The 72,089-nt window shown below is 38.5% G+C and overlaps 1 protein-coding gene across 1 annotated transcript; it reads right to left on the minus strand.

The window, feature by feature from the left end:
* Positions 1-21,205: 21,205 nt before the first annotated feature.
* On the minus strand, positions 21,206-28,048 carry LOC114653662 (Krueppel-like factor 6). Its single transcript, XM_028804107.2, has 4 exons — positions 27,714-28,048; positions 25,729-26,302; positions 23,860-23,983; positions 21,206-23,745 (listed from the first exon to the last, which is right to left on the minus strand). Exons 1-4 carry the CDS (start codon positions 27,813-27,815, stop codon positions 23,694-23,696), a joined length of 852 nt encoding a protein of 283 aa, XP_028659940.1. The 5' UTR covers positions 27,816-28,048; the 3' UTR covers positions 21,206-23,693.
* Between the last annotated feature and the right edge of the window lie 44,041 nt (positions 28,049-72,089).

Here is a 72,089-nt window from a genome sequence, read left to right on the forward strand (position 1 = left end):
TTGATAACTTGTGGCATTTAGTCTGGTACCCAAAAAGCTTAATTGTGGCCTTATCAAAACCTCTTTCCAGCTGACCTAAGAGTCACTCATATGACTTCTGCCAAGGTATTGTGCTTTTCTTTAACAGTTGCTTTCTCTTTGACACTCTCTAATAAATTTACTTACTGAAGCACCTGGACAACAGATGTTGTCTACAATTTCCACAGTCTCCATCTATTCCACAGTTATCATACGTCACTGGGTGGCCTGCCTCACTAGATTTCTTCTCAAATGAGCACACAGTTTTTGTGGATGGCCTGCTCTAGGCAGATTTCCAGTTCTCCCATGCTCTTTTCATTTCTTAACTGGACTGGGATGTTCAATGACTTGAATATTTTCTTGCCTCAATGCCCTAAATTGTGCTTTTCAATTGCCTTTTCACAGGGTCAGTTGTTCAGTTCTTTTGTTTTCATTGTATAGGTTAGTCCAAGGTACTAACGCATCACAAGCTGAACATTCCAGATACAGGAGCATTTACACTACCACCAAGTGAAACTCCATGACTACAGACGGGTGATCTCCATTGAACTAATTATGTGACTTCTTAAACCATTTGGCTTCACTGGTGATGATTTAAGCATGTCGTATTAAAGAGGGTGAATACTTAAGTAATCAATTATTTTCTGTTTTACATTTGTAATTAATTTAGACCAATTTACAGAGGTCTGCTTTCAATTTGATATTAATGAGTCTTTTTCTGCCTATAAGTGTCAAAAAGCGAAATTAAATCCACTGGCATTTAATACCGTCAGCCATTTCGCGTCGCTGCCACTCACATATATGGATTTCACTTTCACCAAACAACAAATCTTTTAATTCTCGAGGATACGCCTCTTCGTTGGAAAGAAATACTACTTTTCCCTGAAGTCAACACGAATTAGACAATCTACATGTCTCCGACTTAAAGTTTAAAGCTGAACAATATATTTGATCTCTTTTCGCTGTTCCGTTATTTCACCGAGTAATAATTTCCGTTTGTTTGCGCTAATGCGATCTTTACTATCAATTTTGTTGAGACTTTCGAATTTTAGTACTTTCATTATCTCTAACCTGCTCTGCATGTGTATCGTGCCAACGTTTTTGAAACCTCTTTACAATGTTCTACTTTGTCATGTACTCTTTGACTTTTATTTCCGGCCCCAAGTGTGGTTAAATCTCTTGGCACAAAGTCTCGTCTTGCGGGATGTGAAGTATGGGGAACAGAATGCACATGCGACAAACAGAAGCAAGTGCTTTCACAAACTAATCTATGAGTCACGCCACACATACTCCACAATACACAAAACAACAATGACAACTACAGACAAACATAAGCTGACAAATGAGGAGGTTATCAAATACAACTTCTGCTCATATGCAGATATTGCCGTTACATTCTTACAGCCTTTACATCCTTGAGGAACACCACCTTCAGAAGGTAGATCAGTGATGTACTCACTGTGGGGTATATAACTCATACCAGGCTAAAAAGTCTCGTCTCGTCCCAGGATTTTTTTATTATAATAGAGAGATATATAATATTGTAGTACTGAATACTTTCTATAGGCACTATATGACTTCTTAGCCTTACAAATCCTGATACAACAGGCACATCTTTCACTGACCATGACCATTTTGTCTTTTCCTTGCATCCACTCTTACAAGCCTTAAATCTTCATCAAGTTCATAAGGGGCAGTGAAAATTCATCAGAAATCTCCCTCTGCTGACTCAGTCAAAAACATTGCCTATGATCTCTGTGAGAGAAGCCCACTCCTAGATATGTACAGCTATGTTTAAATTGATTTGTGTTCTAATTTTTCATGTCACTTTCAGTTTTACCTATTGGTTTGTCATATGCTCCCTTGTACTTTGGTCTTTATTTGTTTAGAAATTTGAAAACGTCTTTGGAGAAGGAAATAACCTGTAAGAAAACAAACATTATATTTACTGCTGTTTAATATTAAAAAGTGGGTTACGTTGGAATTAGTGGCAAGTGCTCATAGCTGCATATGACTGTAAGTTATGCTATGTCTATCTTAGTGAAAAAAATACACTGTACGTTTCAAAGTTCCTGACAATGAAGTATACTTTGGTGTTATATTTACATTGTTATTATTTTACTCATGAGGTTTTTTTTCTTTGTTGAGGTTAACTGGCTGAAATAACTGAAATTCATACACCCATGACCATTTCACACGAATTTACGCTAACTGGGTACATTAAAATAAACTTTAATAAACTTGACATTTGTTGATGACAGCTACATATAAACTATGTAAGGTAGTACATACAAATAGGTGAATCAGTTCTACTAGCTGAAATGTCTTTTAATTTAATATTCTTGCTATGTGAATCATTGCTTTATTTTATAGGAAAAAGTAACCATACAATATGGTTATGAATGAGCTTTTAGCACAACATTTATGCCATGCTTATACTACCAGGCCTCAAAGCTCAAATCAGAATTGGCAAAGCAACATGAAAAGTTAGTGCAGCACAGAAATGTATTCAAACTTTTGTATCCTCATTGTACCAGTAGCAGTTTACTTTGTTCATCATGATTGTTTAAATATGTCACACGATGCGTAAAAATGAGGTAGCCAGACCAAATCCTTGAACAAAAATCCAATGTGTCTCAGGCTCACAAAAACAGCCAGTTTCTAGTCTTATATGACTACTGGCTTTTGTTATGAACTAGGAGTTCCAAGACACAAAAGTCCTAAAAAGCTGCAAAAGCACTTCTAATAACCCCCACTAGAGGGGGATATATCGCCAAACCCTGGCTAGATACATACAGAAACTTCATAAAAAATAAAAAGAGTTTATTTTCACAAAAATGCTTTGTCACACAAAATAGCTCCATAGAGCATTATGGCAAAAAAGAGTTACCTAAAAACACAAGTTAATCCAAGGCGAACACAGTCCCAATACAGCAATCTAGAAACGTCAAAAGCAGAGCATGAAGGTCAAAATCGCCAAACTAATAGAGCACAGAAAAGGCACAAGAACTCACCCAACTCAGATGGAACATTCACAATGAACTATGGGAAACCTTCTGGATTTATAAGGTGGGGGGCAGTTCCTGGTGGGGACTGGCAGGATGGCCCAACCTCTTGGGGAACCACCCACAAAACACAGGGAACATAACCCAGGCAGCTTACGTACATACAGTAGACACAATCAAAAAACAAAGAATAATGCAAATATTCCACTAAATTAACATTAACATAAATAAAAAAATAAAAAATGAGCAAAACAGAATTAAAATATGAATTTGAACCCCAGCCAGGTATAGCTTGGCTGAAACACAACAGCTTTGGGTGTTCACACCAAATTGCCAGAAAGTGTCAGATATGTGGAAGAATCAGAATTAGGAACCAGGAGAGTGGTTGCGTAAATGTGGCCTAATATTGCTTAAATAGAAACAAATGCAAGTTAATTTAAGTAGCTTTCAGCATTTCATTAGCTACACCTAAAGGTCTTATATCATTATACGGTTTGAAAAAGTTACTACATGTAATGGGATAACTCAGTCTTTTTTTAACAACAAAGTTAAAAGCAATGAATAAACTTATTAAATGAATATGCATATGAATTACAGGAAGTAAAGTTACCATGGCTAATTATCATGTGTCATTTAATTTGAATAGACTGTCACATTGTGAATATTATCACCTACATTTCACCTGCTTTGCAAACAGATATAAAAATAAATTCCAGAACAACCGTGGTGAGAAACAAAGTATCAGACAGAAACAATTACTGTTGCAAAACAGTACACAGTTAGTTATCATTGAATATGATTAATTTTCACCTTATACTTACATAATGTATACATATTTTATAAGGTGTTTGCATTTTGTCAGCCTTAGTGAAAAATATTATTTACTGCAAGTTATGGTTTATAAGTTTGATATGATTTAAATTATACCTTAGTTAATGTTTGTGTATTTTGATAAGCAAAGAACCCATGTTGTACTCTTCAAAAATATATTAACTGTTATGGCAGATTTTATATTGTATATTACCAGTATACATATTCCAAGCAAAATATGGTACACAAAAAGTACCAATTCAGTCTCCATTCACTTGTCCCAGTGAGGACAACATGCCGAGCTGGACTGAGCAGACTACCGTCTCCAAAGAACAGTCTACTGGTACCACTTAAGAAGTCCCACATGATCTCTTGTGAGCCAGCAAATTCATTCCCTCCAGTATGTCATTGGTGTGACCCTGGGTCTTCACACATTGGGCAAACTCTGGTACACATCTTGAGGGATATGCAGTCTCTCTGGTCATGAGAGTACATCTGCTAATTACTCTCAGTCTAGAGAAGCTGCATTTCCACTGTAAGGCCCTTGCAGTATCAAGGAGACTGAGTTTAACAACTCTCTGCTTAGATCCTTGGTTTGAGAACTTCTACACACAATCTCATTTATTTGGTTCAGTGCCTAATGCTCATTATCAGAGGTAAGGATATAGAAGCCAAATGACTGGTTAATCAGAGCTTCTTCAACTGATTCATCTGTCAATCTCATGATCACATCTAACCTCACTTGTAGAACACATGTAGAAAGATTTTGCTGTTTCTAGAGAGACTCACCCTGCCCGGGATTGGTTCCTGCCTTGTGCCCTGTGTTGGCTGGGATTGGCTCCAGCAGACCCCCGTGACCCTGTGTTCGGATTCAGCGGGTTGGAAAATGGATGGATGGATGGATAGAGAGACTGAATAATTATCAGAATAATTGTCACATATGTTTAAACTACACTGTTTTACCCTCTGCAACTTGTAGTCACCATGAGATCCACCAGTACAGTCTCCAACTTGCCCAGGCAACAATCAGATAAATGTGGTCTATATAGAGCAAGCTGAACATTTTAATTTTTGGCCACATATTTTTTTTGTCAGTATGAAAAAATATACCCCTCAGTGAGCACATCACTGATCTACCTTCTGAAAGTGGTGCTCCTCAAGGATGTAAAGGCTGTAAGAATGTAACAGCAATGTCTGTATATGAGCAGAATTTATATTTGATGACCTCTTTGTTTGTCAGCATATGTTTGTCTGTAGTTGTCTGTGAAGATGCAGCTCCCTTCAACACAATGTAGGTATATAGAAGGCCTTATCAGCTGCAGGCAGGACAGTTTCTGGTTCATCCGCGGTATTATAAATTAAACTTGGAGAAATGGCACATACTGTACCTGCGTCCTTTCTGGTGCTCGTGAGGGGGTGTGAGGCAGTGTCAGCGGTCGCTGGGTAGTGTGTCTTGGGGGGATTTTGGTCTCTCCTCGGCGGGCTTTTAGGGAGTTGAGTCGGCAGCTGCTTGTCCATGTTCTCAGGAGACGCTTGCTTGTGGCCTGGGGCTTCGAGGCAGCAAGATAGGGCACAGCGATGGGTCTGAAGGCTGTATTTGCTTTTTGATGGTTTTTGTTTTGTTGCTTTTGTTGTTTGCTGAGGAGGCATGGTTGAGGAGGACCAGTGCGGGTTTCGGGAGTTGTGTGTGGGCGTGAGCTAGTGCCATCTGGTGATCAGGTGAGCATGCGTGCATGAATAGCTCCCAGGTTTAAAGGTGCATGAGACACATGACAAGGGGATGGGTGTTCAGGTCCCTTGTCAGCTGATTGCTGGGAGAACTTATAAAAGCCTATCGGGGGAGTGTAAAGGGGAAGCTGGGTGAGCAGGAGGATGTACGGTGTTGCTTCAGAACAGGAGCAGGTTAAGAAAATTAATCTGTATTTGAGAGAAGGACCCTGAGGGAACAATTGGATGGGTGCAATTTTTACAGGATATTTTTTTATTTCTTTGCCTTTTTGCAATGCACAACTTTTGTGACTGTTTGCGCCATTTACTGCACAATAAATTGCACTTATTTTCAAATTACATTTCTGTGTCGGCATCTCTTACTGTTCCACTGACCTTGGTCCCTCTATCAAAGACTTGCAGTCTGCCAGTTTTATCTGTTAAGGACCCAAGTGCCTGACATTGTCATTCTTGTTTTGTGTATTGTGGAGTATGTGTGGCGCTCATAGATCAGTTTGTGAAAGCACTTGTTTCTGTTTGTCGCATGTGCATTCTGTTTCCCATACTTGACATTCAACAGATGGTGCTGTTGTTCTATTCTTCCTGCTGTGAAAGGCCTCAGCAATGTGCTTGATGTTCAGCAGATGTTACCACTGTTCTTTTCCTTTCTGCCATCTTACTCTCGTGAGTAGTTTTCTGTAAGAAAGACACAAACCCCAATAATTTTGCAGAGGTTGCCATGACCCCATTTGCTTCACCGGAATGTATCATGTTAGTTTCAATTAAGACCAAGATCAAGGTTCTAGTCCCAGTGTTTTGCGAGTGATAGATGGATACAACCCTTAGCATTTAATATAATATATATAGATGACAGCCAGTAGGGGGCTTAGGACTATACCCTCACTCATCCAGAGTTCTTTACTGTAGAGAGCAAAAACTTGCATGTATAGGTGATTCCAATTATATCTAGCCATCCCAAAATGTTTTGAATGTCTAAATCTATCTCATCCATGACTGACACCCGATTGGGACTACACCCAACCACTGCCTTTTGCTTCACCTGAAATAGGAGGAGTATATACCTTTATACTTAATTCAAAGAGAAACATAAATCAATATATAATAAATTGTCTATCTTGTAAAAATTGTGTAGTAGTCAACTGAAATGATATTCAGAATTATGAGGGATGCTCAAAAAGTTTCCTCAGTTTTTTTTAACTCTATTTATTAAAAATTTCAAAAGCAAATTACATCACTTTTCTTTTTTTTTTTTTAATTTTATTTATTAATTTTATTGTAATCATTGTATACAAATAGATCAATTTATAACAAAAAGAAAAAAAATTCAAGACAAATCAAACCCCACCCCTGAGAAGGAGAGCTTAGCCAAAGAAGAACTGCTTAGGGCTTTTTAATAAGGCAACAATAAATATAAGAAAGGAAGAAATATATATAGGTAAATAAAAAAATGGAGAAGGAAAATAAATGCGGTAATAATTATTTCTCTTATTCTAAAATAATATTGATTAGATCCTGCCAGGTTTTGAAAAAATTCTGTACAGATCCTCTAACTGAGAATTTGATCTTTTCCAATTTCAAATAATATAAGACATCGGTTTCCCACTGACTTATCAGAGGAGAGTTAGGATTCTTCCAATTTAACAAAATAAGTCTGCGTGCCAAAAGTGTAGTGAATGCAATCACCGTTTGCTTGTCCTTCTCCACTTCAAGTCCGTCTGGAAGAACACCTAACACAGCTGTTAATGGGTCAGGAGGGATTGTGATACCAAGGCTGTCTGAGAGGCACTTAAAGATTTTGGTCCAAAATGATGTTAGTTTGGTGCAGGCCCAAAATATGTGACCCAGTGAGGCAGGAGCTTGGTTGCAGCGTTCACAGGTTGGATCTTGCCCTGGAAACATTTTTAACAGTTTTAAGCGAGACACTTTTCTACATAGTCCGGATGATTACACATTCATTTATTTGCCCAGCCAGCAAAACTGTTTGTGTCATAATGCTGGCCTCCTATCCGGGTAATGGAACTGCCTATGATGCCTGTTCTCCTCCTACATAGCTTGCCCCTGAGCTGAGCCTTCTAGGGATCACTGTCCGGCCCTGCAAGGGTGGAAGCACAGTGCAGAGGCAATCCCCTACAGTCCACAAGCCAGCCTCTGCAAAAAGACCAGAAACATTTCTAAAGGGTATGTGGTAGCCACAAATTTGCAGCTATGTTACGTTGCATAGGGAAGTGTCTTCAGCGATGACCCTACCTACGGAACAGGTAACACCACCTCCTTCAACTAAAAGAACCCACTTGTACAATTTCCTTAGGGCAGCAGTGTCCAGCTGCAGTCCTGGAGGGCTGCAGGTTATAATTCTGAATATTAATTTATCAGTCAGGTTAACTAAAACTGTACTTGCTAAAATTAAATATATTTTTTATTATGTGCTATGAATTTCTAAAAATAAGGAAACCAATAAATAAATTACATATTCCTTGTAATGCCCTTAACATACTAGGTTAATGAAGTCAAAAAACTATTATTGCAGTATGCACATGAGAAATCTATATTTGAGAAGAAAAGATTTAGATAAGATAAAAGACAGAATGTTTTGTATATATGCAGTATTCTTTACAATTTTACAATTATTTTTACTACCCTATTTATGAAAAGCAGAATTACTAGAATAAATTATGTAAAAGTAACTTAACATGCCACAAAGCTTGCTACTTCCATGAACCCACAATCAAATGACATAAACAGACTTACTGTTCCCTAGCCTCAGACGGTCCAAAATAACACTTCTTAAGGTTATTATGAAGGCCAGTCTATTGATAAGATTGTCTACCCTTGGCATAGTGTAGGCATCAAACCAAGAGACTTAGTTGGGTTGGAGAAGTTATTGCAAACTATCCATGACTAATTAGGTTTTGGAGCCAATACTATCGGACTGCAACAGGGACTAGGACTCTCCTCGATAATACCTATGTCAAGCACTGTTACTCTAGGTTGGAGACAATATAGTACAATATCAAGTTGGCATCACAATATTGGCCAGCTGATGAAATACTTATTGGAACTAGTGTTTTTGGAACATGATCAATGGTTCTCCAATATTTAGCTCATTATCCTTAGTAAATACAATGAAGCCAGAGGGTTGGAAGACTCTTCCTGATCCTTCCAAAATGTAAGTAGATTTTTGTGGTACATCCATTCTGTTTTAGTGCATAATCTACTCCCTTAATCACTTTATTCTGATTGGGACTTTGCCAATGTGCAAGAAATTTTGAATGGGTGGCAGAAATAAGGATCACTGAAATGTTTTAAAATGGTGGTGCAGTTACACAAAGTATTCCTGTACATTGGGTTGTTCTTCCCACCCCTCCTTGACAAAATCAATAGTCCCTCTGGCTTGTCTCCATACAGCAGCTCAAAAAGGTGGAAACACTCCTTGTGGCACCTACTGAAATACAAACAAAAAGAGTAAGAGCAGTAGACCCCAATCCTTACCATCTATTTAGACCTCTTTTTAACATCTGATTAAAAGTTAAACCATGACACTTTGTAGGTGTTAAACTGATGTTTTAAGGTGTTTCGTAAGCAGGAATTATGTGGTTTAAAAATGATTTCAGAAGAGAATTGCTGAGAAGAGAATGTCTTTCAAAATACTGATCTGTGTAATCACTTCTACTAGTTCCCAAGCAATTGCTTGAGAAATAGTCATCCTAAGGAAATGGGTTCTGGGATATTGGGTAGCATAATCCACTATTATTAAAACATATTTATGTTTGTTGGTGGAGGTTTCAAGGGGACTGACTAAGGTACAAGCTACAGACAAGCATGATGGGTTGGGTCTCACTATGGTGCACAGCTACCTGATACAATACAGTGGAACCTCGGTTTGCGAGTAACTTGGTTTACGAGTGTTTTGCAAGACGAGCAAAAATGTTTAATAAATTTTGACTTGATAAACGAGCGAGGTCTTGCAATACGAGTAGTATGTATACGCTTTGTCTGCTGAGCATCATGTGATCACAACTGAGCTGATGGTTCTTCTCTCTCTCTCTCGCTGTGGGATTATGGGCAATTGTCTCCTATTCTCCGTCTGAGTCGGCGTGCCTCACTCATATAGTCAACATCCATACGAGCGTATACTGTTTACTGCAGCATTAGCGTTGTGACTGTGTGTGTGTGTATGTGTGTGTGGTCGCTTGCTCACATGTGTTTGTATGTGTGTGTGCACGTGTGCGCTTGTGTGTGTTTGTGTGCTCGCGTGTGTGCTGTGAGGTGTGAGTCCCCGTCTTGCACCCTAAAACACGAAGCTGAGTCTCAGTACTTTAGCAACACCAGTTTTATTCAGCTTGAAACAGCAACAGCACGGTTATTTATTGTAGCGGGACCTGCCGCTCTCCTATACACAGACACAGCAGTCAGGCAGGGCCCTGCGCATTTATAATGTTCCTTGTTCCTTGTATCACCCATCGACGGCAGGCGCTTATAGCATGTCCGCGATCTTTTCGGATTCGCTTTTACGGTGAACTGCTACAGCGCTGGGAGACTGCGATTGCTTTGGGACGCTCTTCCGCGTGTCGTCCCGTTGGGTGCAATCCCACAAGAGTTTAGAAACTCACTCACACCAGCCATGATTCTTTTCAAAGGTAAAATGCAGGAATTTGTTTTATGTATTTTTACTTTATATTTTGTATTAATCATTTTTATATGAATAGTTTTGGATTGTGGAACAAATCATCTGAGTTTCCATTATTTCTTATGGGGAAATTCACTTTGATATACGAGTGCTTTGGACTACAAGCACGTTTCCGGAACGAATTATGCTCGCAAACCGAGGTTCCACTGTATATCATTTTTTATTATGAAACTAGCCGTCCCCTGTGGCTTCGTCTGCGTAGAAGTGAAACAGGACAGCAAAGAGGGCCCTGCCTGGCTCCCTACTCCTGACGTCACGCTTTCTCCTCCCCTTGACCCTCAGCTTTGTCTCAGATTAGCGCGAATATATAGCTCCTGCAAGCGAACTATGATTCTTAGAGTGATGAGAGAAGTTGCAAAATCAACCAGAATGTTCAAGGAAATTCTAGAAAAAAGCCTGATCTAAATCCATTAAGTAGTTCTCTCGTTCACTAGCTAAGCGGATGTAAGGTACACCCCGAGGCTGGCACATGAGGGAGTAGGGCCCCCCTCCCCTCCCCTCCCCTCTGCCCGCTGCATCTCTCTTGGATTCGCGCAAATAAATCGGTACTGTAAGCAAACTATGATACTTAGCGCAATGGGAGAAGTCCCAAAATCAACCGGAATGTTCAAGCAAATTATAGAAAAAAACCTGATCTAAATCCGTTAATTAGTTCTCTTGTGACAAGCGAACAGACATGCAGACAGACAGACAGATTTTGGATTTTATATATAGAGAGACAAGCGTCTGTGGTATGGAACTAACAAATATTTGTCCTTTTACAGAAACCACTGCACTCTGTGCTTTTTGGAAACATTGTTCTCCTATTCCCTTTTAATGAAAATGTGTAAAAATAGCTCTTATGAATGCTCTTCTGAAGCAGTTGGGCTAGCCTTAGAATCAGCCAAGTGATGAGCTTGGCCAACTGATACTGCAAATGCTTGTGAAGTACCAGATTTGCCATAGCAGTTGGGCAGAATTGTATGCCCATTCCTTTTGTCAGCCACTTAGTGATCTGAGTACGCTGTACATTGGGGTGTGAGTGTTTTGAGTCCATCTAGTTATGGATAGATTGGCAGCTCTTTTTTTGCCCCAGAGGTCAAGTTCAGGCCAATCTCGCTCAATAATAACCCCATAGTGAGGATTAGAGTGCGCAATTACTGGCATGATACCGGTAACATTTCCAAGAGTTAAGGTTACTACAGCACCCAGTTAGCAAAATTTATCTCTGTGGATACTATGGTATTTTATAATCTAGGTATAATGATTTCTATAAGCTAATGAACTAAAACTATGGAAAAGGTAATAAAGCATAATTAAAATATGGTTAAGAAGTTAGACTTGCTAACACATAAGGACCCTTTGCCCCTTCTTTTTTTATTCTTTTGAATAGTTTGTGTAACCACCAAGGTCCAAAATGAAACAAATAAATGAGTTTTGGTCAAATGCTGGGAACACTTTCTTGGGCTCTGAGATAATGGTGGTGACTTTTAGTCAAATGAGGATGTGAGGTAATGACATTAAAGTGTTTGCATATTAGGAGGATCCTAGCAAAAACATAGTCTTAAGATGATGTAATGATGATATGAAACAACATAAAAGAAGATGTATGCACTATATTGAGAGGCTTGCTCTGCAGGCCAAGATAAGGCTTGTTACTTTGTAATAAATGTTTTTCTGCATTCTCATCTAATTTCAATACTGTTTAGAAGAGTTCTCTCCACCACAATACTGGTAAAAGCTGCCTGAATTTTAGTATGTTGATGGAGAAAAACAAAGTGGAGAACAATGATGGTATGTTACTACCTAAATCCACCAAATCCATCACCAAGTGCCCATTTAGTCATAGCAACCAACATGAGAGTGAAATAGATAGTTAGGTAAAGTCATATAACAATGCCATTCAGCTTTAGCCGAAACATATTACTTTTACCATGCAAGCAGCAGCCTTGTTCTCTTCTATGTTTTTCTTTGTAGTTACTCACTTTTGATAATTTTCTTTTAAGATGTGATCTAGCTTGTCACTAGAATCCATCCATCCATTGTCCAACGCTTATCCAAAGTCGGGTCGCGGGGGCAGCAGCCTAAGCAGGGAAGCCCAGACCTCCCTCTCCCCGACCACCTCCTCCAGCTCCTCTGGGGGACCCCGAGGCATTCCCAGGCCAGCCGGGAGATATAATCCCTCCAGTGTGTCCTGGGTCTGCTCCGTGGCCTTCTCCCAGTGGGACATGCCCGGAACACCCCCCTAGGGAGGCGTCTGGGGGCATCCTCTCAATGTGGAGGAGCAGTGACTCTACTCCAAGTCTCTCCTGGATAACTGAACTCCTCACCCTATCTCTAAGGGAAAGTCCAGCCACCCTGCTGAGAAAACTCATTTCGGCCGCTTGTATCCCTGATCTTGCTCTTTCAGTCACTACCCAAAGCTCATGGCCATAGGTGAGGGTAGGAATGTAGATCGGCTGGTAAATTGACAGCCTCGCCTTTTGACTCAGCTCTCTCTTCACCACAATGGACTGTTGCAGAGCCCGCATTACTGCGGATGCTGCACTGATCCGTCTGTCGACCTCCCACTCCATTCTTCCCTCACTCGTGAACAAGACCCCAAGATACTCGAACTCCTCCACTTGAGGCAGTAATGTGTTCCCAACCCGGAGAGAGCATTCCACCCTTTACCGGCAGAGAACCATGGCCTCGGATTTAGAGGTGCTTATTCTCATCCCTGCCGCTTCACACCCAGCTGTGAACCGCTCCAGTGAGAGCTGGAGGTCACTGTCCGATGAAGCCCACAGAACCATGTCATCTGCAAACCAGACCTCCTCCGCTCCTTGGCTGCGCCTAGAAATTCTGTCCATAAAACTTATGAACAGAGTCGGTGACAAAGGGTAGCCCTGGTGGAGTCCAACCTCAACAGAAAATGAGTTTGACTTATTACCGGCAATGCGGACCAAGCTCCTGCTCCTCCTGTACAGGGACTGAATGGCTCGTAACAACGAGCCTTGTACCCCGTACTCTTGGAGCACACCCCACAGGATGCTTCGAGGGACACGGTCGAATGCCTTTTCCAAATCCACAAAACACATGTGGACTGGTTGGGCAAACTCCCATGCCCCCTCCAGGATCTGGCCAGGGTGTAGAGCTGGTCCAGTGTTCCATGGCCGGGACGGAATCCGCATTGTTCCTGTTGAATCCGAGATTCGACTGTCGACCGAACTCTCTTCTCCAGCACCCCTGAATAGACCTTACCGGGAAGGCTGAGGAGTGTGATCCCCCTATAGTTGGAGCACATCCTCCGGTCACCCTTCTTAAAAAGGGGGACCACCACCCAGGTTTGCCAATCCAGAGGCACTGCCCCCGATGTCCATGCGATGCTGCAGAGACGTCTCAACCAGGACAGCCCCACAACATCCAGAGCCTTAAGGAACCCAGGGTGGCCCTTGTCCACCCCAGGGGCCCCACCTCCTTGGAGCTTTTTAACTACCTCGGTGACCTCGGCCCCCCGGAGTCCTCCAGCTCTGCTTCCTCTAAGGAAGACATGCTGGTGGGATTGAGAAGATCCTCAAAGTATTCCTTCCACTAGTCAATAACGTCTGCAGTTGAAGTCAGCAGGGCCCCATCTCCACTGTACATACCAACACTGTGCTTCTCACTAGAAATTTCTAAATATGCTACTGTCATCACAAACCCAAGCCTCAATTCATTCCATCTGCCTTTCAGACAAGCTATGAACTTGGGAGGAGTTACAGGGTGAGCATAGAAGATCTGCTGACCACCTTAAAGTGAGAAAAATCTGAGAATGTAAGAGACTCTAAGTAACATAAAGTGGGGTATATTAAATTAGCTGCTAGCACTGCAATCCCTGGCATTTAAGTATCTCCGTTACACCTCAGCAGAGAAGCAGCTCATGTGAAGATAGAGTGATGACACAGAGAAAGAGTAAAAGTAAAAATTAAAAGGTGTCGGAAATGGCTGACCTCCATATACTGAGGATTGTTTGATTGCTCTTGAATATGTTGGATGAACTGTCACCACTCTTGGCAAGTCGTGGTGTGTTCAGGTACTGTGCCATTTTGTGTACTGAAGAAACTATATGGAGCATAAACTCCATATTACAGACAATATTTTAATGCTGGTTGGATTTTAATTGATATGATCAGACAAAAGGAATAAAGGCAGGAGGGGACTGGACATCTGTGTGAATGAGCAATGGGATTAAAGCATACATATTATAATTTAAACTAAAACGTGTTATCCAGATATTGAAATACTCACTGTTAGAATTTCTCCATTTTATTGCCTGGGGAGATAAGTTACATCATCCTTGATAATGTTTGTATTCCTTCATTTACAAACAACAACTCATCAATTGTGAGAAATGATTCATTCTTTCTGATCCTGGTGGTGAGATAACCAGGGGAGCTGTAGAAGTTTCAGTATTCCATTCATGGACCCAACAAGATGGAGCTGCTTCATTTAAAGGTAAAATACCATTAAATGTAAGTCTGTGGCACAACAGAGCAGATCTGACCACAATCGGATCAAAAATTCAAAATTGCCAAAATTCTGCCTGGGGACAAAGCGGATCACTGCTCACTGCTCTTATTTGTTGTAAACAGAGAGCGAAGTGTCCATGCTTACTCCTACTAAACAAGAAGAGAAACTGACTGATCAAGGTCGAAAGTTTATCACTGTGACCACAGACATGCCATGTTTGCAGCATGTGTGTGGGGAAAGCTGTACAACCAAACCCAAATAAAACGATCACAAACGTGCAGATAATTATTGACTTACCCTAGTAGTAATGCATTCCTAACGCACATCATACGCACATCAATTTGTTCATTACCAAAATTTGAATTATATTATAGGAACTTCGCTAACTATAAAATTACACTTTTCCAAAGGCATGTACTACATCTTTGTTAGGGATCCATAAATATTTATTTCATTTTTTAAAATCATTTGTTTATAATTTTAGTGTTCTGATGGTGACATCGTTGTCAACACTATTTTGTAAACTTATTTTATAATGCCCACTGACATTTTGTGTGTCTGGTCATGCTAAATGATTGTTCGACACATGATACAACATACAACATGGTACCTATATAACATGTATAATAACATAGGTGCATGGATAAAGTTGTGTCTGAACTTAGTTACAATATAAAGGAAGGCATAGCAAGGCTTTCCATTTTCTGAAAAATTGTTGAATTTGATGTTCTTTACCTCCTAAAAATTCTGAAGGAAATTGCTACAGTAGATTCCAGCTAATTCTTCAATATGAAAATGGCAGATTTCGCACAAATATGACAAAGTTTGTCTTCATGCAAAGAACCATAAACACATGGAATAAATGGCCAAATAGTGTCATATAGACTAACAGTTTAGGAACCTTCAAATCTCAACCTGTTGTTGTTTTGGATAATCTAGGTTAGCAGTAACCCTTTTCTTGAATCACCACCACAGGTCATGCCGGCCACTTTCACATTAATTACAACTGTAAATCTCAAATTTACACGACCCAAAATCAGACACTCATGACACATAGTTTAAGAAGCTATGATCTATGGGGATTGGATGGACGAGCTTATTAGGCTGAACAGCCTGTTTTTATCACAATCGTTCTAATGTTAGTGAACTATTTTTACTTTAATAAACTTCTTTGACTGTTTAGTGTAGTGACCCTGGTAAAAATCTGTTTATATTCAACCTAACACACATATCTTTAAGAGTATCTGGAGAAAAACTCACAAAGAAATGGGAGAAACACACAAATTCCACCATTGACAGAGACCAAACTTGGGATTCAGACATAATCTCCTTGAGCTGTAAGACAGCACTGTTAACAAAACACAACTGTACACACCCACTAATTTGTAAAGTTTCACTTTTATTTACCAGTTTATGTTTGTATTCCTGTTGGATTGCTAAAAGATTCTTAAGTTCAAGGTTTTTGTCATATGTTCTCAGCACATATATAATAAGAATCTTACTTGTGGGTTTGCCTAGACTATTAAGAAGTAGTGTAATACAAACAACGGATATGTGATTCTAACACCAAATGATATATACAGTATATATATATCCATCCATCCATCCATTTTCCAACCCGCTGAATCCAAACAGGGTCACGGGGGTCTGCTGGAGCCAATCCCAGCCAACACAGGGCACAAGGCAGGGAACCAATCCCAGGCAGGGTGCCAACCCACCGCAGGACACACACAAACACACCCACACACCAAGCACACACTAGGGCCAATTTAGAATCGCCAATCCACCTAACCTGCATGTCTTTGGATTGTGGGAGGAAACCGGAGCGCCCGGAGGAAACCCACGCAGACACGGGGAGAACATGCAAACTCTACGCAGGGAGGACCCGGGAATCGAACCCAGGTCCCCAGGTCTCCCAACTGCGAGGCAGCAGCGCTACCCACTGCGCCACCGTGCCGCCAGTATATATATATATACATATATATATCTAAAAACAGACCTTAGGTATGCTCATGCCAGTAGAAACAGGTGGTATGTTGCCTTCTGACCTAAGCATTAAAGCTGTTCCTTAAATTAGTGGCGTGAGTATTATTGGGTCTACAGTATATCATTTTCGGGAGTATAGGAAGGAGAAAAGTAACCATGTGAAATAGCCGAGGACAGAAGGGGTGACGTGCCAGTAATATTCTTAATTAGCTTCATCATCCAATGTAGTTTTGTGCAGTCCTGAGCTGAGTAGATGCCATAAGATACTATGGTTCTGTACTTATTGAGGCTTGTTTGTATTTCTATCTATCTATCTATCTATCTATCTATCTATCTATCTATCTATCTATCTATCTATCTATCTATCTATCTAAAATGGAGCACTTTAACCCACAGAGCTGCTTTATGACAATGCCTTTTTTAAGTTCTACAGCTCTTTGCCTGCAAACATGTTTGTTAAAACGTAATGACCATTGCAAGTGTTATATTACACAACGTTACACATAACTTACAGGACTGAGAGATCTTTGAGGAAAATTAATCTTGGGTTCAAGGGATGGAGCCTTGCTATTTATATCCATTTTGGTTGCTTAAAAAAGCAGATTGTTCGGCACTGGTTTCACTTTGTAAAATTACAAGAGCACTCTTTTGTTCACAAATGACTAGTGCTTTGCATAACCTCTTTATTGACTTATCTATAGTTTTACTATGGTTGGTTGCACATTTTGAATTTTATTTGCCTTGCCACAAATCTAGGCATTATTTTAGGTCGCCGAGTATAGTTTATACGACTTTTGCGTTTCTCAAAATTAGTCTTAGAGGCAATTCACACTTTCAGCTTTTATTTCATACCCACTGACTTACTTGTTTTTTGCCTTCAGTTTAACTCTTAGGTTTTATTAGCTGACCTTTTTCCTGTTGTTGTTCCACAGTCTGAAAGATGCACTGTAGCATGTGATTTATTTTTTAAAATGTATAGAAGTATAGGATTTTACTGTATGTAGTGGAGTCTTTGCTATCGTTTATTTTTAACTTACCTGTAAATGAGTTGTGACAAATAACAAAGATCAGAGAGTTGCAAATGACAGTGTATGTTGGAACAGCAGCTACTGCCCGTCCAGCTGTGTGCTTAGTAGAAAGTATGAGCCAAAATAATTAAAGCATTCTAAAAGAAAGGAGAATGCAATTTGTTTTACATATTAATCCCTGTGCATAAACTGCACAGTTGTTACATTCCTTTAAAAATACAATAAGCTTATGTAATGATTCATTATGAGTGGAAACAGAGAAACAACACTTAATTCACATAACTGGAACTGGTTAGACTGAAAACTTGTACTTACAGATGTTCTCCTGGACCAAGTTTAAAACTGCGAAGTACTCCAATAGTGTTTTGGGTGATTGCTGACCTGCGCAATCACTCCTATTAGTTCCCGAGCAAATGTTTTGGAAATATTCACCCAAAGGGAAATGGCTTCTGGACATTGAGTAACATAATTTGCTGTTACTAGGATATATTAACATACATCTGGAGGATAAAGAAGGGGACTGACCCGAGACAAGCAAGAAGCAACTGGTCTTATGGAGGTGCTCAGCTACCTCATAAATAGTTTCTGATTACGAAATGAGTGGTATGGACATTTGTTCATTTACAGAAACTGCTGGATTCCTAACACACCTTAAGAAATCGTTGTTCCACTTTTCCCATTAAGATAAATGGTGTAATAATAAAGGGTTATTGAAATATTTGGTTCTTGTGCACATCCCTAATAAAGATTATTGTTCCCATTGCCATTCTGGAAAATATTTAGGGATTGAATTTTAAGTTTAGTTCAAGTTCAAGTTTTTACACACTTGTGCTATACACAAACAACAGTAGAAATGGAACCCCTGCCATTTACACTTCCTCATAATTTTACTAATGGTTGTGAAGATTGCATAATAATGAATTTCATCTTCTCCATCTTTGGTCTCTGATGATTTTTATTAACTTTTCTGAGAGAGTGGGTGGCTTTAATTTGCCCCAGCAATATATTGGTGTTTCAGTCTATGATTGGTTCCACATTTGTACCCAATGCTGCCAACATAAGCTTAAATGGAAAAAGGGAGTTCAGTAAACAAATGGATGCAGGTACAGTGCCTATAAAAAGTCTTCACCCCTATGAAGTTTTCACATTTTTGTTGTTATACAATGAATCGCAGAGGATAGAATTGGCATTTGTGACACTGATGAATCCAGCGGTGGGTTGGCACCCTGCCCAGGATTGTTTCCTGCCTTGTGCCCTGTGTTGGCTGGGATTGGCTCCAGCAGACCCCCGTGACCCTGTGTTCAGATTCAGCGGGTTGGAAAATGGATGGATGGATGGACACTGATGAACCCTCTCAAATGTCAAAGTGAAAAAAGATCTGGTCCAAATTAATACTTTATAATAGGCACTGTATGTTAACTTGAATCCCCTTTGACTCCAAATCCAACTACAATTGTGGCATCTACCGTATATTAATACTTCAGTAATTAATACTCATTTTTACTGAGTTTTGCAGATGATAGAAGATGGAAAACTGATGTATTCAGACTCTGGTGTAATATACAGTAGTTTGCATCCACCAATTTTTTCCGAACCAACTTTCATTGCTGTGGGGCACTGGTGTCTATCTGAGTAACCTTACATGGGGTGCAAGGTACAGTCAGCCACACTAGGGTCCAATTTATAGTCTCCCAATAAACTTAAAAGTGTCTTCCTTTAGGATGTGGGAGGAGAACTGGAGTCCCTGGAGGAACATCCACACAGGAATCTTGACAATGTGCAAACTCCGACTGGAATGTCTGAGCTGGGATTGAAATTCAGAGGTGCAAGGCAGCAGTTCCAACCACTCTGCCAACCTGATATACACATTTCATTTAAATAAAATGTACTGAGCTAATATGATGTAAAATAAGTTTAAAGGCAGGAATGCCGAGACTTGTCTGTCAACAGCAACAATGAACGTCATGCAATTTAAATTGATTTAAACATTGTAACGCAATGGCTGTAGTGACGAAGGAGGGGAAAAAAACAAGAAAAAAGAAAACTGACTTCTGAGCAGAAAGCCATATACTGCAGTGCACTAGTTCAGACATTAAGTAATTAGCAGTGCATTTTAGCAGCAGGAGCTGAATTTCAAGTTCAGGATAGGATACTAGCTTGCTTGAGCAGTTTACCAGTTGGACTAACCAAGATGTAGTATGCGTGTTCAAATGTTGAAACCAAGTATGTTTTCAACACCTTATTCTTTAGTAGCCATCAGAGGAAAACAATCGGAGATACTGAACAGAAACAAATGGAAAATGAAAGTATGTGACAGTGGTAAGGCTACGGAGGTTACTTTACTGCCTTTTCTGGCTTTATAAAACAGTACAGTCTGGAAAGTAGACAGTATATTGCTCTCAGGTTCCCACTTTCTAAATTTAAGTGATTCATAAAGTGTTAATACTTTGTATGAAATATGCGATGTAAAATTAACCAGGTCAAAAAAAAAAAAAATTGCCTGATGTGAACGCTTTATAATGTACATGGCAGTAATAATGAAGTTGAAGCAGGAACACCTTTATACTTTGAAGGGTTTCTTTTGATTTTTGCAGCATTCTGTAGAACGGGTGCAGCTAAAAAAGACTTGCTGTAAATTACAAATATGGCAGAGGTCAGGTTACAGGTTTCCTATGCAACATTCCACCACTTGTGCCAACAGGTGACGCAAGCAGCCATATTATAACACATCAAATTAAAAAATTTTAACCCATATGAATGTTGCACAATTTAACATCCTGCCTAATTTCCTTTTTATGGTAATCAACAGGGTAATGTATCAAATGATTTCTCCTAGTAGAAAATGTGTTGGTATTTTATATTGCACAGCAGAGCTGTAAGTGCATTTAGGAAAATGAGTGTATAGGAAATTATTAGAGAATTAAAAAAAAAATAATTTCAGATTAATATTCAACCAGGTCTGTACTCAATGAGATGTATGATCACAAAATATTTCTGTGTAGATCATCACATCGATTTTTTTTTTTTATGGTCATTTAACAGTTGTGACATCCCTAAAAAGGTGCATGAAACAGACAAACTGACCACGCTATCAAGAACTGATCAAATCCCTCACATTATTGGTCAGGCAACCTTCACCAAAAATCTTTTGAACATCCATCAATGATTTTTAAATTGTATTTTTAATCATGAGGCTTATCTGGAAGGGAAATTTATAAGTAAGTTAACATACTAAGGAGTGTAGTCTAACTTGATGGGCTTCTTTTAGATTTTCTCCCTCTAGTCTTGCAGCTACTTGCATTGCCATTTCCACCCACCCACATTTTCTCTCGTGAGCCATCCATTTAGTGTGTTAACTGACTATGTTGCCATTGACAATGTGGAAAGTACCTACTGCATCTTTTGATTCCTTGCACATGCACAACACAGGAAAATGAAAAAAGATGAATTTGAAATTTCAAAATAAACACAGATACTGGTAAGAATTTTGTCTTATTATTCCAATAAAAAATACATTCATACAGAAATATAACAATCTTGCAAAACAACTTCAAATAAAATCTTGTAAAGCAAAAAATAAAATAAACTTAAATTAAAAAAAAAATTGTACAAAAATTTTACAAAGAGATTCTGTAGAGAACAGGGATTTTAAGAATGTTAAGTATCAGCATTAGAAACATTTGTTGGTTAAATTGCAAGCAAACAGCTTCATTAAGGCTCCATTTACACCTGAAACATATTTGCGGTCTTCTAAAAACAAATTGTACTATGCCACTCAATCTAGCAAAATCCTTTAAATGGAATTTGTCATATTCTTAATATACACAAACTCAAATGTTCTTCTCTACTTTCCAAATACGTCAGAACGACAATCTGCAGTGATAAATCCAAAATATCTGCAAATGCACTTAAACTGTTCCAAATTATCTTCAGTATACAACACCTTGGAGAACTAATGGTAAAATGTTTATACAATTGGTTTAGATGCTTTTACTGTTCTGAGCTTGTTATGTAAATCTAATTTTTTCTACTATTTACATAAAGTACACCAACAAATACAAAATAAAATGGCTACAAAGGCACACCTACTGAGACATTTGGTCCTTTCCCACAACACTAGAAAAGAGAGTAAGCACAGCTGCTGAACACGGTGGGGAGGTGTGTTGTAGTGCGGACGGATGCATGTCGGATTCTACACCCACTTGGCTTAATTGGAATTTGCTCGATTAAAACGTTGGCACACAGGATTCCCATTCACATATTTCTCCTCGGTGGGGAGAGCAAAACAATCTTAACAATCCTTCTTCTACAGATAAATCCGAGCCAGTAATCTTAAATAGACTGCAGAAAAGTACATTTGAAAAAATTATTTAGTCTGCCTTAAATCAGACACTGATTAAAATGCACCTCCTTTGAAGGAAATTACCAATCTTAAAGAAAACACTTCAAATTTTTAAGAACTATATATAAAGTTCAAGTTACAAATACTTATTTTTTGATTGCAAGGGTTTCGCAGTAGTCATGACATGTACCTTTTTTTTTTTTTTTTTTAAATCTAGAATATCTTGACACAAAACCGCCTATTAACTATATACACAGTATATACTACACAGTAGTAAATACATTAAAAGAAAGTGTTAAGTGCTCTTACAATCTAATGTATTACTTTTCTTAGGTCATGGTTTTCTCCATGTTACACTAGCATTAGATCAGAAATAAATTGCTAGACGTTGTAAGAATGGTCATCAATATAAGCTAGACATTTAGCAATTTATACAAATAAAATGACAACATATAAAGCAAACAAGGCTGATGGCACATGGTTGCTTTTTCATGAACTATGACATCAAGTGAAAAAGAGCCTTAATAAAACGTGTCACACCCATACCCCCTTGTGAATATGCTTTCCCACAGGACAAGGTCACTTGCATAAGGCACCATTAAGGTCAACAGTGCATTAACAGGTAGGAAAAAAAAGAAGAAATTAGTCCTCAAGGCATAAATAAGTGAAAAAATAGCTGCATGAGTAAATCAGTTGCTAAGCAATAGTGGTTTTTCCAACCAAAAAAGAAGAAATATGATCAAGGCTTTATGTACAATATTGTAACATTTACCCAATTGTATTTAGCTGCTCTTTATTGGAATCAATTTGCAGTCCTGATTACACAGAACAGGAAGTGTACAAACCCTAGAACCATGCAACACCTGTCTATTATACTGAAGAAGTTATAGTTGTGTTATATTTCTAAATACACAGCTTATACAACGGATTACAAATGAGCTCTGTAGCATGTAAAACAGGCTACTTAACACATTGCACATTTATTAGCTGCACCAAACACCAAAAAAGCTCCTCTCATTCAGGAACGGTTGCCAATTCTCCCCTTGCTGAACAGGCCATGGCCTCACACTGTAGAGGCTTTCCGGCCTATGGGAAGAGATCTCTGGGAAGCAAACTCGTATCCAGGCTCACTCCTCCACGCATCAAGCACTCAGACCCACTTTCTCATAGTTCTTACACACAACCACAAGAAAACTATAACAGAAATCGTTCCTCCTTCTCATCCAGGCCAAAAAGCATATTGTCTCTTCAGCGCACACACAGTACAGTCACCCATCTTTCGTGTACATGCTCACGGTTGAGGCCTTTCCCAGCAAAACAGGTTTAAGTACCAAAGTATGTGTCCAGGAAACCTCCATTCATCACGCACCACTTTTTTTTTGTTTTTGCTTTTTTTGTTTTGTCTTTTTGAGTATGTTTGTTTTATATTCTGCTTTGCTTTCGCTTCATTCATGATTTTGTATTAGCCTTCAGAACAGTTTCTTGAAGAAGTTCTGGAGGCACTGGGCATGGTGCAAAATGGCATGCTTTGGCTGGAACACACACCCCGCTTCCTCAGGGCAGTTGAACCTTGAAGCTGAACAGCAGACAAGAGTCTCCCCCTTTGCTTCTTACTTCCCTCAAAGGTGTCTCTTCATGTGAAGGGCCAAGTGATCAGACCTTGAGAAACACCTACAAGAGAAAACATGTATGCAGTTTTCAGAAATAATGTTTATTTACTCAGAAATAAAATTTATTTACTTTCAAATTAGATAACTCCCAAGCACAGCATCTCCCACCAAGTACCTGTCACAGTGACTGCATTTAAATGGCTTTGCACCAGTGTGCTTTCTGAAGTGTCTTGTTAATTCATCACTTCGTGCAAAACGCCAAACACAACCTTCCCACGAGCAGCGATAAGGCTTTTCACCTGCAAGTAATCATAAAAAGAAAATTTCATTTTAAAAATCACCACTGCACTGTTTAACTAGGGTGATACATTAGCTTAACCAATCATCTAGATAGTCATTAGTGTCAAATCCATCCATTATGAAAACAGTTTAATCCAGTCCAGAGTTTCAAGTAGCTGGAACTCATCCCCCCTAGGCAGGAACCAACTCTGGAAAATTTATAGATTCTTTTTTCAAAATGGTACAAGTCCATTTTATTTCAACAGGAAACAAAAAAGGTTTCAAGTTATTTTATAACTCAACTACAAGCAATTCTATTGACTGTAGCCTTTAGTTTCACTTACAATGAGCCAAGATAATTAAAGTGCTTATCTCAGTTTCAGTGGAGGCTTTTTAAAGCAAAAATGACAAGCATGCTAGGAATGTTACACCTCCACAGAAGTACAGCAAAAAAAATAGCTTGTTTTGTTTTGTTTATGGAACATGGTTTACTTCAAAACGAATACTTCGACTGAAATAATTTTTAAACAAGTAAGTTTTGCCCAAAATGTTTTTGTGTGAGCACACAACCACATACTGTCTTTATATGTGCTGTTGCCATTAACAGTCTACCTACAATGCTGCAAGAATGAAAAGTATTTCAACAGTCCCACAGGCCTTGAACAAAATAGTCCACACCAGGCTACTGGGGCAAACAGCTGCCACATATTCAGACCAAACAAGCTACACAAGGCTCTACTTAAATTTGGTGAGGACAAGTTGAATACAGACAACTCTTGTTCCCTGTCCAAAATGATATAAAGGTCTGCACTTTAATACAAGTCACTCAATTATAATAAAAAAAAAAAATAACAAAACAGAAACCTAAGATAATGCAGTAAATATACTGTTAATTTCTGCTTGAATCCATAGAGTGGAGTGTGATGAAACAGCTTGAATGAAAGTGAAAGGAAAATACCTAAATGCACTAAACACTTGAGAATACACATACTTGTAGAAAACCTGTATTTTCTACATATGATGTGATTGGTACTAATGTACTAATAAACAGTATTTAACAAATTAGGTCTGCAATGAATTACAACTTTGTAAGGTGATGGTTTTTGTCTTCTTCCCAAAGCTGCCAGGAAAGACTCTGACTCACACAACCCTGCATTAGAATTGGCAAGATTGGAAAATGTATGTATGCCGTTAAAACTAGACAGAATTGTATCCACAACCATATTTTACTAGAACTGTCACAATTAGTTCCACATATATATATATAAATCAGAGATTAAATTATGTGATCAATACCAAAAAAAAAAAAAAAAGTTTGTGCTCTGAATTGGATAAATTAAATTTCTAACCGAAGAATGCACTAGAGGATACCCTAAAACAGTATTTTGGGTATGTTATTCTTACATCAATTACAAAGTAACCTGCACTGACAAAAAGAATTGTCAATTAAAAATTCCAAACACACACAATCCAGGACAGTGTATTAACACCATCTCCTGCTTGTATGACTGTACTTCCCCTTTATAGTTTCTAAAAGCAGCACCCTGTTAAAAAAGGTTGCACTACTTATCCGTCTGAAACTACCTGGGTTTTGGTAAGTTCAGCCAATACACTAGGGCTCCACCTAATAAATGACATCACCTATAGGTCAGAGCTTTGGACACAATCCCAGGAGTTGCATAATGTTATAAAAACATGTCCATGGAGCACTTCCATCTGCAACTAAAACAAGAGTTTAAAAAAAAAAACACAAAAAGATGCTAACCTGTATGTGTGCGCTGATGTGCTTTAAGATGAGAACTTTTTGTGTAAACCTTCCGGCAGCCATTAAAATGACACCTGTGCACCCTTTTTCTACCGTCCGGGGAATTTTCCCCATTCACTGAAATGGTCTTTTCTAAAGTCTTTCCAATGCTAGTTGACCGTATTTTTCCAGGTGAGTGCAACTCTGTTTGAAGGCTATTCCACACCTGAATGCCATTTGGCTCTTTACTTAACTCCGGAGAGGATGGAGGAGTCGTTATAACTGAAGAGCTTAAATGTCCAGAATTTGCCAAAACATCACTTAAAGGGTTAGAGGTAAAGTTAATGGTTGGCGAGAGCTCCTCTGAACTATCAGAGGACTCGCTGCTGGCATCAGAGTTTATACTGTTGGTCTCTGCATTTTGGTTATCTCCACTGTCCTCTTCCTTCACTTCTGGAATCTTAGGGTCCGATTCTTCTTTTTCCCCACATGCTAAAATAAGTTTGCTCCACAGGTCCTCTTGGCTTTCAAATTTAATATCGGAGGTGGACACGTAAGGTTCACTTTGAAGGTACCTTTCCAACTCCAAGCAGGTCTAAACAAAAAAAAAAAGATAAACACATATAAGAATACATTTCTTGTTAGAATGTAATAAATATACAGTAGCCATTCACTTTAATCAGAAGCTGCTGCACAGTGCCATTATCACATGAAGAACATCAGAGAATAACCGCTTATTTCCTGCATATGCAGCATTCACTCTGCTTTCCTAGAAGTCATTTTGACTTGGCCTACTCCAGTCAAATATTTCCTTTTTTTTTTCTTAATGAGAAAATACTATACTATTGTACAATCCACCAACACAAGTCACGTTTGTGGTCTCAAAGTAACCTGCATCCCCTACTTTATGTAGAAAAATGGCAAAAGAGGAAATAATTCAGCGAGCTATTTTGTTCTAGAACATATTAAGATGACTTAAGCCACAGGGTATGAGAGTTGAGTCATGAGGCTACTTCCTTAATGCCTCATGGTGTCACGGTAGGATTGCAAATCCACTTGAGCTTCCTCCCATTATTTAAAGGCTCCGATCAACGAAAAGAGGAAAAAAATATAATGCCTCAATCTTGAAAGTGCTTAAGGCCAAAGTGTCTTGCATACTTGCATACACAAAGAGGAAAAAAAATTCAGGTCAATACGTACGGTGTTGTTCCACATTTTACTCCACACGATTTACCAATTTCCTTTTTTGGCAGTTTTTCTAAACTGAATAATACATACAAACTACGATTAAAAAATAACAGCTTGCAACCATGCCATCTTGCGGTGCGTAACACGTATCAAGCATCGTGTCAATAGACGGTGCTCATTTTGACGTCTCCGAGTGTGCGCCTGACTGTATCAGTGAGCAACTCTCGTTTCCTTTAGGTTTAAATGTCTCTGTAGAAGACACTTGGCAGTGAGCCCGAGCACCAAATGCCTGAAGGAAACTAGTTGGATCAGTTTCAATCACGTACAGTATCTCTGAAATGGACAGACAGCGCAGATTTCACGACACTTAGCAGAAGTCTCGCACACCCACGCATTGTAAATCGCTTGTACACATAAAAAAATCGATGTGTATCCATACTTGCTAGCTGTCAGGATCAGAAGCGGTCCCCGCCTCCTCAAATGCTGCAGAAAAGGGGCACTGCACAGAGCCAACTTTACTACAATGTTTACTACAAAACGGGCAGAAAGAGACTGGGAGCTGAAACATCTGCGTCTGTACAGTTAATGCGATCCAGATGTGCATCTCTGGATCGGACCCAACCGTGAACTTATCAAACTTAAAAAGGAAAAGAAGAGGGGGCCGAGCTGTCATTATGCAATTAAATACCAGAGGCGAGTTTAAGCATGCAAGCAAAAACAAACAGCAAAGACTTCGCAATGGTCTGTCACTCAGCTGCTCTGTGCCTGCACGTCAAGCCGCGCATTAGAGACGCGAAGGCTGATGTTGCGCTTATTACCTGCTGCCAATATTCTTCAAGAGACGGCAATGCTGAAAAGTAGCCCGTGTCATGAACAATTTGAAGCTCCTGAAATATGCTGCACATAGGTAAGACATCCATTGCGCGTTTTCCGTGAATTCCCCAACAGACGTCTATGAAAGAAATACGTGTAAAAATATATTTAAATTCTGTCCTTAAATCAAGTAGTCCCTGTTAATCACGATGTTTTCGCATCAGTAATTGCACAGCAATTAAAATAGCGTTCCGCTCCGCCGTCCAGAGACTTGCAAACAGCCCTGTCTTCCCTAGTCTCTATTTGCAAACACTGAACTAACTGCAAATCTTGCGCTCTGTAAACTTCCCTATTCAAACCTTCCAGCCAGCCTCCCCCACCTCGTGACCATAAGACGTCACGCCACTGTTGACCAATCAAAATAAACCAGCATGTTTGTGAGCCTATGATATCACCGTCGACCAATGGTCGCCGTCTCCTGACACAAACTCTCCTACTCGTCCTCAATGATTGGCCTGTTTGTTTTGGGGTCCCTTTTCGCTCATTGGATATCGCACGAGCTATTTTTAGATCAGTATATAGGTTTCAACCGCTAGCAGTCGGTTCTGATCGCAAGCATTTTCTCTTTCAGTCTGCGCTTGTCAACCACAGAGAGCGCTTCTGAGCCGTGGCTGCTTCATTTCTGCTTGATCTTTAAAACAGGAACATGTAATATTAACTTTTGCTGGCCAAAAAACTTTGTGGTACATGTTTCAGTTCAGCAAAATTCAAAAATACAATGCTCGTTCGTTTCGTAGGTTTTTTTTTGTTCCTTACGTCAGCTGTGGTTTTTTCTTTTTAATTTTTTAACCGCCTAACACACCGCTTGTACGATTTTAAGTTCGAATACCACCCCGACATTGAACAACTACATATTTAGGTTACCTTTTTGTAAAAAGTCGTACGTTTAAAAAGAATGTGTTTATAGAAGGAAATATTAAAAAAAAAAATGTGAAACGAACTCGTAAGAGCTGAAATAATCTCGTTGACTGGTAAAACTTTTGTAATTCAATTTTTAATGTTACCTGAGAACTACGATACAAATCACAAGTCATACGATGAAAGCGTGACTTGTTTATTTGAAGCTGTAAATTAACTGCCAGGTGGGGATTTAACAGCGTTTACTTTCTGGGTCAGTCAATCAGAATGATAGTAGGGAGCTTCTGAAAGTGCCTTGAAAATGTCTGGAGGCTGCGTGTTAGTGTGTGTGTTTGATAGGCTTAACACACTTCGTTGATCACATCGAGTCTGAGCTCCTTTCAAAATGTTTTCGTAGACAGGCTCATCTTTTAACAGCACCACCGTTTTATTTTTGATTGTATCAAAGAAAGGCATACATTTAATTTCCATCTGAAGCAAAGTAACGCTGTGGATGAGAGGAATTGTATGAGCGTCATTGGCCTTTTCTAAAATAAATGAAAAAATGTTACCTTGATTTATTTAATTATGGTTGCATTAATCTCAGTCAGTGAGTGAATTATTTGTAAAGTAAATAGCTGTTTTTAAAGTGGACTCTGTTGAAATTTATGTAGTATAATTCATTATCTTTTGAATGTATTCAGTATCTGTGCAATTTTGTCATGCCTGAGACATTTTAAAATCCTAATGCATATCTGATAAATGGCCAGAAGCACATCTGAAATGCCCATTATGATATGAAGAACATGGTTAAACAATAGCATCATTCCTTATTGGTGTTGTAAAATGATAGACTGCCTCACTGATGCTGGGTGCAATGAGCAACACTGTCACAGAGAGAGTACAATGTCATTCAGTCTTGATTAATTACTTCATGCCAGTAATCTTATACTTCTTTTAAAATTACATTTGTGGTCCATTGCGAATTGTGTATTTTTTGGCTTTCAGATGAGACAAAAATTTTCATAAGCAAGTTTTTTATATAGCATCTTCCCATACTGATTAGCATTCCAGGGAGGTTGCCAAGTAGGGAGATGTAGTACATTTAGAGTATTTACTTGTAGTTTTAATCAATGGGAGCACATACAAGTGACTTGCTTCAGCTGATACAATGAGTCCAGAAGTGAGGACTGATCTGGAAAGCCTGTTTCCCATATGTTAGGTCTCAGATCACCCTGATTGCCTGTGTTACATAACTATCTATAAACCAATTTGTCACACTAGCGTTTGATTGAGTGTCGGGATGGGTGTGTTTGTGAGTGGGCCCTGAAATGGACTGTCATGTCTGTGCAGGTTTGATTGCTGCAAAGATAGGCTCCATATTCCTGTGACCCTCAAATAAACAGGCAGGTTGTTGTACATACATTATATATTGTAGGTGGCAGCCGTTATGTAAGTTGCCTTGGGTATAGCTACCCACCAAGTAATGAAAAATAAAAATGTCATTTGGTACTGAGATGTAAAGCTTGCATTGAATGATGAAAACATCTTTCCCTATATAGTAAATGCAGTTTTGTTACTGTAGGTTTATCCTGCAATATTCATCTATCAAGTGCATTAAACCTATAATTAAATTTGAGTAATAAGGGTGTTAGATAACACAAAGATATTAGAGTATAAGTCCACATCTATGTGTTCTTATATTTTTTGCTACGTTTATTCATTAAAGTATTTTGGTGATCCTTAGTTCATTCATTTTCTTGAGCCATTTAACTTGAAACCAAAATCAGAAATTGTGTTTGGATTTAAATAAAGCACCATAACACTTCCCTATAACCCAATATTGGAAAGTGAAAGTTTGAAAAAGAACGTGTAAATGAATCACTACACTTGCAACAAAAAATGGACTGATCAGCAATCTTTCTGTATTGTATAGAAACCAAGAGGGCCGTATATGTAGACTTATAATAATGAAATCATGTAATCATAAAACAACAGGTGAATGTGCCCAGGGACTTGGAACAGCAGCAAGGAAGAAACCAGATTGAAATGGCATATTGGGTTGTTCTCGATCTTAGCCATGCACATACATACACTTATGCAGTTTAGAGATGACAGTTGACCTAGCAGCATGTTTTTGAATTCAGAAAAGAAAATAGAATTTTTAGTGGAAGCCCTCGCTAATGTAAGGAGAAAATGTAGTCATATTAAAGAATCATAAATTACCTAAGTGCTCCCAGCTGCAGTAATGCCCTAATTTGCTGCTGAAAGTTCACGTTGAAGGTTATTGTTACATGTATGGAGAAGAGTGAAATTATTAATTGCATGTGTGACCAACATGCTACAATGCTTAAATTATGCTCTATTACATCAGTTATTATTAATACCAGTAAGTACCTGTATATTCAAAATTATCCTGACTTAATTGAGTGTTAGTTTACATATTTCATTATTGTACAGGAGATAACTGATATTGTCATGTTAATGTTTTATGCTTTTAAAAAACTGAAATAAATTAGAGATTATACCTAGTTCCTTTTCATTTTTGCAGTACAAATTACAAAATACCATTTTTTGGCCACTAAATTCATATACAGTATTTTGTCTATTCATTCTTACACTTAACTAATGTACTGTACCGTTTCTTGTTCATATGCGTTTGATAACTAACCTGTAGCATTCTGCAGAAGGCTGGAACTAGTTCTGGATGATATGCAAGTCCAAATATACATTTCAGATATCTAAAAATAAATAAGAATTTATTGCAAAACCCTGCAAGGAAATCGAAACAAATATGTTTTAATTTCTTAATCTTGTACTTAAAATTATTTCAGTTGAAATCATAGTTGACTTAAAATCTACTTTCATAAAATTAACATCTGAAACCCTTGTTTTCCTAACACTATCGTTATAGATTTTTTAAAATTTCCTCTGTTAGTCATCAGTAGACTTTTTACATAAAGTGGATCCCTTCAACTGTTATTGGCACTGTCATGCCATTTGGAAAAAGTATTGTTCTTGGGTGCTGAAAGACCTTCAGTTTAATTATATTGTAGTCACCGTTGATTATTGCAGAACTTCAAGTCAAGACAATGTGCTTCTTTAAAGGATGCACTGATAATCTAAATTGGAGAACAATCATTTACTACAGGGGCGGGAAGATAGACTCACTTCTGGGGCCTCACAGGCTTTAAGTTGTGATTTTACCAGCCTTTAATCAGATTTTTAAAAGCACTAATTTCTTGTTTAGTTTTGTTGTTTACCTTTTTTGCATTCAAAAGTCTCTGGCAATGTGAAATGGGGTTTTCCTCTGAAACATTTTTGACAGAATTGCTGAGGACCAGCCACTGCAAGAAAGGCAATGTTTCAGCTGCTCCTTTGCATTAATTATTATTTAATTCAATCAATCTTTATTTTGTATAACACCATTAACAGCACCCTCCATTGTATGTGGCTTTACATAGCAAACAATCTTAGAATACAATGTCTGCAAGACAAAGTCACGAGTAAAATTTGAAAATAATCAAGTAGAAATAAGAGTGCATTATTAACAGACGATATGAGAAAAAGAGTTGATATTAACAACTGAGGAAAATGCAATGTAGAAAAATAAATATATTCCAACAAGTGATGACGTAACACAGAGGGTTTAATTAGAGCACAATAAAATGCAGGAATGAATGGTGGTGGGTCTCATGGTGTTTGTGAAAAATAACAGTTTTAAATTCCAATAATGAAATAATCGATATTCAGCATTTCTGTTATAGTTGAAAGAGCTGCAGCCAGCATACGAGGAGAGAGAACTCTAAAGTTATACAACTAAATCAACTTTCCCTAAAAAATGTATAGCAACTTTTTGGAACAATAGAAAGACCAACATCTACATTGTATTTTTGTATGTTTGTTGTTAACTAAATGCCTCATCACATAATATTCCAAACCAGACATATCTATTGCAGTAACAGTCCTGCTTACTTAATTCCACCTTTCCCAATCATATATTTTAACAAATATCTGACACCCTATATAAGTGATTCCTCAATACACAAGTGCACCTACATTGTGCATGCAATATATTAGACTTTCCAAACTTAATGAAAATATACGTACATGTACATAGCAGCTGTCTGCGGTGGGCTGGTGCCCTGCCCGAGGTTTGTTTCCTGCCTGGCACCCTGTGTTGGCTGGGATTGGCTCCAGCAGACCCCCGTGACCCTGTAGTTATTGTATAGCATGTTGGATGATGGATGGATAGCAGCTCTGCAATTATATATATATACAAACCTGCCATGTTGATTCTACTACTCAGTTCCTTTTTCATTTTATATTTTTGAACATGCTTTCAGAATGTGCAGTATAAAGGGTTTCCTAGCTATACTTGAGAAGGAAACATTGGACATGAGCAAGCTTATTGGATTTTTAATCATATCTCTTAAACAATGTACATGACTGCCCTTATTGCCGCTGCAGTTTGGATAGTCCACTATGAAAATTAACTTACTGGCCTTTATATTCTTTTCTTAATTGTAGATATGTCTGCGTTGTATGATGGAAAACCTGTTGCTTAATGTTCAAGCAAAGATTGAATTTGGAATGGTAAAAGTCAGGCAAATACCATGAAATTGACAATGGTTTCAAATATGAATTTCTCAAAATATGTGAAACAGCCCATGGCAGTTTGCCTTTTTATAAAACAACAGCTCACTTCACTTTTTAAGAACTTTTAGAGTAACAGTTCACACATCTTTTGTAATTTGCACTGGTGGATTCTCTACACTAGTAGGTTTGCTACTCTACACCTTTCACTTTTATGTCATTTGTTCTGAAATGGAAGTGTTTTTTTCTGAGGCTACTGAAAATGACAAGATGCATACTTTCTGACAATGTGCACTTTAAGTACTTTTACATTTACGTAACAAATATATCTATCACTGTCTTATTTCTGTAGACTCGGAAATCACTGGGATGTCTCTTGTGCTGGTAATCCTGTGTTGTGCATGCTTCCCATTTTGGATATGGCTGCCATATAAAGTGAGGAAAATAAGCATTCTCTTAGAAAAAGGACATGTCCAGGGTTGTCCCCTACCTTGTGCCATATATGCTGTGATCCTACAGTGAAAAGGACAGATTCACAAAAGGGAATGGATGAATGAAACATCCAAGACATGAAAATGTAAGGACTAAATGAAAAACATTGACTCATAATAAAATGAAAAAAATGCAAGATAAAAAAATCAAGGGGTATATTGCAAAAGTGAACTTATAACAAACTTTATTCATTATCAGATGGATTTGTGACACCTTCCTTTTATTCAAAGGGGAATATAATCAAGGACAGTTAAGGTACCTTGTTTAATTCTGTACTGACTCATCCAGTAGTCCATTCAAGTTGACTCCTGCTAAAATGGTTCTGTTGTTGAGGCACATACTATAATCTCCAAGGATATCTCTATTCACATATTTACATTTCAAGAACATCTGTAAATACAAGCATATATTTTATTGAGAAATCTGTATAATTTTGCTGACTTTAACCATTTAAACCAGCAAGTTGTCTCCAACATCTTCAGTCAGTCACAATATTTGGAGCATCTTCCCACTCAATATCGATGGTTTTGAGATCTTCTTGGCAGGTTACTCATCAGGTCTTAAATGGGTGTCCCTGCTGAACGCATGCTAAGGAGAGGCGGTCAATCATCTGCTGACTTTTTGATGCTGGCGAGCTGCATGTTTTGCTTGTCGGTTGTCACTATTTTAAGAGCTAGGAGCACATGAAGCGTGTCTGCCAAAAGCAATCCAACAACTGCTAGGTTAGAAGTTCGTTGACTTGTTTTAAATGATGTATCACTGCCTTGTCTTGCGTGACATTGTAAAAACATTACTTGTCCTTTATTTCCTGCCCCGGGCATGGTTAAATCTCTTTCTCGCAGGATGTATAACGCTGGTCACGTTGTGAAGGGGGGACGGCTGAACGCATGCTAAGGAGATGCTGTTGGATCATCTGCTGTCTTTCTGCTGCTGCTGTTGTGCTGTGCGTAAATTTAAAAGCCTGAACAGCAGCCGTCCTTTTGCCACCCTGTTTCTCTACAGCTCGCGTTGTGAACTGGGGCTGATCACACACTAAGGAGAAGCAGTCGGATCATCTGCTGCCTTTCTGTTGCTGGCGAGCTGCGTGTTTTGCTTGTCTCTTGTAGTGGAGAGCAAGTTAAAGTGTCTCTCACTGGACTTCATATTGTCTTCCGAGAAGATCATGTGTCGTCTCCCTAGTCTCCTTCCCAAAGATTTTTTTTATAATAGAGAGATGAGTGAAACTGAATGGCACACATTTAACATTTATTTAACTTGATCATAGCCCCAGTGATCTCTCTTTGTTCTTTCACAGGGCTTCAAATATACTTTTCAAAGATAAGCAAAAGAAGAATTTAAACTCGTTCTCACTTTTGGATCACATATTTCTCCAGGTCTCATTGACCGACTAACATTTTAATCTCTCCTTTCATCTTCTATAATGACAACTTTTTCAGAGCTACTCTCACCTCATCTACTTTCATCTATACTGGCTTTGTTCCCACCCCATTTATATTTTACCTGCTTTTTTCCTTTTCAGTTGCACACCCGATGAATGTTATACAGTCAAAATGTTGTGTCTTTAACCTTCTTTCCTGTTCAGTGTGGAAATAACCTTTTACCTGCACTACAGTAACCCTATCATTTAATGTTTACAGTCAAAGATTATCAGCAAAATTCAGGGGTCATCTAGAATTTCACCCTTCATGTCTTCTTCACACCCAGTTGTAGCAGGATAAATTCTGGCTCCCTATCATTTTTAAAGTGGATTCAGTAAATGGATGATTTACACCATAGATGGATGGATGGATGGAGATAGATTATAAGGATCAGCATTTTCTTGTCACTGAAACACCATTTGTTCTATATTTATGCTGCCCTCTTGTGACATTTCATCTTATCTGGTAAAAGTTTTTCACATATTTTACACTCCATTTTGGTCATGATAATGTAGGCCCAATCTAGTGTGAGGAGTATTAAAATATACCAGTTAGTTTTCACACTGTTGCAGTGTTCCTTTTTATTTTCATAGCTGCTGAATGTCCTTTCAACATGTACAATTATTTACAGGTACATTGAGTTTTCATGTCTTTTATCAACAAAGTAGCATAGCTTTAAGTCTGACTTTTCCAGTACATATGAAGAACTCTTATATAAATCACATATGCATTATATAAATATCAATAGATCATTACCAGAGCATTGAAGGTAAGGTTAATTGCTAATTCTAAATTAAACCAATATGAGTGAGAATGGCCTTGTATACAAAATGAGCCAATATCCACAGAGTAGCTGGGACTGCTGGAGTGTCAGGGTGTGTTTTATAACCTATAGTTATAAGTTAGCTGGAATTTCTATAGATACTTTTATTGCTTTATTGAGAGAATCTATTGCTGTCTATAGTTTGGATCACCTTGTTTTGCTTATCACCACAACTGCCTCACAGATGATGCCATATCTCTTTTCCGCAACACTATCCTGGCATACCCATTATACTATAGTACTGCTTACAGATTGTAATGCCATTATACCAGTAAGACTGATGACATTACCTCTGGACTTGGGACTTACTGTAATTCCACTTCTGTAACTAGAATTTTCTCCCTCTGACTTGCATTTACCAGCATGTATAGTTTGACAAGATTACATTTTGCACAGTAAACCTAAACAAAGGAACCCCACAGAGTTGTGTGCTAGGACCCCTGCTGAGCTTGTTGTTCATCAATGACTTTGGTAATGACACTGCCATTGTATGCCTGATCACAGAAACTATAAGAACACTAATGTTAAGAGGTTTGCCTTTTGAGACATTGACACAAAATATTTGAGCATGGGGCAGCACGGTGGCGCAGTGGTAGCGCTGCTGCCTCGCAGTTAGGAGACCCGGGTTCGCTTCCCGGGTCCTCCCTGCGTGGAGTTTGCATGTTCTCCCCGTGTCTGCATGGGTTTCCTCCGGGCACTCCGGTTTCCTCCCACAGTCCAAAGACATGCAGGTTAGGTGGATTGGTGACTCTAAATTGGCCCTAGTGTGTGCTTGGTGTGTGGGTGTGTTTGTGTGTGTCCTGCGGTGGGTTGGTACCCTGCCCGGGATTGGTTCCTGCCTTGTGCCCTGTGTTGGCTGGGATTGGCTCCAGCAGACCCCGTGACCCTGTGTTTGGATTCAGCGGGTTGGAAAATGGATGGATGGATGGATATTTGAGCATGTAAGTGTTTGCTCCCTTTAATATGATGTACCAAATCATTGCTGGTGCAGCCACTTGGTCTTGCAAGTCACAGCATTTGTTCACCTCTCTGGAGTCAAGGAGTTTCAATTGATTGTAGCATAAATTTTCTTGCATCTGTAGGGTCCACCTTCTTGTGAGTCAGTACTGTGGCCTAACATACACAATAAAGACAAAAGAACGCTCAAAACATCTCAGTGAAAAGATGATTGAAAAATGCAGTTCAGGAGAGATAATAGAAGAAAACATCATAATCATTGAATATCCTTTGAAGTTCAGTTAAGTCAGTCATTAAGAAATGAAAGTAGTATGGCACAGCTGTAAATATACCTAGAGCAGGTCATCCAGAAAAACTGAATGATTGCTCAAGAAGAAGGCTAGTTATGGAGGCCACCAATATACAGTGTACCTCTGATAACTCTGAAGGAGTTACAAGCAATAGCGGCTCAGATTGGAGAGACTGTGCAGATAACAACTGTTGCCGGGTGCTATGCCAGTCACAGCTTTATTGGAGAATGGCAAAGAATTAGTCATGGTTAAAAAAAAATGGACATGACATCACAGGTGGAGTTCACCAGAAGGCGAATCATGCTGTGGGGAATGGTTTTCAGAAGCAGGTCCTGAAAGGCTTGTGAGGGCAGAGAGTGAAAAGAATGCAGTAAAATTCTGGAAGAAAACCCGATGCAGTCTGCAATAATCATACACCTTGGGAGATTTGTTTTCTAGCAAGACATACTGACTTGAAGAAGGAAATACTAATGAGATCAATAATTTTGGGGTTTAGGCTTGTAATTAATGTAATCATTTTGCCGAGATCTGTCCTCACTTTGACATTAAAGAGTCTTTTTTTCTGTTGACCAATGTCAAAAAAGCAAAATAAAATAAAAGTCACTGTGGTTCAATGTTGTAGAACAATAAAATATGAACTTTCCAAGGAATGAATACTTTTTATGGGTACTGTGTATTGGTTTATATGTAAATAAAATACTACATATGTACCATATATAGTATTAATCGCCTGTTGTTAGTATTATACTGCTGTCACTAGCCTGTGGGAGACCTTTAAGTAAGACTATTGTTGTACTGTGTACACATGACAACAAACTTAAACCTGCAGTTTAGGGTTTGTTTATACCTTGTACCCAGAGGTCCTGTGGTAGGCCACGGTACCTGTGACCATTAACTGGATTATGTGGGCTTTTAATTGGATGGATGGATATTATTTCTAGAAAAATATATGCTTCTGTGCAGAGTGGTGAAATGCTAACCTTTGTTCCCCAATATCTAATTGCTTTTAAGAATTATGATATTTAGGAGAAGTTGAACAGAAGTTATGTACAGGTTGAAGATGATCTTTGATAGCATTATGCATCAGTTTAGCCCTTTTGACTAATAATAGCTGTGATGTTTATAATAACGAGTTTTCTGCACACATTTTAAAAGTCTGCATGCTCCTCACTGGATTCAATTTATTCATGAACTAAGCAGTTATTTGGAAGTATGGGGTGCAAAGTGGTAAAGGTTCTTCTTATACTGAATTCTGTCATTTGAATAAAATATTACATTTGGATAAAATGGAGGCGGTGGTATTGAGGTACAAGATGGGGGTATGAAATATTGGACCCATTTGAATGTGCTATATAAAGATTTATAGATCAGACCCTGTTATACAACTGATTTCTGCATTTATGCAGTGACTCGTGCTTTCTGTCCGCCTAGCAACTAGTCATTTTAGTGTATTTTATTTGTAATATAACCTTACTTTAATTTCTCTGAGGGATCATCCACTGTGCTATTTAGTTTTGCTGTTCAGCATCTGCACTGAAGCTGTCAGTATTCCAGATACGATTGGTCTTGCCAAATGGCTACTGTCTTTTTTTTTTTTTTTTCAAGTATGCTTTATTATATAAAATCCTTTCCCTTTTTTTGCATGGTTAAACATGAGGAAATTAGGGGTACCAGGCATGTCTGTATTAATTTATTTGTTGTCCTTTAATTCACCTTATGAATAAGCTTGATAATGTTATCTCAGTCAGGCCTTGATGAACACAGACACAGATGAATGCCAGGTTTCTGAATGTGAATGTGAATGCATGAGTGTCTCAGGGGAAGTCGCAGCATTTTTTTCTTATGATGTGGCTTGCATGCAGGTTTGGTTCCTCCTTATTCTGAGCCAGAAAGGATCTGGCCCGTGCAACCTATGGACTTTGAATTTAAAAATATACCTTTTTTAAGCCTTGCTTATATCATTTAAAAGGATCTGTTTTCAGATTTTGTAAAAAAAGATTAATTAAAGACCAGAATTTCATCTGTAAAAAACTGCTACACTTTTTATGCATTGCTCTTATATTATAACAAGAAGGATGTTTCTTATCCTGCTGTGTATAACATCAGCAGAGTACTGGTAGCAAGTCAAACATTTATTGAGGCTTATGTTAAAATATTGTTGGTTTTTAATTAATACGTTATTTAAAAAGTTTATTCAGGATTACCTTATATAGAATGACAGCAACATCTAATTTTATAGCACGTTTTAATACAAAGGATGTAGATGAAAGTGCTTCATAACATATCAAAAAAAGTTGTTATATGCAAAGAAAAACAAATTAAATTTATTTAAGAATAATGAATGATATACACAAGAATACAATATACATAAGAAAGATATACAATTAAAAGAAGTAGATTCTTTAAAATATAGAGATTTTAGACGTTTAACTTTTGTTATTTAACAGTCTCAAATCCACTCTTTCCAATTCACAGTTGCAGAGTTGGACAGAGTTCCAAATCAGAGCTGGACAAAAGGGAAGAGACTGTACTGGTAAGAGTGCCAGTCCTTTACAGGGAACACTCAAACAAAGTTTTCAGTTATCAGTTTTCCTAACTTAACTTGCACATCTTTGTGGAAGTGGGAGGAAAAGCCACACAGATACAGAGTTATGCCCAACCATGGACATTTGAACCCAGGATGGTGAATCTGGGAGGCAACCATTTTCACCTACTGCACTTTTGTCTTGCCCCATTTTCTGCTTCACTTATTCTCAAAATCAATATTTATAAATATTACGATTACAGTATTCAGAGATTTAAGCAGCTTGGAAGTAGCAGTTCTTTAAGGTGAATGTTATTTAGTATTTATAATGCACATTCACCCTTAATTTCTGCTTCTGTATTTGGTTGATGTTTAATGAAGAGACTTCCTTGAGTGTTAAGTATCTGTAAAAATTTTTGCATCTGCGTTATTAGTCATATCCTGTAACAATATTACCAGTGGGTTACTGACTGTCCTCATTTTAAACTGAATGTACTTCCTTGTTTCCTAGCAACGGGGTTTATTTATTTAGTATTTATGTTTCTAATTTGTTAAGTCCTTTTTCAATGTGATCTTCTTATACAGAGGTCAGTCTTTTAAATCAGTAAGAGTCTCAACACTTATTCGTTTATGTGTCTCTTGAAATCAAAATTCAGCTGCAAGACACTTGAGAGCATTTTAGCAGGTGCACATGTATTGGGTGTGTGCTGTGAATGAGAGGCACCCTGTTTGCAAGAAGTTGGTTATGTTGTATGCTTCTCAAAAAGTTTAACTGAACAAATACGCTTTATTTTGCTTCTAGTATCTGCTTTTTCTCCAGATATTCTTTAGCTTCATATACTGGTACAATGTTTAACAAGTAATCTTCCATGTATCCATTTACTGAACCTGCTTTTCAATACTACAGTGCTTTGAATCCACTGATGCTGACTTAAGGTCCTGAGAAGATATGCGAGGAAAGCAGCTATGGATCATAGAGGATAAATACTGATGTAGAAAACACCAGAATAACTTTTAAAATATGAAAGAACAATATATTAATTCATTAAGAAGGTATGTGAGGAAAGTAATTTTAGATCATAGTGAATAAATACAGTACTGATGTAAAAAAGCACCAAAATAACTTATAAAATATGAAAGAACAATATATTAATTCATTGAGAGTGTATGTGAGGAAAGCAGTTATGGATCATGGAGCATAAATACTGAAGTAAAAAACACCAAAATAACTTTTAAAATATGAAAGACCAATATATTACTTCATTAATTTCCTGACCTTCTTAATCCAGTTCTAGTATCAGAATGAGTCAGTGCCAAGTGAAAGAAAAAGCAACTTAGGTGAGGCACCACACAATTACATGGCATGTTTAACAGACTACTGAGCTTTATTTTATATAACATCATTCTATAATAAATACCATTCTAATGTGTTTTATGTATACAGAATAATAGTACATCTGATTACAGAAATGGATGACAGGACAGGCAACTTTAGGGACTTGCATTTTAATATGCAGTGAGTCTGAGAACGGACCCATGACTTTAGCCAGAAGGTCATACTGCCCATTTAACAGCTCTTCATTTTCATAGAGCCTATTTAAGACATTGTATCAATTTACAATGTTAAACTTTTATTTTTGTATATTTAAATGTAATACAGCATTTGCTAAGCAGGCCTTTGTACAGAAGCTTAGAAGGGATGTGCAATAATTATTGGTAACACTTCAGTTTAGGTACTGCAAAAATGCATCTATTACTCATATACTGTTATGACATGAATAAAGCCATTTTGGTGATAATCACACTTATACAGTATCAGTAAAGTGTTTATTTATCTGTGCAATCTGGCCTACTAAAACAGCATCACTTTGGAATTGTCACAAGTGGCATAAGTGAGGCATATTTCTCTTGATTTTTCATACTTCAGTAGGGCCTGTAAATCTTTTATATTCATAAGTAATTGTACCAGCATATTACAGGCTGTTAATATGCCATGCTGCAAAGAAATGAATAACTACTTTACTTCTGCTTTACAAACAACGAACACCAAAGGAACCCTTTGTTAAGGCCTTGTTACATAAAAGTAAAGGAGTAACCTAAAGTGTTACCTAATTATTTCAGTTATTTTCTAACCCACTAAGCACCTGAACAGGGGGTGCTGGAGCATATCCCAGCCAGCACAGGGCGCAAGGCAGGAGCAAACCCTGCACAGGGCCATCTTAACATTATTATAGGCCTCTGGGCAAAGCAGTGCACTGGAGTCAATACCTACACAACCATTCAGCAAGTCACAACATGCATAGATTAGCATGGGGCCCCGGGCAACTGCCCAGCGTGCCCACGCGTTAAGATGGCCCTGCACAGGGCCCCAATCCATCACATGGCATACACAGACACACACACACACACCAACCACACACTAGGGCCAATTTAGGATCCACCTAACCTGCATGTTTTGGACTGTGGGAGGAAACCAGAACACCCAGAGGAAACCCACAGTCCAAAGACCTACCTATTTTTTTTTAGTGTTTCCTGAAGCATATAGTTTAATGTTTCCTTTATTGGATACTGTAAGATAATTTGATTGCAGGTCAGTAAAGATCTTGTGTATGAAATACAATCATGTTTGGACCAAGAGGGCATTCTGCAAAGAAGAGGTAGGAGACTCTAAAGAATGAGACTAAATTACATCTGGCACATCGAGAGCTATGATAAATTCACAAAGGGGGGAGGGGGGGGGCTGAGTTTGCCTACAAATAATCAGATTGGATCAAAAAGACAAATGATATTGCACTTCCTCAAGAAAATTATTCTGTTATCTCGAGAAAAACAATAAAAAATATTGGCTTTCTTGGCTTCCATACCTTTGAGATCTACATATTATACATACATTCTCAACACTGCTTAACCCACTTCAGAGCACTAGTCCATTGAAGGAGGCCTTCACATCAATGCTGGGGCCAACTTAAATTGACAATTAACCTAAACTGCAAGCCTTTGTGGCCTGATGTCACACACAAGGGCCTGTTTATTGCTTTGCTGAACTCACTGAGACCACACTGGGAAGAAAAAGAGACAGTCAGTAACACAATCCACTTTTCCCTACCCATTATGGTGGTTCAGACCGCTAGTATTCACTGGTGACGTAATCTTGGGCGTTAGATAACACTACCCTCTCTGCTCAAATGGGGGTAAAAAGACAACAGCAACTGGAAAAAGGCTGACATTTGATGAACTACCTTCCACCAAGAAGGAACTCATCTATGTCTGATGCTATTCTGTTCATTCTGTGTAATTTATCACCTCAGATCCTACCCCTGAACCCCAACAGGGACCGCAACACTCTAATGTTTTCAATTATTTATTATTTCCAATTTGCAGACCTTGTGAAAACATGCAAACTCTGCACAATGATAGGTCATGGGATCTAAACCCAGGATGCTGGCTTCATGACAGAACAAAAAAACATTCCCTTTAATGCCTAACTTATAACTGACAGCCAAAAATGTTGATCGCTTATTTTTGCAATTATTGTATTCAGATAGAACGTTACTTTAAAATACACAGTCTTGGCATTAATATTTCTACGTTATTGAGCATGTGAGAATAAAAAAGAAGTCACAAAGAATGAAGTTGGAGGCCTTGTGCTCTCCCCTTAATAACGTTCTGGTAAATTGTTAGTATGATTTTCTTGCGGTGTAGGTGGATTACTCATTATTTAGTTTTTGATCAAGATTCACAGGGGCCTGAAAAGTTAGTTTTGGCAAGCAGATTTCGCTTTTAACTATTATAAAAATAAACATGCAGTATATAAAAGAAAACTGCAGTTCGGGAAAGTGATATTAAATTAGTTAAAATATTAATACTGTGCTTTTTTTAAACTGTACTATAGTAATTTATTATATATTTATAAGTTACCTTAAGTCTTCTTTATACTGTAAGGGTGCTGACTATACTTGAACAGTAAAAAAAAAAAATTGATAAACAAGTTTTCAAAAACAGAAGGCCATTGTTTCTTTACACAGTATAGTCTGGTGCCTTCCTCTAGAGAACTGAGTGTCTTTTGTAACTCACAGTTATAGGCATCCTTGTTATCCTCAACATATGATTCTGTCATATGTTTGTGCTTATTATGGTAAGAAAAATGTCAACTTTTTAAAAGGGAATTGTCAGTCAAGCAATTAACAAGCTAACAGCCTAATCATTCCCTATGTTATGGAAAACAAGCAGTTCAAAACTCTCTATGAGCATAGCTTTTATCTGAACTTTTCAGGTCTCCCTTCCATTTTACAGTACCTCATTTACTTTATTTAAATTAATACTAAACTTGAAAATGCTATATTTGATAGATAGATAGATAGATAGATAGATAGATAGATAGATAGATAGATAGATAGATAGATAGATAGATAGATAGATAGATAGATAGATAGATACTTTATTAATCCCAAGGGGAAATTCACATACTCCAGCAGCAGCATACTGATAAAGAACAATATTAAATTAAAGAGTGATAACAATGCAGGTATACAGACAGACAATAACTTTGTATAATTATAACGTTTACGGGTGGAATTGAAGAGTCGCATAGTGTCGGGGAGGAATGATCTCTTCAGTCTGTCAGTGGAGCAGAACATTGACAGCAGTCTGTCGCTGAAGCTGCTCCTCTGTCTGGAGATGATACTGTTCAGTGGATGCAGTGGATTCTCCATTATTGACAGGAGCCTGCTCAATGCCCGTCGCTCTGCCACGGATGTCAAACTGTCCAGCTCCGTGCCTACAATAGAGCCTGCCTTCCTCACCAGTTTGTCCAGGCATGAGGCGTCCCTCTTCTTTATGCTGCTTCCCCAGCACACCACTGCATAGAAGAGGGCGCTCGCCACAACTGTCTGATAGAACATCTGCAGCATCTTATTGCAGATGTTGAAGGACGCCAGCCTTCTAAGGAATTTGCATCTGTGACTTACCCAGTATTGTTTTCAGGGGTGGCCGAGAAAAATGTCTCATCTCATATTTTCATGAAGAACAGAGATTACAAAGTATATGATACAACACGCTGCAATGAAGGTCAGCCAGGTGCCAATACTAAAGAACGAGAAATAATATTAAAATGCCAAACAAAAAAATCAAGTTATTTTTGTCACATAATCTACATGTTAGTTTATTTAGCTGTATATAAATAAATACTTCCAAAAAACCAGAGTAGTACATAAACAGGAAGTTAGTTCAAATGTGATCAGCCTTTTGATGTGAAGATTCTGCTTCTTCGCCTCATTGGTCAAGAGTCCTGTTTTCACATATGTGCAAAGCATTAAATTTCTCAACTTAAAATCTTTTATTGAGCACATCTACCTCGCTTAAAATTGTCCAAAATGTTTCCAGGGCAAAATCCAACCTGTGAACGTTGCAGTCGAACTCCAGCTTCACTAGGCCACATGTTCTGGGCCTGCACCAAATTAACATCATTGGGGACCAAAATCTTTAAATGCCTCTCAGACAGTCTTGGTGTCACAATCCCTCCTAACCCATTAACAGCTGTGTTTGGTGTTCTCCCAGATGGGCTTAAGGTGGAGACAGACAGACAAACAAACTCTAATATCCTTTACTTATCTATTAGCACATAGACTTGTCTTGCTCAACTGGAAGAATCCTAACCAACTTCTTTTAAGTCAGTGGGCAACTGATGTTATATTATTTGAAATTGGAAAAAAATCAAATTATCACTTTGAGGATCTGTTCAAAACTTTTTAAAAACCCTGCAGGACCTAATCAATAATATTTTAGAATAAACATTTATATTGGGGGAAAAGACCCTTTTCTCTCTTTACTACTCTTAGAAGTTTTACTCTGGTTTTTGGCCTTCCTCTCTTTCTCATGGGTGGGGGTTGATTTGAATTTAGTTTTGCTAAGTTTGACTTGATTGTACGGACTGTTATAAGCTTTTAATAAATTCAATAAAAGATTAAACAAAAAAAATTTTTTCATTTGAAAAGTTCAGTCCCGTTTGTACGCATTTCATGTTCATTTTTAATGATATTTTATCAAGAAATACATAGTGTTTTCCATGTTGTGAGCATGTAAGTGGATAACTAACATGTGGATTATGGAAAACAAATAATTTGAGAATTTTTTGTGAATGTTTTGTGAGATTTTTGATACCCCGACAACCCCCCAACTGCGCTGTGCACCAAAACTCTGTTAACACAGGCAGGGATTTCTTGTTCGCCGCCGGTACAACTGCAAGTTCAGAGGCACACAGCGTAATGTGTCTGTTGCCTGATGGTTGACGTGGGGAACAGTTTAACAATTGCTGCTGACTTGGTCGTGTATTCACTTTCTGTTTTCTCATTTATACATGAAGCATGTGTACTATTTTAAGATGAGAACGGAGCAACTGCAAGATGATGACAGTGTTGCTACAGTAGTCACAAGGGAGTGCCACTGAGCCCCAAACCACAGATGCAATAACTCCCAGACACACTTATGCTCCAAAAAAAGCATTTTGTTGTTCCCCAACTCCTTCTTTACAAAATAATAATGAAACAAACACACAAAGCATAGTCCTCCTTCCTCCCCCAAGAGTGTATCCCACGGCCTCCCAACTGTGACTCACTAAACTGAGGCAGTGGACTTTCTTTTAAAGTTGACCCAGAAACTGCTTCCGGTCTCCTCTGCAATTTGCCCAGAGTACTTCTGGGTTGTGTGTGAAACGGAGCAGTCCTCCCCCAACAGCTGCCTCTGGCGGTCCCCAAAGACCCCAACATGGTTGTATTTCCAGACCCCATTTCTCAGGCAACCCTGCTTTTTTCTAATTGGGTTTAACCCCAAGGAACATTTCTACCTGCCATGTAAGGGAATGACCTGCTCCTGGTGAGTCCATTTTCCTGGTCTTTCTATTTTGGCCTCCTGGTCGGGTATGATACTTTCTGTTTTCCTGGCTAGGATGCCTGTCCTTCCTACCTGACAACCATACTGTGTACATGCTATGGTTTTTTTGTGGGTGCTGAAGAGACAGCTCCTGTTTCGGTAAGTTTGAGATGACAATAAAACTGATCTTTTTTTAGAAATCTTGACTCACCCTCTTCTCTCTTGTGCAAGTCTATGACTCACACATCACTGACCCCAATTGAAGCCTATTTTGTCATAAACTTTGTGACCTTTGTTCTCCATGAAAATAGGAGATGAAACATTTTTCTCAGCCCTTATTAAAAACAATACAGGGTAAGTGACAAATAACAAAAATAACATTTTTGGGTAGAGAGTTCATAAATATCAAACAGTAAAAAAGATGGGAGATCTGAACACTTAAAATAAATTTTGTGATTTCTGTTCCCCAGGAAAGCATTAGATTATATTTTTTCTCTTACATCTCTATAAGCAACACAAGGTAACTAACAGATGAAAAATATTATTTCTGAATTGTGTATTATTGCTGTAAGCCCTGGAGGACGTATGAAGAAAGCAAAGAGTAAAATAATTCTGATTCTCAGTCTTGTTAATTTTTCTTTATAAAAATATCAGCTTTTAAAAATGAGAAACTGTTTTACTTTATGTCTGTTAATTCAAATTCTGAATCACAGATCCATCCATTCGTTCCTTTTTAATACCCTGCCTAGTCTAGTTTTATAATTGTGGAGGACTAAAGCCTATCTCTCTGGTATGAATCTGGTTTTATATCAGCACAAGTCACTTTATATTAATGCTTATAACTTAACTCATATAGAAAAACTCATTTAACTGAACCCAAGTGTGAGGTGGCTAGGTGGTGCATTGGTCAGCACTGCTTTCTCACATTTATTTGAGGTCCTATTCAAATACTGCTTGATCACTTTCTGTGTGGAGTCTGCATAGTCTCCCTTTGTTTATGTGGATACTCTCCAGGTGCTCCAATTCAACCCCTCCTGTGCTAAAGGCATGAGATTAGGGTAAACAGCACATTTATATCGGCCTTATTTGACTGAGTATACCCTGCGATGGAATGGTGTCTTTTTCTTGGCTGGTGTCTCCATTGAGTCTTATCTTTCTATATAAGGAATATATGAAGTCTATGTATGAAGTCCCTTCACTACTATAACAACAACAGCAACAACATTTATTTATATAGTACCTTCCAATACAGAGTTTAATTCAAGATGATTTACAAATGGTAGTTAGTGAAAACAAAGAAAAACAATAATCAAAAAGTAGTTATACTAATAAGGGTCAGATGGTCAGTGGAGAGAGGAAAAACACAATTCCAGTGGAGGATAAAAACCTCTTACGTCCTGCAACCAAAAGACCACCCAGGCCCTACTGGGCATTCTGTCTTATATCTAAAGTACTAAAAAAAAAGAAGGAGTCAACCAGTGAAGCCATCATCAAGGATGGCATCTCAGTATTTGTCTTTCTTTCACCAGCCTCAGGGAATTTTATCCAGATGGTAGTGACACAGAAGAAAGAAGAGAAACAAAGGACAAAGTGATTGGTCACAAATTTAACAAAATCCCAGATTTAAAAAGTAAACATTAAGATGTGATTTAAGGCAACTCTACTGTTTCATATTTCTATAGGTAGATTATTCCATATTTTTGCAGCACAGAAACTAAACAAAGTCTTATCACTTCTTTAATGTAATACTCTCGGAATAAGGTTGTGGTTAGTAAAGCAAGGGGACAAACATTACAAGATATATTTAGGTATGAGATTATTCATTTAGGTATGAGATTATTCAAACCTTTGCAAACAATTGCAAGTATTTTGAAATTGATTCTGAAAGACACTGGCAGCCAGTGTAAAGATGTTAATACCAGTGCAGTGTGGTCAAATTTCACTTTTATCAGTTAGGATTCCTGCTGCTGCATTCTGAATCAACTGTAATTAATTTAATTTTTATTTTTTTGTGGTCCCGTTAGAAGTGCATTGTCATAATGTAAGCGGCTAAAGAGCTAGGCAAGTTTTGTATCCTGTAAGAACACAAAGAAATGAGCACATGCTATACATAACACAATACACGTTAACCAAATATTAAAAATAGACATAATGTTTTGGAACTTTTATAGTGTAACAAAGCAACTTTGCCTCCTTTGAAATATGTTTAATTGGCTCAGTATAGATGTACTGTATATGTGAGTGTAAGCTTTGATCAACCTTGTACCCAGTCCAGTGCTGCCAGTTCAGTGAAACTGAAATAGGCTTCTAATCAACTGACATTGATTTGGATGAAGTGGGTTCAGAAAACAAGGGGATATATGAAATCTAGTGTGAAAATGCTACTACATGTGCCTCACAGCTGTGTGTGTTTACTTTTTGTGCTTGTTCTGCACACTCACTTTTTCACATTAGCAAAAGCAAGATGTTTTTGGCACATCCAAGACCAAAAATGTGAGTTTTTACATTCATCACTGGAGATGTAACACCCTATGAGCAAAGCTAAAGCTAATGTGCACTAACAAAATCACGGAGGCTCCAAACTTGAAATTTTCTTCAAAATAATGAATGAAAAGGAACACAGTAGGTAATAGCTACTCATTACTGTTGTGTGAGTAGTGTACTGCTATTTACATGTGCATATCTGCATGATTTTGTGTTACATTTAGAATAAAGTGCTGCACACATTGTCTTCTTTTAAGCTACTTCTGCTTTTAATTCAATTTAAGAGAATTAACCAATAAATAAAAACTAAGAACAAACACAGTCAAGATTCCAAAGATTTTTTTTGCCTTCTTCTATATTTCCATCCAATCTTCCAAGTTTCCAGCAAATCACCTTATCTAGTCTGAGGTAAGAATGTGTTACCGCAGCAATATATCAGCAAACCGTTGGCATTAAAACAACCCAAACTGCTGCTTTGTAGTATAATTTGGACATTGAATGTGCACTGCCTACTTTCAGATAAAATGCTAAACACACAGAACTTTTTATTAGGGTAAAATCACTGTGTGTTGGATTTGGCACATACAGGCGTAAGAACTCCCAAAATGAAGTATTTCACATTATTCAGAGGATTTCTCATCTAATCCAGTTTTACTGCAATGTGTCTTATGCTTCCTGTAAGACCTGCTATTTGATAATACCCTGCTTATCAGCTGAAACTCACAAGCACATGTCTATGTTGACAAATATCTAGCATAAACGTCATTTTTCTCAGTTTGTGTCAGAGGGCAAGTGATATTGTTTGATCACTTCTGACACAGAAAGAATGCTTGATTGCCAAACTACATTTCTTTGTCAACACTGATTGAGCCACCAAGATTAGAAATGTTTCATGCATTTCTTAAATATCTCAGAAATGAGCTCATCTGCAAAAGGTGTCTGCTTGGATTCCTTTCACGTTAATTTCTCTTTAGCAGTAGGTAATTCAATCGTTTGGTAACTACATTGTTGAGTGGATTTATTCTGTTTCATAACATGACATTCTGAAAGTCATTTAATCTAATTTAGAGTCACAGGAGGCCACAGCTTATTCGGGCAGTGGGGGAAGCAAAGAAGATGCCAACCCTGAACAGGGCACTAGCCTATTGCAGGGCCTACTCATGCAAACACTCATACTCACAAATCTCCAATTTGGAACAACTGTTAACCTAGCACACATGTCTCTAGGGATGTGTGAGGAAAGCCATTACAGACACGGAAAGAATGTGAAAACTCAACACTGATAATGACTGGGCACAGAATTTAACCTAGATCCTAGAGACATAAGTATTAGCCATGCTGCCCTTATGCAGCTTTGACACCAAGAATGTGCAATTATGGCGACATATTATCTGTTACTTCAAGGTTCCTGCTGTTTCACTGTATTCTTTCTGCCAAGATACCCACCAAACAAATTTTAGGACCTGCTTAAATAGACAGCCTTACTTATTTTTGCCACTTCTCTTTTGTTTCACTTTTGCTTCTTGAGTGATTGACTAGAAACAGTGCACTTCATCATTAATGCAGTATCGGAGAGGTTAACCTCCTTCCAGATACTGAACCCACTTAGTCCATCATGAGTGTCGGCAAAGGGATCATAGTCAGTCCCCGAAGCACCAAGCACCATTACAAGGCATAATTACTGTACTCATGGACACATATGCACTAATTTGGGGCCAGTTTAGAATTGCCGATTAAACTAATCTACAAAAGACAAATTGCCTCCAGTCAATTTTTGGAAATATTTATTAATGATAATTATATGGTCGGATGTGTAATAAAAAGTACAATGGTTTTCCTTCCACATACAAAAGATGTGCATGTTATAATATTTGTCTGTTCTATATGGGTCCCTTGTGCGTGTTAGTGTTAGTGCGATGGACTGATACCCCATCTAAGGTTTGTTGTTGCTTTACATAAGGCACTACCAGGATAGACTCCAGCCCTTCATATCCCTGAATTAGATGCAGCTAGTTTGAGAATGTTATATTGTATTAACCTAACAAACCTTTGCTCAAAATTAAAATTAATTTAACGGGTGCAGAGTAGAGGGATTTGGATGTAACACAGTCTCATACCTGTTTTGCTTTTCCACTCTCATGTCATTTTCTAAAACCTCTTTTCCTGGTGAATGTGAGCAGGCCAAGCAGATCAGCCCAGACTTCTCTGTCCCCAGCTACAGATTCCAGCTGTTCCTATGCAATACCCTGGTGTTCTCAAGCCAGCTGAGAGATATAATCCCTCTAGCACGTCCTGGGTGTGCTGCAGGATCTCTGCCTAGTTCATTGTGCCAAGAGCTGCTCCAAGTGGGGGTGGCATCATTATGATATGCCCAAACCCCCTCAGCTGGCTCATCTCAATCCAGAGGAGTAGCGAGCCTGCTCTGAGGCTATACTGAAATGCAGGCTTTATGGAGTGTTAGCTTAGTCACCCTGTAAGGAAACCTCATGTAGTTGTAATTGCAATCTCATTCTAGACCACTTTTACAGTCTCACATGGGAAAACCATTAAGAAACATGAATTTGCTCAGTACTCTGCTTTCAGTTCCACCTCTTCTGCTCCCATTGTTATTGAAATCTCAATTAAGAAAGAATATGAAATCACTTGAAGATCAACTATGCAGGAAGGCCGAGTCTGTATTTTGCACCATGTTTTATTTCTTCAATACCAAGGCAAATTAAATGGGGTAACTCATTTGCACTCCCAACTGTTTATACTATGTGTTTTTGTTTCTTTATTTATAGTGTATTAATTTACAAATATCCGTCTAAATGGTTGAAATTGCACATTAGCAGGAACAGTAACTTGTTTCTTTTGGACTTGAGCACCTAATAAAATTATCCATGTTCAAAGTAAAACACATGATCAAAAAGGTGGTAAGAAGCAACCATTATCTGTTTAAACAAGATGAAGATAATTTCACTTTGAGGATATCAGACATATAAAACTAGTGAACTGTTTTTCTTGTTTAATGTGAATTTACTGATGCATTTTTAGGTTCAAATGGGTAAGACATTTAGATCAACACATACACATAGAGGAGCTAAAGCAGTGATTAGCAATAGTTCTTGCCAGCTGCAGGTCACTGTTTTGAATCCAAGCCCTGTCGCTATCTATGTGCACTGTTCATGTCTGGATGGATTTTTCACTGGGTACTCTGGTTTGGCTCCCACACTACAGTTTTTCGGGTGGGTGACTGTAAATTGTAATGGTATGAGTGTGGATGTGTCTGTGAGTATGTACTTTGACAGACTGGTACCAGATTCAGGACTGATTTCTGCCTTTGTTTGAAGTTGCTGGGTTAGACGTTGACGTTCCCACCATCCTCAATAGGGTCAAACAAGTTTGAAAATGGATGGATAAATATTAACAATATGATTCTATTTTTTATCATTTAAAATAATTAAATGTAACCATTAACTATTCATTTTAGCTTTCAAGTTTAATTTTTATTTGCCTATAACTTAATCCAGTAGTTGATTGTGTTGAGCCAAAGTTTATCCAAGCGGCAGTAAGTACAATACATGAACCAAACTTGGAATAGATGGCAGTACATCAATGGACATACACACCCATGATTGGCCAAATACAGCAGTATGGCCAACCGGCCTATCATGTATGGAAGAAACAAAATGCAGTAGAGGATACTGGCAGGTATATCAAAACCGCACAAAGTGCACATAGAAAGCATCCCTATTGAGAATCAGGCAGGAAGGTCAAATAATGCTGCTTCATATGTAACCTACACACTGGAATGCTTATTCATTTTTGTTCTTACAGTTGTAAATATAATATAGAAATAAATAGTAAAAAGAAAAGATACAATCAATAATGTATTGATTAAGCCGGAGTATTCCTAAGGAGTAAGCATACCTAATTACACAAATAAAGTGCTGTGAAAAATGATTAGCCTCTTTCCTGATTTCTTCTGGTATTAAGAAATACCTTTAGCCATCGTCTAATATTAGATAAAAGGAACTAAAGTGAGCAAAGTAAACATTTTTAAATCATTTTGTTTATTGAATGAAATAGGATATCTAATAACAAATAGGATTGTATGAAAAAGTAAATGTCCACTAGTTAAAGCGACCAAAATACTGGATTATCACCAGCCCTTCTGAATGTAAGCCTCCCTTATTTCAACACTTGCCATTAAATAGTAAAGTTGCTGGCACAAGGATTCAACAAGCAATCACACAATCAAAGTGAATTCCAGAAGTGAACATAATAAAAGTTGTTGATACCTATCAGTTTGTAAAGAGCCACAAAGCCATTTCTGATGTTCCAAAGAACCACAATGGGAGCTTTAATCTCCAAATGGAAACAGTTACAAATTTTCTCAGGAGCAGCTGGCAAAATTTCCAGAGGCAGTTGGTGTTGGATGACTCTGTTCATTTAATAAATAACATACAGGAAAATTGCTATTTGTACAGCTTCATCTAAATTAGATTTTTTGCTGAAGACTTGGTGTCATAAATTTGTATTAATAGAGGAAATCAAACATATGTTTTTCAAGGTACTGTATGTGTAAAACGCAGTGCATATGAAGTCCCAATATTAAAAAGCCAGAAGTCGGATAATGCGGGTGCCTGAGTTGCTTATTGCGCAAAGTCATTTTTTCCTGCTGCTAAATATGATTAGATTCATATAATCATACAGTGATTGTTCATTACTGGTAATGCATTGCAGTTCACCAAGGTTCATCTGAGGTAGGTCAAAAGGCAAACTATTATAATGTTCCTTGGTTAGCTGCAGTGCTGTCATACATCTGACCCTAGATGAAGTATCTTGAACCTAAATACATCATGCTTTTAATATTCCTCTGCAAGCACAATAGCTTCATTATTGAGAAAAAGAATGCCATTTTACCTTATTTGTAGTTAAATTGGGAGTGTTGTTTAAAAAAAGGCTGTAGTCAGACTGAAGAAATAACAATTTGGGTGCTGCCTAAGTTGACAGTCATCTCTTTTGAATAAAGCAGTAGAAAAAGATTAATAGCTACTATTAGCACTTCCTTCCAGTACTGTATTATTATGTTCTCTGTATTATAGCATAACATAGTCATAGCTGGCCTAATTAGCTCAGTCTTCATTTTAGCTTTTCCATCTATCAGTTTTCAGACTTGCTTAGTTTCATTCACAGTTGTGAGGTGACAGAGCCTTTCCTAGCAGCAGCAGGCACAAGGCAGTAGCCAGAACTGGACAGAGCTCCATTTCATGTCTGCACCCCTTTTCTTTATTGTTTGATTAATTTGCTAGAATTGTGTTGTTTTCCATGCAAATATTTTCGTATTGCTTGTTTGATGATGATTCTCGATTAATTAGGAGCAACAAATGCCCTCTCCTTAACAACAAGATAGATACAGAAATACTGTGGAGCAGTCCTCCTGCAAGGAGGACATGTTTGAACCAGAGCAGCCAGGTCTATGAGTTCTCCTTTCCTGAAAGCTTGTAAGCAAATGGTGGTTTTAGAATTTAGAGCCTTCGGGCACTTAGATAATATTTGGTAGTACCTTGGAAAATTAGATTATAATTTTATTCACTATCTTTAATCCAGTCCTAACCTTAACTACTTTTAAAAAGGCAGCATACATGACCTTTCTGGCTATTTTCAGCCACAGACTTCATTTACTTAATATACCGTAAGTGATTCAGTGGCAGTCGCTGCATACTCCTATGACTACCAGATGTGTAGATTGACATACCCAGTCCTACAAGTCTGAGACACCATGAGACAAAAACAGACAGCTTGATTTTGTCTTAGGTGTGGGCTTGCATGCGTTAGAGATGACAACCAATGAAGGCTCGCCTGAAAGTGCAATGCATATAAATAACAATAAGCTATGAGAAATAACAAACAAAGGTGTTTTAGACCTGTCAAACAGAAGAGAGACTCATCTGTCTGATATAGTGTGGATTATGTCCCATGACAGAATGGAAAAAAGATTGTGGCTAAAACTGCTTCATGGGTACTGTCTCAATCAGACAGCATGTTATTAGCTTTCAGAAATACTTTGGAAATTTGAAACTGTGTTGAAAAGATGTCAAGCGGTCATCTGATTTGACATGCCCTATCTAGTTGTGTAATCTAACATCTGCTGGCGACAAGCCTATTAAGATCAGTCATCAAATTTGATATCCCTTCCAACGAGATATTGCGTAATGTGACATAGACTTAACACTTGCTTCTTTGAGTTAGAAACCTATTTTATTTAAATACAATCTAGACAAATATTTTGTCATCCTTGATGGGTTAAACAAATACAATATTAGCTGCAATTTTCATCATTTTTAATGGAGTCACATTAAACAACTGCATTTCTATTGCATTGATGTACTGAGTCTTAGGTGTAATGACACTGTGGTTAACAAGATTCAGAGTTGTGTGTTCAAATGATAGCCTGATCATTGTCAGACTGGAATTATTATATGTTTGTGTGAGTTTTTCGAGGGTTCTCAAGTCTCTTCCCACTTCCCACATGGTTGCTAACTGTAAACTATTGTGTATGAGTGAGGGTACAATGCAGTGAAGTGGTGCACACTTCAGAACTGATTGCTGCTTCATGTCTGATGCTTCTACTATAGACTCTATTCCTGGCCTGTTTTTGAAAAAGCAGGTTTGGAAGTTTCTATAAGTCCATTTATTACAATAGTCTTACCTTCTACAATGCTGCTACATATCCTTTTAACACCCAAAAGAACCATCTACTACGTGAAGCTAAGCATGTTCAGGCCCAGCCAGTACCTGGATGGGAGACCATCAAGGAAAAGCTTGGGTTGTTGCTGGGTGAGGCCACCAAGGGGCGCTTACCCTGTGGTCTGTATGTGGATTGCAATGCCCCAGTGCAGTGATGGTGACACTGTGCTGTAAATATGGTGCCATCCTTTGGAGGTCCTGACTCTCTCTGGTCATTAAACATCCCTGGGCATCTTTCGAAAAAGAGTAGGTTTTATGCTGATGTCCAGACTGAACTGCCCACAACAATGTAGTTATCCTGGCCTCCTTATCATCCCCTGTCTCTAATTGGCTATCTTTCGCACCCCTACACCACCTAACAGCTAATGTGTGGTGAGTGTACTGGCATAATAATGGCTGCCGTTGCATCATCCAGGTGGGTGCTACACGTTAGTGGTGGTTGAAGTGGTTTCCCTCTGTCTAAGTGCTTTGAATAGCAAGAAAAGCACTATATAAATGTAATTAATTATTATTATTATTATTATTACTATCACGGTCCATAAGATCAAGGTGCACTATGCAGAAAGTCATTTTAGAACAGCAAGAAATTCATTACTTTGCCAGCAAAATAGCTCAATATTGATAGTCAGTGTAACAGTCAATAAAAAGTCCCAAGTGGTCTTTAGGATTAGCTGCTTTATACACAAACTATGATCATTATATTAAGATATTTCACATTCAGTCTTATACACAACACATTCGTCTGAGCCAACACCATCTATCTTCCAGCTGGCATGACTACACTGATTTTCATTTCACGAAAACTCAGTTACTAACTTAGACAACAGCAGGTTCTAAGTACACATTGCAGCTGCTCAGCCTTCACATTTAGAATCATAGGCAAATAGAGTAAAAGATCTAGTAGTGTGGCAGAGAATAGGACTTTAGAAACCTTTAAATCTTGATGTTATATTAGAGAATGTAGGTGAACAGGACAGCAGATTTTATTCCATCGGCTCAAAGAAGTCTCGCTACAGCATGTTGTTCAACAATGCTGCAGTCCAACAGCAGAGCATTCATATACATTCAACCTTGGCTTCAACTAAACTAATGGTAGAGAGATGTGCTGTGCGCGTCTGAACTACCCATAAGCCATCACGAACATGTTGCATTGCGTCAGCTTCTATCCGTTGTGATTACTGTGTAATTTTCAAATTGCCTTTAAGTTTTGATTTACTCTCATATAGTCGTACCTTTTCATTAAATTACAGTATATGCTTTAAGATCTGAGGTCAAAAAGGTATCTTGATATTTGTATTTTTTTATCTGTATGCATGTGACATAATGTTTTTGTGTTCAGTATAATGTTTTTCTTAGTCTGCTCTAGGTGTGAGATGCACTTTACCAGAAAAAGTATATTTGAATGGAGTCTCATTGCCTTGAACTCCAATATTCATATTTCAGATGCAGAAGAAATCTAGAGAAAAAAGAGAAAACATATACGGACTAGAAACTAAGTAGAAACCCCTGTTACCAGCCTGGTGTGATGATGAGAGTTCCACTCCATACCCCCATCTTGCTTCTGGGAGCCCTTGAACCCGACACCGTCGGTAATGTCACCAATGAGCTAGACAGTGAGGCACAACAAAGCAAGGGGATGGTGCAAAAGTGCATAGTGCTTTTATTTAAAATCAACAAACAAAACAGTGTTCAAATAAATAGTGCAGTGTCTCAAAAATATGTCATTAAATAAATAATCCATTAAAACAGAGGTGAAATCGTGGAGGTTAAAATCCATTAGCAAAAAAAAATCCTTTAAAAAAACAACGATGTTAAAACAATGGCTGGAAGCAGTCTCTTTAAAAACACAAAGCACGGTTCCTTCTTTTACTGGTGACTCCCCTGCTTCTCGCATCCAGGCTATGCAGTGGGGAGACACCCTACATGCAGCTGACCTTCTGCTCGACTGGTCTGGTGGCCTCCCGATCCCTGGCTTCGTTCAGCCCCTGCCATACCGAGACTTGGCTTCCCCCAATGGCTAGGACGCTCACACTGGGGATTCTAATCCAAATCTCTGACTCCCGCTGCCTTCGCTGTGGCAAGCCAACCTTCTCCTGGTCACTCCTGCTCCCAACCAGTGCTCAGCAGAAGCGACCACTACCGTTGGCCCTCGGGTACCTGCCAAACACCCCACTCGGGCTCGCCTTTCCCAGCTGTCTGCATACAGTGCGAGCCTGTGCTTGCTCGCTCTCCTTCTCTACTGCGCCAGCTTTCCTCTACCTGCTTCCAGCCTTGTTCTCCTACAACCTCTGTTCACTTCCTTTTTTCCTCTCTTAACCTCCGTTCACTTTTTTCTTTTTTTCTCCCCCTAGCCGCCTCGCGCTTCTATTTATTACGGGGACGTGGATCAGATGTGGCAATTAGCAGCTCCTGGCGCCAATTACGGATGCGGACGACTCCTCACCTGTGCACTTAAGTGAGGACCATCCGCATCACGCATCACCCGAGAACTACTCCTGCCACACATACCACGCCCACTCGCTAAGCCACGAGTGCGGAGATTATTTATTTAAAGAGTGGCTTTTTTGACGTGAGCTGTGGACCTGCTACACCACACCTGGTAGGAGAGCTCAGTTTCTTGGGTGTGTGATTATACAGGTAGATACACTTTAAAAATTGTAATGTATTGTGTGTGCTGCTGACTTCATTTCTGTTGATATTCCATGCTACTAGGAGTGTGTTTGGCAAACACATGTTGTAGCCAGATGACTTTGGCCTCTGCATCACATGTGTTTTTATTTCTTTGTTTTGTTTTTTTTTAAGCTGTATTTATGTGTCAGGCTGTCATCTGTCTGCAGTTGTCAAAAAAATGTTGCTACCTGCCATCACATGCTGGGCTGCAGCATCAAGATCTGAGAATCCGGGCATGTTTTCTGACATCAAGGACTCAGGGATACACAAAGAAAACATGTGCAACTCTACTGAATTCCATTTATGCTGCCCTTTGTGTGTGTGTGTGTGTGTTTTTGTTTGACATGAATGAATAAAAGAGGCGTGAATTTAGCATGACGGCAAATGTGCTACAGTTTTCAGCGTCCGTGGCTGCCTACATTAAAATGCAGGCAGCTGTCATTCACTGTCCATATCTTTACAATGGGTTCAAAGGTAAAGCAGACTAATTCGTTCACACCTTTTGCAAACATATTATCTTTGAGTGTCCCTTGTATTTGTGGTGTGAGCTTGGTGTTGTTACGTGTGTCTCTCGTGGTTTCAAAATAAAGTCATTCATAAGTCCAAAGTTCAGGCTTCCTCTCAATTGACATCAGCTAATCACAGCTGCTTGATAATATTGGCTGACACCATTGGCAAACATTACAAATAAGCGTCCATCAGGCATGAAGTGTGTGTCTGGTAACGTTTCCGGCACAACAGCATCAGCTGAACTCAGTCCTTCTGATACAGTTCTCCAAAAAAAGAATGTAATAGAGGTATTTATTTAAACATATTTTCTTTATTAAATGATGACAGTTTTTTTTTTAATTACCCATCACCAACTCTTCCACATCTATCTAAACCATGGAATAAAGTTAAAGCACAGTTACCATTTTTTCACTGTGAAATTATCAAAGTGCAATATTCTTTTGTGACAATGGTGCCTGAAATGATGGAAATTTTAATAAAGTGCCTTTACTGTTGGCAAACATTACAAATAGAATCTTTTAAGTATGAACTAGGTGTCTGGTAACCTTTCCATCAAAACAGCATTTTCCTGAATTATGCACTTCTGACCCAACAAGTTTAACAAATTAATGCAATAGAGGTGCCTTTTCCTTTTTGAATGCTGACGGTGTTATTTTAATTGTCCTTCATCGACTCTTACATATCTGTTTAAATGACTGAATAAAATTAAAACATAGCTAAGATGTCCTTAATGACTAACAGTCAGCAAAGTTGGATATTCTTTACTCGCTATGGTGCCTATAATAGTAGAGACTTTCATAAAGTGTCTAACTAAAACTGTGCCAAGGGACAGCATTTGGCCATTTATTTCTGTTCCTGATAGATGTGGTTTATTTAGTTCCCTGCAGTTTCCCCTGTTCTTCATGCCTGGATAAGCTACTGATGTTCCTTGACAGCATCTCTTTAGCTTTAGTTAAACAGCCTGATATTGTAACAGTGTTGGAAAGTTTGCCACTCATCACATTCTTACAGATTTCGATCCACCGTCCTATGCCAGATGTGACAAAGATTGTCGTTGGAAGTAGTTTGTGATTTCTGCTAAGAGGGAATTGTGAATTGTGTAAGTATGTGAGTTCTACTGCCTCCTCTTTTTGTATACCTCGTCCTCAAGATGCTAAAATGTCTGAAGCACAGTAGCCACATCTGCTTGATGGATGTTGTCCTTCTTAATTTATCACGCAGCCCCTGTATTTTTTTTCTTTTAAGTAGCAATAAGGAGTGCTTCTTTTCTTCACCACAGAGGTCTCTGCTGGTGTTTTCCACCAATCAAAATTCTGAACAGAAGATTTTACAAATACAGTCAACAGCAGTTCCAAAATGGCATATTCATTTTATTCATGTCAGTTTTCTTGATGAGTGTAGGAAGAAAGCCCCTTGGTTACAGTGGGCCTTTATCAAAAAAATATGTATTCTTAAAGGGAACTTTGAAGGGAATTATTTTGAAACATTAAAAGGTTTCCGTTCCCTAACCTTTAAAGAAGTGGAATTTCCTTTTGCTAAGAGTGCATTCTGCTTTATTTTTCACAATATGCTATTCTGTGGTCTCAAGTTTTTTCAGCAGAGTGATTCATTGTTATTTATTTTTTACTTTTGCTGACATTATTGTCATCTCCCAATTAAACTATAAGGAACTTCTACTTAAATGGAATGCCAATGGTCCTGTTAAAACCTGACACTAACCTCATTTTTGCCATTTCAATTCATATACATTAATAAATGCCCATCTGTTTTTGAGGCTACTGTTCTAGGATCACAGGCAGTCCAAACCTTTTCTGACAGTAGTGAGCCAAAGACTGGTTAGGAAAACAGTTCATTGCAGGGCATGTTCATACAGTCACCAACATTTAGTTATTTAGACCAGAAAGATTTAGAGACATGAATTAAACTAAGGGTGGCATGGTGGCACAGTGGGTAGCGCTGCTGCCTCGCAGTTAGGAGACCCGGGTTTGCTTCCCAGGTCCTCCCTGCGTGGAGTTTGCATGTTCTCCCCGTGTCTGCGTTTGTTTCCTCCGGTTGCTCTGGTTTCCTCCCACAGTCCAAAGACATGCAGGTTAGGTGCATTGGCGATCCTAAATTGTCCCTAGTATGTGCTTGGTGTGTGTGTGTGTGTGTGCCCTACGGTGGGCTGGTGCCCTGCCCGGGGTTTGTTTCCTGCCTTGCGCCCTGTGTTGGCTGGGATTGGTTCCAGCAGACCCCCGTGACCCTGTAGTTAGGATATAGCGGGTTGGATAATGGATGGATGGATTAACCTAAAATGCATCTTTGGGTTGAAAGAAGAAATGTGCTTGATTAGAGAAATACAATATGAAGACACATTGAGCGTACTTACACCACACAGAGATGAAGCAAGTTGGTGGAAACATTTCTGAACCCGTGTTGTTGCATTATGTGGAGCCTCACCCTTTCCTGAGACTATTTCATCACCTGGCACACTCACTTGTAACACTATATGACCAAACATTTGTGAAAGCATGGCCATCACACTTATCTGAGCTTATTGTACATCCCATTCCAAAATCATGTGAATTAATATGGGTCTGGTCCCCCCAGCCTTTGTGCTATAAAAGCCTCCTCACTTCTGGCAAGGTTTTCCACAAGGATTTGGAATGTATCTATGTGAATTTGCACCCATTCACCCAAAAGAGAATATGTGAGGTCAGGTTCTGATGCTGGACAAGACGTCTGGACTTCAATTAATCCCAAACTTCATCAGGGTTGGGGTCAGGGCTCTGTGCAGGCCACTCAAGTTCCTCCACACAAAACTTGTGGAACCATATCCTTATAGACTTGGCTTTGTGCACAGGGGCACAGCCATGCTGGAACAGACAAGGTCCTTCCTCAAACTGTTGCCTCAAAGTTGGAAGCACACAATTATATAAAATGTCTTTGTATGCTGTAGCATTAACTCTACCCTTCACTGGAATCCAGGCACCTATCGCAAACCCAGCTATACAGCCGCAGACTATTATCCTTCATCCACCAAACTTTACAGTAATCACTATGCATTTTAGAAAGTGGCTTCCACCAAACCCAGTTTGTCTGTCAGACTGGCACATCGTGAAGAGCGATTCATCAGTTCAGAGAACGCATTTCCACTGTTCCATGTGTCCAATGGTGGATGTGCTTTACACCACTCCAACTGATGCCTAGCATGGACCATGGAAACACATTTCATGAAGTACCCAATGCACAGTTCTTGAGGTGATGTTGCTTCCAGAAGCAGTCTGAAACTCTGTTGTCAGTTATGCAACAAAGTATATGTGATTTTTACTTGTTATGTGTTTCAGCACTCAGGTCTCACACTTTGTGGCTGAGCGGTTGTTCCACCTAGATGGTTCCGTTTCACAATCATAACAGTTACAGTTGACCAGGGCAAGTCAAGAACAGCAGAAATTTCACATACTGACTTGTGGCAAAGGTAGCATCCTTTGATAGTGCCACATTTAAACCCCCTGAGCTCTTCATTATGACCCATTCTACTGCCAGTGTTTGTCAATGCAGATTGCATGGCCATGTACTTGAGTTATCAACATGCTTTTGACAATATGTGTGCCAGACTAATTGCATGTTGGGTTATGGAAAGAAAACTGGGATACCTGAGAAAACCCATCAGTTCACATGGAGAACATCATGACACTGTGCCAGCAGTGACTGGACTGGGTGTTGAAAACATAGTGAACTGTAAATTGTAAGGCAGCAGCACTAACCATAGTGTCACTATGCTCCCAGTAAGTACATGTAATACAAATTGAGTCTATTGATGTGACTACATTTTAAACATGGGAAATGCAATGTACAGTATATTGTATTTTATTTTATTTTATTTATTTATTTATTTATTTATTTATTAAGAATTATGACAAATGTGTCCTGATTAACCTCAGTATAGATTGCATTAAAACAAAGCATCCTCCTAGTTGCAAAAGGAAGTGTGTCTTGAGTCTGTACTTTTATGTATTCCTGAGTGAAATTACACAGGAAATAGCAGGGAAGGCCACATCTTTAACTTTATAGGCTCCATTTTCAAGATTTTATTAACATTCAGAGGTTAATTCCTGCCCTATGGAAGTATGCTCCATAGCCATATCAGAAAAAACTGTGACTCACTTGATCTGGGCAAATCCAGGGTTAGCCATCCCAGAAAATAATTGGAATTTGCTCATTTGTACATGACTGAGAAACTCAGGCAATTTTCCTGGTCAATAGCATTCACATATGAAAGTCTCATTCCAATAATTTGACATCATTTTTTTAGTATAGAGTCAAAGATGCCTTCACTTAAAGAATATTGTAGGTGGGAAACAATAAAACACAGGAACCAAAAAAGATGCATCAAGGACATAAAGATGTATGCTACTGTGCTATGCTTTAAACTAAACACAGTCTTTAGACTGAGTTTGTAGCATTTACCCAATTTCCACACACTTTTAACCACTTAAATTGAATCGCTACATGTTTTATCTTTGATGTATGAGATGAAAGGAAATACTTTGATTAATTACCACCCCGTACCATCCCATATGAATAACATGCTAAAGCACAGTAGGCTTATTCTGCAGAAGTGTGGTACTTGACTTAGGGCTATTTGACTCAGGGCTATGGAGAGTACAATGAACTCCTACACTTCTTCATCTGCAAATCTAAGGTGTGGCATGATCATTATGTATGAGGTAATGATCACCTATCCCAGTCCCACAACTAGCTGGCAATATGATTTCGCCTCCTGCAGATTGCTCAACCCCAGTGCTTTGTCACTGATTACGAAAGTTTTCCCACTCATTTTCTGCTTTGTGGGATGTCTACAGAACATGAGTTTGCAGAAATTAATTGGAACAAGTTAAAGAAAGTTAAGTATTAATGTCCAGTCCATAGTTGTCAGTTGTATCACAGTATAAGGTAACACAACACATTCTCGGTCTCTCCTGTCATGCACAGGTATGATTACACTCATCCTCATGTTCTCCCTCTAAGCCAGCTCTACATGTTCTTATTGTATGTCTCGCACCAGCCCTCCACTGTAAGTTTAAAACACAAAATCACAAATTATTTTCAAAAACCCCCAAACTCAAAAAAGATGACTTTAAAGGCTTGAATTCTATAAGTTTCTCTGATGGGGATACTTTCATCGAGTTCAAATATAAAGAGGATACTGCAAGTTGGGAGGGGACATCCCATCAGAAGATTTTACTAGTTCAAAAAATGTTTACATGTGTCTTAAAATAGAGAGGCTCATACTTTGCACTAAGTGCATATTTTTAACCTTAAAAACCACACAAAAAGCTATTTACCTAAGTAATTTTAGATTGTAATTTATTTAAAAAGATAGATCAATGCTTTACTGATTAGAGGAAAATTACAGAAAACCCAAGCAGACTCAAGGAAGATGGACATAAAGTACTATACACTTTGTGTCAATGGCAGGGATTCAAACTAAGGACTCTGGAGCTGTAAGAAAATTACCCACCTGTCAGCACTACTGCACTGGCCAATGCACAGTGCCAAGAGAAAGGCATCGAAGCGTCACCAATAATGTTTGCCAGTTTCCGTTAAAATGATACTATAATGCAGTTTTTCAGTTTAAACCATCACAGATTTCCAAAAAAAAACAAGCTGGACTAGGGTGATTCATAAGAAAATCTTCCCAATTTAATTTGAACTTAAACATACTTTCGTTACATAACGTAACAGGGGGACCATCCTTCCGTCTTGACTTTACCAAGGGTCAGAATAACATTATAATTCCAGGTTCCATGATAAATAAGCTTAAAATCATGTCAGTTTTCTGTGTTCTGTGTTCCCATCAAGATCACTTTGAATCACAAAACTATGATTTGCGTTTGAGAAAAAGGTAAAAAAGGTTGAAATTCTGGCCAGTCATATTGAGTATAGAGTATGCATATTCTTCCCCAATGTACGTGTGTAGATCAAAGGTGATCAATGTCAGACCCAGGGGGCTGCAGTGGCTTCAGATTTTCTTTCCAACCCAATTGGAAAGACCATTGGAATAGCTCCACTGACAGACTGAGAAGATTGTTCCTCCCCCAAACTATGCGACTCTTCAGTTCCACCCAGGGGGGTAAACGTTAACATTATACAAAGTTGTTGTCTGTTTTTACCTTCATTATTATCAATCTTTAATATTGTTTTTTGTATCAGTATGCTGCTGCTGGAGTATGTGAATTTCCCCTTGGGATTAATAAAGTATCTATCTATCTATCTATCTATCTATCTATCTATCTATCTATCTATCTATCTATCTATCTATCTATCTATCTATCTATCTGTCTGTCTGTCTGTATCTGTCTGTCTGTCTGTCTGTCTGTCTGTCTGTCTATCTATCTAATTGTTTAATTAGAAAACAATTTTTACCAATAACAGGTCTTACTTAATACCACGACTTCTTAGTATTTTAGCTCTGCAAAGTCAAGTCTTAAATCATAGATTTTTTTTCCTTTCTAATGATATAATACACATTTTTGAAGCAGGATTTAGTAATTTACAGTTCTTCACTTTCTCTTCACTTTCCTTCTTAGTATTTTATTAAACCAAGTAGTGAATGATGAATACACACAGGTGTAAATGGAAACAAACTATGTGGAGAACTGCTGTTTCTTTTGTCATTTGCATCATGTTGCTAATAAAGAGCAATTAAAAAACAGTGAATGCAGATGTTAAAGACCAAAATAAGCGATTGAGAGTTCAAAATATTAACAGGCGAGACAACTATACTGAAGTTGAAGAATGTCCCTTAAGCAATAAGTGATTCATCAGCAATAAATGACTACTCATGAAGCAGTTGGGTTGGAACAAAAACCTGCGGGCATTACAGCCCTCCGGGACCGGCGCTGCTCAGCCCTGATTTAAAGGGTCCAAGTAATGACATGACAATAGCATGTCATGTCATTTTAAATCCCACTTAATCCAGACACACGTTAGAGCTGGTTTAGTGCCACCAATTCACTTAACCTGAATGTTTTTAGATTGTGGGACGATAGCAGAGCTCCAGGACAAAACCCACAAAGACATGGGAAGAGCATGTAAAGTTCATGCAGGGAGGACCTGGGACATGAAACCTGGTCTCCTTACTATGAGGTAGTAGCACGACCACTATGGCACTCCATCTTAAGTAGCAAACCAAATAAATGAAGCTAGTTAGCAGCAAAAACTGGTCACTTATTAAGAAAGTGTTTAGAATGAAAACCTGTAGCCACTTTGGCCCTCCAGGATGGGAGTTCGATACCCATGCTGTAGGTTGTTCTCAGAACACACTAGTTGGAGAAGTTTGAAAATATTTGTGTGAAAATGCTTTGCACATAAATTCACTAAACAAATGATGCTTCACTTTTTGTGAAATTTGTGCCATTGACTCCAGAAGATGGGCATTTATTTCCTGTCTGGAAGCGTTTCCATGTATTAACTCCTCATATGTGTGATTGTCATTTAGTATTTAAATAAGTCCAGAGGAAAGGTAGGTAGCAGATGGTTCAACAGGAGGTGAGAGCGGCAGTAGAGGCAGTCTGTGTCAGCAAGGCAGCTAGAAGACTACAGCAAGGAGCAAGGACAAGGTGAGACCAGACAGTCGAGTCTACTGTATTATCACATAGGAGTACAATGGCACGCAGAACTCTGGCAGATTAAGTTCCTCATTCCATCAGTCTATGTTTTACCCAGTCCCACAAACCTGTACCTCTGGGGGAAGGTGGAGACACCCTCTTGCAACTTGTGAAAGGGAAATGGGACTCTTGAGCACATTCTTAGTAGCTACTCTCAAGCCCTGGGAGAAGGGGCCATGACCAGGTGCTGAAAGCAGTGCCTGAGACCATTTGCACAGCTGTCTCCCTACATAAGAACTGCAGGGTGACAAGAGTTGTAAGATTTGTGAAGGCAGGGGTTGAGGCCTCAGCCCCAAGTCAATTTCCAACATTTTGCTGAATGGTAGATGAATGTTAACCTGGACAGGCACCTGAGGTTCCCAGTTCTTATAGTCATGACCTTGTTGAGGCCAGACATAATACTGCTGTCCAAGTCAGCTAGACAGGTGGTTATGTTGGAACTAACTGTCCCCTGAGAATGCAAGAGTGAGGAGAGGAAGAGGGCCAAATACCAGGTCTTTGTCAATGACTGCCATAGAGTGGTAGCAGGGGATTTGCTGGTCAATCTTTCTGCCGAACCTTCAGTCTTTTGGGTATCACAGGAGCCTGCCATAGAAGCGTCATCAAGACAACAACGGAGTCTGCTGAACAGGCCTCATGGTGGCTTTAAATACAGAGCAATGACCTGTGGCTTGCTACTCAGACACAAGCTGGGGTCTGATCAGCATCAGCTGGGTCAACTAGGCGAGGATGTCTAATGTTGTAAGACACAAAACACCCGATGACCCCAGGAACATTAATGATGATGTGTCTGAGAGCATCATAAAATGCATTGAATGACATTAACAAATATCTCTGGTGAAAAAAAAAAAATCACTGGACTAATTTCTTGTCTTGTGTGGACATTGTTTTGAATCATCAGATATGTGTTGTGTTTGCACTGGTAAGATGACTGTCACTTTCTCAATTATTATGATAATTTTGGTATTCACTAACCTAAGGATGCATCAGAGAAATGAAACTCGAGCTCTACGCTGCTTGGAGTGTGCAGGTCCTCATCTACACGAGTCAAAAGATAAGTTAGGATGATTTCTAGGTAAGGGTAGGGAGCAGGAGTGAATGCAATTGGCTTTCTGTGTAGTGAGTTTTTCACTGAAGAAATTACAGTAATGTGAATAAAGATTCATTTTTTTGTGCCTTTGTGTGCAAAATATGCAGTATGTTGCATTTTTTTAAAATGCACTGCACCTCTGTGGAGTTTTGAGCCATAAATAGAAATGATTTTACTGCCATGCAAAAAAGAACAGGTAAAAGCAGAAGTGTGGAGGAGTCTTTAGGGAACAACATGCCTTGTTTTCTACCTGAAAAAACCTAAATCCCCCAAACTCTTTTTGGTGAGTTTTGCATTTTGCAATTGTAAACGACTTTTAGTGACAGTTTTGTAAAACTGTATTCAAATTGAAACGTCCCTGTTTTGCTCATCACTAACTCTAGTTTTCCTCCCACTTCCAAAACACTTGCAAGCTAGGCGAGTTGTTGATGCTAGTATAGTGGAGTGTGACTGATTGTGGGTTTTCGCGGTAGTGAACTCCAGCCATGGCTGATTCTTACCTTAAACCCGTGTTCTGCTGGGAAAAGCCTGGCCCTTCTTGACCCTAACCTGAATTAAGTAGGTTCAAATTATGGAAGGAAAAATAAAAGTGATGGATGAATATTTTCGGGGCATATGTCAAAGTATGCAAGTGGAATTTTTCCACGGGATTTTTTAAACTAATCTGAAAACAGTTAAACTACTCAGCCTGCAAATATAAGCCAAAACGGTGACACAAATATTAGTTAACCATCTCTCAGAAAGAGGAGTCTTCCAAAAGTACCAGATGTTAGAAGCTCAGGCACTGGCTCAGTGTGAAGTGAGGTGTCATTTGTAATTCTGCTCTCTGTGGTTGATGGCCTGCTGTGTATTGGCTTGATGTTGAGCTGTTGGAAAAATGCTGAGTTCCTGTATTGGAAGAAAGATCAAACTGTACATATCAATACTGTAGGCTTGCTTTTGATCTTCACAAGTCAGTACACTGAGTAGATTCTTCATCTTGTTATTAAAAGCTGCATCATTAGTTATCCAAGTAAGTGCAAAATGCAGTATCATGAGAATAATGTTGTATGGAAATGTCTGTCTGATGCATCCCCTCGTGTGTTTCCTTGGTTGTGAATTAGACATCTGATTGTGTGATAAGCACGGGAAAGGTGCTATATAAATGAAATTTATTATTATGAGTAGAGTATGAAGATCTCATGTGCTCAAACTCTTTAGTACCGAAATGAGAGCAAATAGAAACTAACATACTGTTTAAATATTTATACGTACAGTATATGTACTGTATATAGTTTTGCATTGCTATGTTTACTTTGTTAATAAAGCAACAGGAAATGCACGATTAAAAAGACTACTACATTGATGATGCATTAGAAGACTGAATTATGAATGGTCAAAAAATTAGCTTTAAATCTTTAGCAAAATTTCTTTAATAATAGTTCTTCTCAGCAGCTTGTGGATGACTCAGAGACAATATTGTTTTCTTCAGTGATTTCATCTAGAAACCCGGCTGCAGGCATTGTTACAAGGAAAAAAAAAAAATCGAGGAATGTTAAGTATTTTATTCTCCCAGGCCCCTTTGTGTGAGAACCTCTGCTGGTGCTGTGAGGAGGACTGTTATCAAGTGATGTAAACACTCTGTGAGACGCAGATTAGCAGCTCGATTATGTGCATATGATACGAGGCCTTTGTACTAGATCTGAAAGCACAGAAGCCTGGCAAGCCGAAACCCACTTTCATTTCTTAAACTGAAACTAAAGTCCAGTGCTTTCAGCGTCAATACCTACCATTGCTGGAAGGGTTCAGTGCTACAAATGGTACTTTCTGTTTCATTGTGACAGACAACTGAACACCTCTGCCTTGTTTTTGGGACACATTTCTTTTCCATTGCTGGTTGGCTAAATGAGTGCTTTTAATATGCAGGAGGGGAAAGTCCAAAAAAAAAATCAAAGGTCTGGCAGACTCGCACTTGAATGATAGATTTGGAATTTTACTTTCATGTATGCTATTTAAAGCTGCCTGGTAAATGATGTGTCATTAGGTTATTTTTTTTTTCCTGGATATCAAGAGATGAATGGTGACACAGTGGTTGGCATTGCTGACTTACAGCTCCTAGAACTAAGGTTCACTTTCCAGCCTAGTAATTTTGTGTGAAAAATTAACACATTCTCCCTGTGCTCTCACTATTACAATGCCCCTCATCTCATGCTTTTTAAGTTATTTGGTGGCTCTAAATCTATTTGCTATTTGTCTGTGTGTTTAATCGGAGTAACATCCCATCTGTACTGTTAGTGCAACAAACAGAGCAGCTAGGGATGAGGATGGACCAGGAGATGAAATATAAATCTGACACCAAAGCCATGTTGGAATTCTGAATAAACTGTTGTCAAAACAAGAATGCTAACCAAAATCTTAAGAAAAATAGGAAATGCTACAAACACAATAAATCACTTACAAACAATCTTTTGAATACCTCTAATCTCATCGGTGGCATCATACAACAAGACAACTAGGAGTCGTGTCCTGATGACAGAACAATGAAAACGATGGTGCCCATAAACAAAACAAAATGGTGTCACGGGAAAATGAAAGTAGCAACCACCGCACCTGCACTTCAGAACAGGTCATCCACCTAAAGCTAAGCATGTTTGGGCCCGGCCAGTACTTGGATTGGAGACCATCTAAGTAAAGCTAGGGTTGCTGCTGGAGGAAGTGTTGGTGAGGCCAGCAGGAAGTGCTCACCCTGTGGTCTGTGGGTAGAACCCAATCCCCCAGTGACAGGGACGCTGTGCTGTAAATATGGCACCATACTTCTGAAGTCCGGGCCCTCTTTGGTAATTAAAGATTCTTGGGCATCTTTCAAAAGAGTAGGGTGTACACTGATGTCCTGGCTAAAATTGCCCATCATGGCCTTCTCCATTCTGGCCCCCTAATCATCCCCTGTCTCTTATTGGCTGTCTCTCTCACCCCTTCACTACCTAATAGCTAATGTGTGGTCAGCTGCATCATCCAGGTGGGTGCAACACATAGGTGATGGTTGAAATGTTTCATCTCTGTCTATGTAAAGCACTTTTAGTAGCAAGAAAAGTTCTATATAAATGTAATCAATTATTATTATTATTAAATATCAAAGTAATGAAATATAATTACTCTTAATAGGAGTCTTAATAGGAACAAAATACATGCACAGAATTAACCCCCAACATTCAAATCCCCCAAAAACAATATGACAGAGTCCCAGAAAAAAAAATTAACTACATAGAACATTTTTAAAGTTGTCTAAACCAGAACACCTTCTAGAGTTTATCCCAATGTTGTATACAATGATGCCAGGGTATGGTCCAGTTCCCTGTAACCTTGTATTGGAAGAAAGCATAATCAGAAAATCTCTGGTTGGATGAAAATGAAAGAACTGACATCACAGCAATTGAGTTATACAATGCTACCACATTTCAAGTATTGTCACATTGTCTATTTAAATATTGTAGATAACTCACTGAAGTGTTAAGGCAGCTTTACAGGCTGAGCGATTTGCTAGAAATCACATGACCTGAAGAGAGAGACAGAGATTACATCTTAAAGTCCAGTGCCTTAGTCAGTATACCAAATTGCCTGCCTTTAAATTGCTTTGACTGCTCTTAGATTAATTGACGACTTTTAACTGGCCAGGTGTGTGTGTGTTTGTCCTCTGATAGACTGGTAACTTATCCAGCATTTGTTCCTGACTACGGCCCAATGTTGCTTTAACAGGCTGTGGCCCTCTGTGACCCTGCATTGGCGTAAGATGGTTCAGAAAATGAATGAATGATTGCTTTTAGGTCGTATGTGACTGAGTGTGGGTGGGTGAGTGTATATGAATTCATACAAGACACCTTATCCAGGATTGCTTTCTAGAGATTGTCAAGCTAGGGGAGAAGTACTCCCCACCACTAGACCCTGTATTGAACACAGAAAGAGCATTTGAATGACTGACTTTAGATTAAATAATTATAGTTAATCAGCCACGTTGATGTGTATGCCTGTTGTTTACTTGCACCTAGTCTTATGTTGCCTTTTAGCTTGCTTTTTAGCATTTCCAGAATAAGCTCTGGCCCAGAGAAAACTTATGCTGGAATATATGGTTTCAAAAAATAAATATTTATTAATTTAAGGTTAAATGATGAGACAAAATAGGTGTGAGTGAGTTAGTGTGCTTGTGTATGAAAATATTCAAAATAGACTGGTGTCCTGTCCAAGATTGCTTCCTGCCTGGAATCAAATGTTACAGCAAAAGGGTCTGAAAGCCCAACGAAGACCCAATGATAATTAAAATTACGAAGAACAAGAAAAAATGCATGAATGGCTAGTTTTAGATTAACTGATAACTTGAAGTTGGAAAAGTGAGAGTGAATTTG

This window comes from Erpetoichthys calabaricus, chromosome 6 (assembly GCF_900747795.2).
Source record: "Erpetoichthys calabaricus chromosome 6, fErpCal1.3, whole genome shotgun sequence".
NCBI lineage: Eukaryota > Metazoa > Chordata > Cladistia > Polypteriformes > Polypteridae > Erpetoichthys > Erpetoichthys calabaricus.

Excerpts from the sequence above, each read along its gene's own strand:
- LOC114653662 (XM_028804107.2), bottom strand. The coding sequence starts at position 27,815 with ATGGATGTCTTACCTATGTGCAGCATATTTCAGGAGCTTCAAATTGTT. Across the intron at positions 23,984-25,728 it reads ACATCAGCGCACACATACAG|GTGAAAAGCCTTATCGCTGC; the intron begins GTTAGCATCTTT and ends GATTACTTGCAG. Across the intron at positions 23,746-23,859 it reads AAATGCAGTCACTGTGACAG|GTGTTTCTCAAGGTCTGATC; the intron begins GTACTTGGTGGG and ends TTTCTCTTGTAG.